At 44.5% G+C, this 69,618-nt stretch overlaps 24 non-coding genes and 2 pseudogenes across 24 annotated transcripts; 2 read left to right on the forward strand and 24 right to left on the reverse strand.

The window, feature by feature from the left end:
• Positions 1–18,463: 18,463 nt before the first annotated feature.
• On the reverse strand, positions 18,464–18,642 carry LOC134987332 (U1 spliceosomal RNA; annotated as a pseudogene).
• A 3,497-nt stretch (positions 18,643–22,139) lies between these two features.
• LOC134987360 (U1 spliceosomal RNA) lies at positions 22,140–22,303 on the forward strand. Its single transcript, XR_010193023.1, has one exon. It is a non-coding gene; the product is annotated as a U1 spliceosomal RNA (small nuclear RNA).
• Positions 22,304–22,455: 152 nt separating this feature from the next.
• Positions 22,456–22,618, forward strand: LOC134987368 (U1 spliceosomal RNA). Its single transcript, XR_010193030.1, has one exon. It is a non-coding gene; the product is annotated as a U1 spliceosomal RNA (small nuclear RNA).
• An 824-nt stretch (positions 22,619–23,442) lies between these two features.
• On the reverse strand, positions 23,443–23,605 carry LOC134987381 (U1 spliceosomal RNA). Its single transcript, XR_010193043.1, has one exon. It is a non-coding gene; the product is annotated as a U1 spliceosomal RNA (small nuclear RNA).
• A 152-nt stretch (positions 23,606–23,757) lies between these two features.
• On the reverse strand, positions 23,758–23,921 carry LOC134987358 (U1 spliceosomal RNA). Its single transcript, XR_010193022.1, has one exon. It is a non-coding gene; the product is annotated as a U1 spliceosomal RNA (small nuclear RNA).
• Positions 23,922–24,595: 674 nt separating this feature from the next.
• Positions 24,596–24,756, reverse strand: LOC134987394 (U1 spliceosomal RNA). Its single transcript, XR_010193055.1, has one exon. It is a non-coding gene; the product is annotated as a U1 spliceosomal RNA (small nuclear RNA).
• A 152-nt stretch (positions 24,757–24,908) lies between these two features.
• On the reverse strand, positions 24,909–25,072 carry LOC134987344 (U1 spliceosomal RNA). The gene has a single exon (XR_010193008.1). It is a non-coding gene; the product is annotated as a U1 spliceosomal RNA (small nuclear RNA).
• Positions 25,073–25,746: 674 nt separating this feature from the next.
• Positions 25,747–25,909, reverse strand: LOC134987380 (U1 spliceosomal RNA). The gene has a single exon (XR_010193042.1). It is a non-coding gene; the product is annotated as a U1 spliceosomal RNA (small nuclear RNA).
• Positions 25,910–26,061: 152 nt separating this feature from the next.
• On the reverse strand, positions 26,062–26,225 carry LOC134987351 (U1 spliceosomal RNA). Its single transcript, XR_010193014.1, has one exon. It is a non-coding gene; the product is annotated as a U1 spliceosomal RNA (small nuclear RNA).
• Positions 26,226–26,891: 666 nt separating this feature from the next.
• On the reverse strand, positions 26,892–27,054 carry LOC134987378 (U1 spliceosomal RNA). The gene has a single exon (XR_010193040.1). It is a non-coding gene; the product is annotated as a U1 spliceosomal RNA (small nuclear RNA).
• Positions 27,055–27,206: 152 nt separating this feature from the next.
• On the reverse strand, positions 27,207–27,370 carry LOC134987355 (U1 spliceosomal RNA). The gene has a single exon (XR_010193019.1). It is a non-coding gene; the product is annotated as a U1 spliceosomal RNA (small nuclear RNA).
• A 674-nt stretch (positions 27,371–28,044) lies between these two features.
• LOC134987383 (U1 spliceosomal RNA) lies at positions 28,045–28,207 on the reverse strand. Its single transcript, XR_010193044.1, has one exon. It is a non-coding gene; the product is annotated as a U1 spliceosomal RNA (small nuclear RNA).
• Positions 28,208–28,359: 152 nt separating this feature from the next.
• Positions 28,360–28,523, reverse strand: LOC134987356 (U1 spliceosomal RNA). Its single transcript, XR_010193020.1, has one exon. It is a non-coding gene; the product is annotated as a U1 spliceosomal RNA (small nuclear RNA).
• A 674-nt stretch (positions 28,524–29,197) lies between these two features.
• On the reverse strand, positions 29,198–29,360 carry LOC134987369 (U1 spliceosomal RNA). The gene has a single exon (XR_010193031.1). It is a non-coding gene; the product is annotated as a U1 spliceosomal RNA (small nuclear RNA).
• A 152-nt stretch (positions 29,361–29,512) lies between these two features.
• On the reverse strand, positions 29,513–29,676 carry LOC134987352 (U1 spliceosomal RNA). The gene has a single exon (XR_010193015.1). It is a non-coding gene; the product is annotated as a U1 spliceosomal RNA (small nuclear RNA).
• A 674-nt stretch (positions 29,677–30,350) lies between these two features.
• Positions 30,351–30,513, reverse strand: LOC134987387 (U1 spliceosomal RNA). The gene has a single exon (XR_010193049.1). It is a non-coding gene; the product is annotated as a U1 spliceosomal RNA (small nuclear RNA).
• Positions 30,514–30,665: 152 nt separating this feature from the next.
• On the reverse strand, positions 30,666–30,830 carry LOC134987375 (U1 spliceosomal RNA). Its single transcript, XR_010193036.1, has one exon. It is a non-coding gene; the product is annotated as a U1 spliceosomal RNA (small nuclear RNA).
• A 671-nt stretch (positions 30,831–31,501) lies between these two features.
• LOC134987384 (U1 spliceosomal RNA) lies at positions 31,502–31,664 on the reverse strand. Its single transcript, XR_010193045.1, has one exon. It is a non-coding gene; the product is annotated as a U1 spliceosomal RNA (small nuclear RNA).
• Positions 31,665–31,816: 152 nt separating this feature from the next.
• Positions 31,817–31,980, reverse strand: LOC134987336 (U1 spliceosomal RNA). Its single transcript, XR_010193000.1, has one exon. It is a non-coding gene; the product is annotated as a U1 spliceosomal RNA (small nuclear RNA).
• Positions 31,981–32,651: 671 nt separating this feature from the next.
• LOC134987370 (U1 spliceosomal RNA) lies at positions 32,652–32,814 on the reverse strand. Its single transcript, XR_010193032.1, has one exon. It is a non-coding gene; the product is annotated as a U1 spliceosomal RNA (small nuclear RNA).
• A 152-nt stretch (positions 32,815–32,966) lies between these two features.
• Positions 32,967–33,132, reverse strand: LOC134987367 (U1 spliceosomal RNA). Its single transcript, XR_010193029.1, has one exon. It is a non-coding gene; the product is annotated as a U1 spliceosomal RNA (small nuclear RNA).
• A 972-nt stretch (positions 33,133–34,104) lies between these two features.
• On the reverse strand, positions 34,105–34,268 carry LOC134987342 (U1 spliceosomal RNA). The gene has a single exon (XR_010193006.1). It is a non-coding gene; the product is annotated as a U1 spliceosomal RNA (small nuclear RNA).
• Positions 34,269–34,942: 674 nt separating this feature from the next.
• LOC134987395 (U1 spliceosomal RNA) lies at positions 34,943–35,105 on the reverse strand. The gene has a single exon (XR_010193056.1). It is a non-coding gene; the product is annotated as a U1 spliceosomal RNA (small nuclear RNA).
• A 152-nt stretch (positions 35,106–35,257) lies between these two features.
• LOC134987346 (U1 spliceosomal RNA) lies at positions 35,258–35,421 on the reverse strand. Its single transcript, XR_010193010.1, has one exon. It is a non-coding gene; the product is annotated as a U1 spliceosomal RNA (small nuclear RNA).
• A 692-nt stretch (positions 35,422–36,113) lies between these two features.
• On the reverse strand, positions 36,114–36,255 carry LOC134987366 (U1 spliceosomal RNA; annotated as a pseudogene).
• Positions 36,256–36,407: 152 nt separating this feature from the next.
• On the reverse strand, positions 36,408–36,571 carry LOC134987364 (U1 spliceosomal RNA). Its single transcript, XR_010193028.1, has one exon. It is a non-coding gene; the product is annotated as a U1 spliceosomal RNA (small nuclear RNA).
• Between the last annotated feature and the right edge of the window lie 33,047 nt (positions 36,572–69,618).

A 69,618-nucleotide genomic window follows, 5' to 3' on the forward strand; every position in this document is an offset into this window, starting at 1 on the left:
GCATTTTTCTCCCAAACGAAAGACACTAGAATGAAAATTTTAAAGCCTCCTGTTAGTGCTTCGTCTACACGTTATAGCCCTGAATTTTCCAATGCCTATCTCTTTGCAAAAGAGAGATATCGGCAAGGAAAAGCTGTATTGTACCTTTGCATTTTTCTCCCAAACGAAGGACACTAGAATGAAAATTTTAAAGCCTCCTATTAGTGCTTCATCTACACGTTATAGCCCTGAATTTTCCAATGCCTATCTCTTTGCAAAAGAGAGATATCGGCAAGGAAAAGCTGTATTGTACCTTTGCATTTTTCTCCCAAACGAAAGACACTAGAATGAAAATTTTAAAGCCTCCTGTTAGTGCTTCATCTACACGTTATAGCGCTGCATTTTCCAATGCCTATCTCTTTGCAAAAGAGAGATATCGGCAAGGAAAAGCTGCATTGTACTTTTGCATTTTTCTCCCAAACGAAAGACACTAGAATGAAAAATTTAAAGCCTCCTGTTAGTGCTTCATCTACACGTAATAGCCCTGAATTTTCCAATGCCTATCTCTTTGCAAAAGAGAGATATCGGCAAGGAAATGCTGTATTGTACCTTTGCATTTTTCTCCCAAACGAAAGACACTAGAATGAAAATTTTAAAGCCTCCTGTTAGTGCTTCATCTACACGTTATAGCCCTGCATTTTCCAATGCCTATCTCTTTGCAAAAGAGAGATATCGGCAAGGAAAAGCTGCATTGTACTTTTGCATTTTTCTCCCAAACGAAAGACACTAGAATGAAAATTTTAAAGCCTCCTGTTAGTGCTTCATCTACACGTTATAGCCCTGAATTTTCCAATTCCTATCTCTTTGCAAAAGAGAGATATCGGCAAGGAAAAGCTGTATTGTACCTTTGCATTTTTCTCCCAAACGAAGGACACTAGAATGAAAATTTTAAAGCCTCCTATTAGTGCTTCATCTACACGTTATAGCCCTGAATTTTCCAATGCCTATCTCTTTGCAAAAGAGAGATATCGGCAAGGAAAAGCTGTATTGTACCTTTGCATTTTTCTCCCAAACGAAGGACACTAGAATGAAAATTTTAAAGCCTCCTATTAGTGCTTCATCTACACGTTATAGCCCTGAATTTTCCAATGCCTATCTCTTTGCAAAAGAGAGATATCGGCAAGGAAAAGCTGTATTGCACCTTTGCATTTTTCTCCCAAACGAAGGACACTAGAATGAAAATTTTAAAGCCTCCTGTTAGTGCTTAATCTACACGTTATAGCCCTGAATTTTCCAATGCCTATCTCTTTGCAAAAGAGAGATATCGGCAAGGAAATGCTGTATTGTACCTTTGCATTTTTCTCCCAAACGAAAGACACTAGAATGAAAATTTTAAAGCCTCCTGTTAGTGCTTCATCTACACGTTATAGCCCTGCATTTTCCAATGCCTATCTCTTTGCAAAAGAGAGATATCGGCAAGGAAAAGCTGCATTGTACTTTTGCATTTTTCTCCCAAACGAAAGACACTAGAATGAAAATTTTAAAGCCTCCTGTTAGTGCTTCATCTACACGTAATAGCCCTGAATTTTCCAATGCCTATCTCTTTGCAAAAGAGAGATATCGGCAAGGAAATGCTGTATTGTACCTTTGCATTTTTCTCCCAAACGAAAGACACTAGAATGAAAATTTTAAAGCCTCCTGTTAGTGCTTCATCTACACGTTATAGCCCTGCATTTTCCAATGCCTATCTCTTTGCAAAAGAGAGATATCGGCAAGGAAAAGCTGCATTGTACTTTTGCATTTTTCTCCCAAACGAAAGACACTAGAATGAAAATTTTAAAGCCTCCTGTTAGTGCTTCATCTACACGTTATAGCCCTGAATTTTCCAATGCCTATCTCTTTGCAAAAGAGAGATATCGGCAAGGAAAAGCTGTATTGTACCTTTGCATTTTTCTCCCAAACGAAGGACACTAGAATAAAAATTTTAAAGCCTCCTGTTAGTGCTTCATCTACACGTTATAGCCCTGAATTTTCCAATGCCTATCTCTTTGCAAAAGAGAGATATCGGCAAGGAAAAGCTGTATTGTACCTTTGCATTTTTCTCCCAAACGAAGGACACTAGAATGAAAATTTTAAAGCCTCCTGTTAATGCTTCATCTACACGTTATAGCCCTGAATTTTCCAATGCCTATCTCTTTGCAAAAGAGAGATATCGGCAAGGAAAAGCTGTATTGTACCTTTGCATTTTTCTCCCAAACGAAAGACACTAGAATGAAAATTTTAAAGCCTCCTGTTAGTGCTTCATCTACTTGTTATAGCCCTGAATTTTCCAATGCCTATCTCTTTGTTATCATGCTGTTAACTGGGTTCAGATCACAAGTTGTACGGTGTGATTGGTGTGGCTGGTATGAGTCTTACCCGGGATTCAAAATCCTTCCTTATTGTGTACGCTCGTCCGGGCACAGTATCCTAACTGAGGCTTGGAGGAGGGTCATAGGGGGAGGAGCCAGTGCACACCAGCTAGTCCTAAAGCTTTTACTTTGTGCCCAGTCTCCTGCGGAGCCGCTATTCCCCATGGTCCTTTCGGAGTCCCCAGCATCCACTACGGACTATGAGAAATAGAATTATCGGTAAGTAAATTCTTATTTTCTGGACTGTGTCCAGGATCATCCTTAGGAATAGAAGACGTGTCGTCGGGATCAGCTGCGATTTTGGAATATTAAGAATCCAACCGTGCTGCCGCAACACTACCTGAGATAGTGCTACCCCGACTACCAACTGTTCCCTGGATCTTGCCCTTATCCGGAGATCGTCCAAGTAAGGGATAATTAAAACTCCCTTCCTTCGAAGGAGTATCATCATTTCGGCCATTACTTTGGTAAAGACCCGGGGTGCCGTGGACAAACCAAACGGCAGCGTCTGAAACTGATAGTGACAGTTCTGTACCACAAACCTGAGGTACCCTTGGTGAGAAGGGTAATTTGGGACATGGAGATAAGCATCCTTGATGTCCAGAGACACCATATAATCCCCTTCTTCCCGGTTTGCCATCACCGCTCTGAGTGACTCCATCTTGAATTTGAACCTTTGTATGTAAGTGTTCAAGGATTTCAGATTTAAATTAGGTCTCACCGAGCCGTCCGGCTTCGGTACCACAAACAGCGTGGAATAATACCCCTTTCCCTGTTGTAGGAGGGGTACCTTGATTATCACCTGCTGGGAATACAGCTTGTGAATGGCTTCCCATACCGCCTCCCTGTCGGAGGGAGACGTCGGTAAAGCAGACTTTAGGAAAACGGCGAAGGGGAGACGTCTCGAATTCCAATTTGTACCCCTGAGATACCACCTGAAGGATCCAGGGGTCCACCTGTGAGTGAGCCCACTGCACGCTGAAATTTATGAGACGGGCCCACACCGTTTCTGTTCCTGGGAACTGGCTGTTTGCTGCAGCCTTTTTCCTCTCCCTCTGCCACGGGGCAGAAATGAGGAGCCTTTTGCCCGCTTGCCCTTATGGGGCCCAAAGGACTGCGCCTGATAATACGGCGTCTTCTTATGTTGAGAGGCTACCTGGGGTAAAAATGTGGATTTCCCAGCCGTTGCCGTGGCCACCAGGTCTGTTAGACCTACCCCAAATAACTCCTCCCTTTTATAAGGCGATACTTCCATATGCCTTTTGGAATCAGCATCACCTGACCACTGTCTTGTCCATAACCCTCTTCTGGCAGAAATGGACAGCGCACTTACTCTTGATGCCAGTCGGCAAATATCCCTCTGTGCATCACGCATATATAGAAAGCATATTTTAAATGCTCTATAGTCAGTAATATACTGTCCCTATCTAGGGTATCAATATTGTCAGTCAGGGAATCCGACCAAGCCACCCCAGCACTGCACATCCAGGCTGAGGCGATTGCTGGTCGCAGTATCACACCCGTGTGAGTGTATATACATTTTAGGATATTTTACTGCTTTCTGTCAGCAGGTTCCTTAAGGGCGGCCGTATCCGGGGACGGTAGTGCCACCTGTTTAGACAAGCGTGTGAGCGCTTTATTCACCCTAGGGGGTGTTTCCCAATGTGCCCTATCCTCTGGCGGGAAGGGGTATGATGCTAATAACTTTTTAGGAATTAACAGTTTTTATCGGGGGAAACCCACGCATCATCACACACTTCATTTAATTCCTCAGATGCAGGAAAAACTACAGGCAGTTTTTTCTCACCCAACATAATACCCTTTTTAGTGGTACTGGTATTATCAGAAATGTGTAAAAACATTTTCCATAGCCTCAATCATGTAACGTGTGGCCCTACTGGAAGTCACATTCGTCTCTTAATCGTCGACACTGGAATCAGTATCCGTGTCGGCGTCTGTATCTGCCATCTGCGGTAACGGGCGTTTTAGAGCCCCTGATGGCTTTTGAGACACCTGGACAGGCACAGGCTGAGTAGCCGGCTGTCTCATGTCATCAATCTTTTGTAAAGAGCTGACACTGTCACGTAATTCCTTCCATAAGCTCAGCCACTCAGGTGTTGACTCCCTAGGGGGTGACAACTCCATTACAGGCAATTGCTCCGCCTCCACACCATTTTCCTCCTCATACATGTCGACACAATCGTACCGACACACAGCACACACACAGGGAATGCTCTGATAGAGGACAGGACCCCACTAGCCCTTTGGGGAGACAGAGGGAGAGTATGCCAGCACACACCAGAGCGCTAATAATATATATACAGGGATAACCTTATATAAGTGTTTTTCCCCTTATAGCTGCTGTATTGTTATACTACGCCTAATTAGTGCCCCCCTCTCTTTTTTAACCCCTTTCTGTAGTGTAGTAACTGCAGGGGAGAGCCAGGGAGCTTCCCTCCAACGGAGCTGTGAGAGAAAATGGCGCCAGTGTGCTGAGGAGATAGGCTCCGCCCCCTTCTCGGCGGCCTTTTCTCCCGTTTTTCTGTGGAATCTGGCAGGGGTTAAAATTCATCCATATAGCCCTGGGGGCTATATGTGATGTATTTTCGCCAGCCAAGGTGTTTCTATTGCTGCTCAGGGCGCCCCCCCCTAGCGCCCTGCACCCTCAGTGACCGAAGTGTGAAGTGTGCTGAGGAGCAATGGCGCACAGCTGCAGTGCTGTGCGCTACCTTGGTGAAGACAGGATGTCTTCAGCCGCCGATTTTCCGGACCTCTTCTTGCTTCTGGCTCTGTAAGGGGGCCGGCGGCGCGGCTCTGGGACCGAGCTCCGAGGCTGGGCCTGTGTTCGGTCCCTCTGGAGCTAATGGTGTCCAGTAGCCTAAGAAGCCCAATCCACTCTGCACGCAGGTGAGTTCGCTTCTTCTCCCCTTAGTCCCTCGATGCAGTGAGCCTGTTGCCAGCAGGTCTCACTGAAAATAAAAAACCTAAAACTAAACTTTCACTAAGAAGCTCAGGAGAGCCCCTAGTGTGCACCCTTCTCGGCCGGGCACAAAAATCTAACTGAGGCTTGGAGGATTGTCATAGGGGGAGGAGCCAGTGCACACCAGGTAGTCCTAAAGCTTTACTTTTGTGCCCAGTCTCCAGCGGAGCCGCTAATCCCCATGGTCCTTATGGAGTTCCCAGCATCCACTAGGACGTCAGAGAAACACTGATAGAGTACATTATATTTATGAATTAATTGCTTCCAGATTCTGCAGCAGCATCATCAGCACCACCAGTGTTACTCACAGTCACTTCACACTGACTGCTGCACAACACATCACTTAATTTCCGGGCCGCCCGCCACCTGGTGAAGAGACATGGGAGATGAAGGACCAGCAGTGCCACGTTGAGCGGAAGTATTGTGAATTAGTTACCCACACACTCCTTGTGACACCTGCTCCCCGTCTGCCCTCCCACCCGCCGCCTGCCGTCCGGAACCCGCACTGACAAGTAAGTCTCAGCAGAATGTGTCTGCCAGCAGCTCCCAGTCCCTCCTAGAGGAACACTGCCAGTGGTGTGGCGGCCGCGGCACACTAGGACTGAGAGACCGCAGCAGGAGGAAAGCACAGGTGGGCGGGAGGAGAGCATGGGCGGACATCACCATGTCACATTGCAAGGTGACGCCAGTCCCCCCAGTGAGGCCGCCGACGAATGCACTCAGCATAGTATTAGCAGCAGGCAGAGGGGGGTCGGGTGCAGCGGTGGTGGGAGGTACGGAAATGAGCTGCAGGCTAGGCTCCACCGATCACACACTCAGCGATCACTGTGCTACAGCAAGCGTGGCGTGCAGCGGTGCTGGACATTAGGGAGTGCCTGTGCGCACCAGGCACCCCCTGTACGCACGCCTATGCGCTACCACCACCCATATGCCACACTACATCACTATGCTACAGCCCTCCCATATGCTGCACTTCATAATTACACTATACCCCCCATACAACATACTACATCACCACACTACACTACTCACAATAAAATTAAAACATCCCAGTTCCTCATTCTTAATGAGCTCACGTGAGTTCTCTCCCCAACGGAGCTCCAGACCAAGTAACAATGAAGACACCAGCAGCGTGTAGGGGGCAGGCCTGGTCCACTTGTCAGGAGAGAGCAGTCACAGGAGGGTAAGAAGGGGGCGGGGCCTAGTCCTACAGACGGGAGAGAGCACAGACAGGAGAGAGCAAGGTACAGGGGTAGAAGGGGACGGAGCCTATTCTTACACGCTTTCAAAATTCGACTTTAAAATTCGACATTTGACAAATTCGACTTTTCTGCAATGGTACAAATGCGGCAATTCGACAAAAGTATATTCAATTGAAGTTTGTAAATTCGACAACAGTGCTTTTAAACAGTAAATTCGTCATTTTCAATCCGCCACACTTTGCTGGCGGAATCTAATAAAAAAAAATTAAAAACATGTTTTTTTTTTTGCAGTTTTTTTTTTTTGGTAATAGCATATCTATTTATATTAGAAGGGATTAGGTACTTGGTTTGTCTTTTTTGGAGGCACAAGTATTATTTATATATTTTTTAAAATATTATTTATTTTTTAAATGGAATGTGAAAAACCCGAAAAAAAATTGCGTGGGTCCCCCCTCCAAAGCATAACCAGCCTCGGGCTCTTCGAGCCGGTCCTGGTTCTAAAAATCTGGGGGAAAAACGGACAGGGGATCCCCCGTATTTTTAAAACCAGCACCGGGCTCTGCGCCTGGTGCTGGTGCAAAAAATACGGGGAACAAAAAGAGTAGGGGTCCCCCGTATTTTTTACACCAGCATCGGGCTCCACTAGCTGGACAGATAATGCCACAGCCGGGGGTCACTTTTATACAGTGCCCTGCGGCCGTGGCATTAAATATCCAACTAGTCACCCCTGGCCGGGGTACCCTTGGGGAGTGGGGACCCCTTCAATCAAGGGGTCCCCCCCAGCCACCCAAGGGCCAGGGGTGAAGCCCGAGGCTGTCCCCCCCATCCAAGGGCTGCGGATGGGAGGCTGATAGCCTTGAGAAAATTTAAATAATATTGTTTTTTCTAGTAGTACTACAAGTCCCAGCAAGCCTCCCCCGCAAGCTGGTACTTGGAGAACCACAAGTACCAGCATGCAGGAGAAAAACGGGCCCGCTGGTACCTGTAGTTCTACTGGGGAAAAAATACCCAAATAAAAACAGGACACAGACACCGTAAAAATTTAACTTTATTTCCCACCTGCCGACACACCCATACTTACCTATGTTGACATGAAGCAGTCGGTCCTCTTCTCCAAGTAGAATCCACGGGTACCTGAAAATAAAAGATAATTATACTCACCTGATCCAGGTTCCAGATTAAATCCACGTACTTGGCAAAACAACAAACCGAACACCCGGACCAGACGGACTGAAAGGGGTCCCATGTTTACACATGGGATCCCTTTCCACGAATGCAGACATCCGAATCTCGCGAGAATCCGACAGCGGGATGATGACGTTCGTGCGCGCTCGGGCTAGCCGAGCAAGGCGGGAAGGTTCGAACCTGCCTCGGACCCGTGTAAAATGGGTGAAGTTCGGGGGGTTCGGATTCCGACGAACCGAACCCACTCATCACTAGTATGTACGTGAGTGTCAGGTGCCGTGCGCGTACATACGTGTCAGTGCCGTGCGTGTACGTACGTGTGTGTCAAGTGTCGTGCGTGTACGTGTGTGTGTGTGTGTCAGGTGGCGCGTACCTACATGTGTGTATGTCAGGTGCTGTGCATGTGTGTACGTACAGGCGTGTGTCAGGTGCCGCGCGTGTACGTACGTGTGTGTGTGTGCCAGGAGCCGCGCGTGTACATGCGTGTGGGTGTCAGGAGCCGTGCGTATACGTACATACGTGTAGGTGTCAGGTGCCGTGCGTATACGTATATACGTGTGTGTGTCAGGAGCCGCGCGTGTTCGTACATCTGTGTGTGTGTCAGGAGCCACGCGTGTGTGTGTGTGTGTCAGGAGCCGCGCGTGTTCGTACATGTGTGTCAGGTGCCGCACGTGTATGTGTGTGTGTGTGTTAAATTCCGCGTGTGTACGTACGTATGTGTGTGCCTGGAGCCGCGCGTGTACATACATGTGTGTGTGTGTCAGGTGCTGTACGTGTGTATCTCAGGTGCTGCATTTGTATGCGTCAGCTGCCACGTGGGTGTCAGGTGTTGAGCGTGTATGTGTTTGTGTCGCATCTGTATGTGTGTGACTGTCAGGTGCTGCACGTGTATGTGTGTGTCAGGTGCTGCATGTATATATGTGTGTGTTAGGTGCTGTTCATGTATGTGGGAGTGGCAGGTGCTACATGTGTATATATGTGTGAGTGGCAGGTGCTGCGTGTGTATACGAGTGTGTGTGAGGTGCTGCGAGTGTATGTGTGTGTTAGGTGCTCTGAGTGTATATGATTGTGTGTCAGGTGCTGTGCGTGTGTGCGTTAAATGCCACATGTATGTATGTATGTGTGTCAGGTGCTGCGTGTGTGTGTGGGTGTGTCAGGTGCTGCATGTCTGTGTGTGTGGGTGTGTCAGGTGCTGCATGTGTGTGTGTGTGTGTGTCTGTCAGGTGCTGCATGTGTGTGTCAGGTGCTGCATGTCTGCGTGTGTGTCAGGCGCTGCATGTCTGTGTCAGGTGCTGCGTGTGTGTGTGTGTGTGTGTCAGGTGCAGTGTGTGTGTGTGTGTGTGTGTGTGTCAGGTGCTGCGTGTCTGCGTGTGTGTGTCAGGTGCTGCGTGTCTGCGTGTGTGTGTCAGGTGCTGCGTGTGTGTGTGTGTGTGTGTGTGTGTGTGTCAGGTGCTGCGTGTCTGCGTGTGTGTGTCAGGTGCTGCATGTCTGCGTGTGTGTGTGTCAGGCGCTGCATGTCTGTGTGTCAGGTGCTGCGTGTGTGTGTGTCAGGTGCTGTGTGTGTGTGTCAGGTGCTGCGTGCCGTGTGCGTGTGTCAGGTGCGTGAGTGTGCGTGTGTCAGGTGCGTGAGTGTGTGTGTGTCAGGTGCGTGAGTGTGTGTGTGTGTGTGTCAGGTGCGTGAGTGTGTGTGTCAGGTGCGTGAGTGTGTGTGTGTCAGGTGCTGCGTGTCTGTGTGTGTCAGGCGCTGCGTGTCTGTGTGTGTAAGGCGCTGCGTGTGAGTGTGTGCGTGTGTGTCAGGTCCGTGTGAGTGTCAGGTGCTGCGTCTGTGTGTGTGTGTCAGGTGCTGCGTGTGTGCGTGTGTGTCAGGCGCTGCGTGTGCGTGTGTCAGGCGCTGCAGGGAGGGCGGGGGGGACGGACAGCAGGGAGGGCGGGGGGGGGACGGACACACAGCAGGGAGGGCGGGGGGAGAACGGACACACAGCAGAGAGGAGGAGGGGGGGTGGCCGGACACAGCGGGAGGAGGGGGGGTGGCCCCGGACACAGCGGGAGGAGGGGGGTGGCCGGACACAGCGGGAGGAGGGGGGGTGGCCGGACACAGCGGGAGGAGAGGGGGTGGCCGGACACAGCGGGAGGGGGGGGTGGCCGGACACAGCGGGAGGGGGTGGTGGCCGGACACAGCGGGAGGGGGGGGTGGACGGACACAGCGGGAGGGGGGGTGGCCGGACACAGCGGGAGGGGGGGGGTGGCCGGACACAGCGGGAGGAGGGGAGGGTGGCCGGACACAGCGGGAGGGGGGGGTGGCCAGACACAGCGGGAGGGGGGGGTGGCCGGACACAGCGGGAGGGGGGGGTGGCCGGACACAGCGGGAGGGGGGGTGGACGGACACAGCGAGAGGGAGGGGTGGCCGGACACAGCGGGAGGGGGGGGTGGCCGGACACAGCGGGAGGAGGGGAGGGTGGCCGGACACAGCGGGAGGAGGGGAGGGTGGCCGGACACACAGCAGGGAGGGCGCGGGGGGGAACACACTGCAGGGAGGAGGGGGGGGACACACAGCAGGGAGGGCAAGGGGGGGGGGCGACGGACACACAGCAGGGGGGGGGGAGGGAGACGGACACACAGCAGGGAGGGCGAGAGGGGGAGGGGGGGGTGACTGGTGACCATAGAGACCTTGATAAATACCGCATACTGCACGGAGGGAGGGCCGGACACAGCGGGAGGAGGAGGAGGGAGGAGTGGCCGGACACAGCTGCCCGAGGCGCCTCCTACTGCCAGCCGCACTACAGACGCGGGGAGGAGACGCAGGCAGCCACCAGGGAAGGTCCGGCGGGCGGCCGGGCACACAGCGGGCGAGCGGGCGGGCGAGCGGGCGGGCGGGCGGGCGGGCGGGAGGGGAGGGTGGCCGGGCGGGCGGGAGGGGAGGGTGGCCGGACACGCGGGGGAGAAGTGGAAGCTGGGTACACAGCGGTGGGCTGCCTGACAGAACTCACCCAGTGCTACGCAGCTCCGGCGATCTCCTCCCGCTTCATGGACCTCAATGAACTCACACGCCGGGAACCGCTGGCTGTCCTCCTGCAGCTCCACGTGACTCCTTCCCGCTCTGTCTCCTCGTGCCCAACTGCCAGAGCTACTCTCTGTACACCCCCTGCTGGCGGTCACTGCGCAGGCGCAACAAATTGAAATGCCCTATCTCTATAATGGGGCATATTTCTCTTAATTAAAAAAACCCTATAACTTTCTGAAAAACCACAACCCCAAAAGGCACTACACTGGGGCATACTCTATCTAGTAAAACAAACCCCAAGTCTTAATTCGTCCTCTATCCTGACTTATGCCTTCCCAAAAAAATCTTCATTCACTCTATGGGAAAACGTTGTCAAAAAGCCACAGAGGGAGTGGCAGAAAAAAACTGACAGTTGGAAATTTAGCTTACTCCCAATTCCTCATTTTTTATTATTTTGCCCTGAAATTTGTCCTGCAGCAGCGGGTGACGATTCTACGCGTCCATACCAAATTTCAGCTCAGTACGTCCAATCAGTTTTGAGGTGTAGCCCCTCAAACACCATGCCCCCATCTCAGAAGTTCCCTATGGGAGAATTCCGTTTGTTCGATTCAGCCTTAATATAAGGGCACGACCGTGCCCTTATAATTGACTGTATTGTTTTCTTTCAAAAATCCACTTAATTTTCTTTACCCGATTATTAAAATGGTAATTGACAAAAACAAACTACATTGTCACCAGAAGAGCAATACAAAATGTACAAGTGATATATTAAAATCATCTTTCCAGCTTGAATTTCAATGATGCATTGGGGCAACGATTTTGTGAGAAACATCTTCACCCTTAAATAAAGATTTTCTTAATTCCTTACCTGTGTGCTAATTAGATATCACCTTGTTTTCACATTAAACAGACTTCCACATGAGAAAACAGCAAAGATGCAGTGGTGTTAATGTTTCCTGGTGTCAACCTGTATTATTTCCGTAGATATTGAAATGAGGATGCATCTTGCTGCCTTTCCAATGAAGCAAGTTTAATTTAGTAATAGGTGAAAAACCATCCCTACAAAGATGTTAATCAGATACTTGGCTTTGTGGACACTTTTCAGAGAACAAATTTGTTATCATAAAAATAAAGCCAGAAAATGAAGAGCTGTTTAATCACTCAATTGGATTTTTCTGCCAGCATTTTTCTTTTTCTCTGCAACCCACTGCTAAATTGTGCTTCCTAGCTGTTTTTTTATAAAATCACTTAATCAAATCTAACTCTGATTACATCAGAGAAGGCCAGGTACCCTACACCATAAGAGGGGGTTTGCAATTTTGACTTGTCTACTTAAATATCACCAAAATCTGATCACAAGGTCAATTACGTCCCTGGGTGGGATTGAACCACCAACCTTTTGATTAATAGCTGAACACACTAACCGATTGCGCCACAGAGACACTTTGCAAAAACTATATACTGACAAAGACTAATAAGCATTCATCTAGAACGTTTCCTAGAAAAACTTTAAAAAGTCAATAATCTGGAGAGTTTTTGTAAGATGTTTCTTCCAGCAACCAATGAAGAAACACATTGGTACTTTCGCATGATGAGTGAGTGCTTCAGGATCTCTTGCACTTACATGTGCAGCAGAGTACTGCAATGGAAGCATGCTGGGCCCATAACCCAGAGGTAGGCAGATTGAAACTATCCTTTGCTATATGCATTTTTTTTTGTTCATTAAAGTAATCCAAAACTGGGATTGATATTTTAGCTTTTATTTTTACTTAAAGTACAATAACTTTTACCATTTTAATTTGTTTTAATAGTATATTGACAGTATTGTTTTCTTTCAAAAATCCACTTAATTTTCTTTACCCTATTATTAAAATGGTAATTGACAAAAACAAACTACATTGTCACCAGAAGAGCAATACAAAATGTACAAGTGATATATTAAAATCATCTTTCCAGCTTGAATTTCAATGATGCATTGGGGCAACGATTTTGTGAGAAACATCTTCACCCTTAAATAAAGATTTTCTTAATTCCTTACCTGTGTGCTAATTAGATATCACCTTGTTTTCACATTAAACAGACTTCCACATGAGAAAGCAGCAAGGATGCAGTGGCGTTAATGTTTCCTGGTGTCAACCTGTATTATTTCAGTAGATATTGAAATGAGGATGCATCTTGCTGCCTTTCCAATGAAGCAAGTTTAATTTAGTAATAGGTGAAAAACCATCCCTACAAATATGTTAATCAGATACTTGGCTTTGTGGACACTTTTCAGAGAACAAATTAGTTAGCATAAAAATAAAGCCAGAAAATGAAGAGCTGTTTAATCACTCAATTGGATTTTTCTGCCAGCATATTTCTTTTTCTCTGCAACCCACTGCTAAATTGTGCTTCCTAGCTGTTTTTATAAAATCACTGAATCAAATCTAACTCTGATTACATCAGAGAAGGCCAGGTACCCTACACCATAACAGGGGGTTTGAAATTTTGACTTGTCTACTTAAAGATCACCAAAATCTGATAACAAGGTCAATTAAGTCCCTGGGTGGAATTGAACCACCAACCTTTTGGTTAATAGCCTTACACACTAACTGATTGCGCCACAGCAACACTTTGCAAAAGTAGATACTGACAAAGGCTAATAAGCATTCATCTAGAACGATTCCTAGAAACATTTTAAAAAGTCAATAATGTGGAGAGTTTTTGTAAGATGTTTCTTCCATCAACCAATGAAGAAACACATTGGTACTTTCCCATGATGAGTGAGTGCTTCAGGATCTCTTGCACTTACATGTGCAGCAGAGTACTGTAATGGAAGCATGCTGGGTCCATAACCCAGAGGTAGGCAGATTGAAACTATCCTCTGCTATATGCATTTTTTTTTGTTAATTAAAGTAATCCAAAACTGGGATTGATATTTTTGCTCTTTTATTTTTACTTAAAGTACAATAACTTTTACCATTTTAATTTGTTTTAATAGTATATTGACAGTATTGTTTTCTTTCAAAAATCCAATTAATTTTCTTTACCCGATTATTAAAATGGTAATTGACAAAAGCAAACTACATTGTCACCAGAAGAGCAATACAAAATGTACAAGTGATATATTAAAATCATCTTTCCAGCTTGAATTTCAATGATGCATTGGGGCAACGATTTTGTGAGAAACATCTTCACCCTTAAATAAAGATTTTCTTAATTCCTTACCTGTGTGCTAATTAGATATCTCCTTGTTTTCACATTAAACAGACTTCCACATGAGAAAGCAGCAAGGATGCAGTGGCGTTGATGTTTCCTGGTGTCAACCTGTATTATTTCAGTAGATATTGAAATGAGGATGCATCTTGCTGCCTTTCCAATGAAGCAAGTTTAATTTAGTAATAGGTGAAAAACCATCCCTACAAAGATGTTAATCAGATACTTGGCTTTGTGGACACTTTTCAGAGAACAAATTTGTTAGCATAAAAATAAAGCCAGAAAATGAAGAGCTGTTTAATCACTCGATTGGATTTTTTTGCCAGCATATTTCTTTTTCTCTGCAACCCACTGCTAAATTGTGCTTCCTAGCTGTTTTTATAAAATCACTGAATCAAATCTAATTCTGATTACATCAGAGAAGGCCAGGTACCCTACACCATAACAGGGGTATTCGAAATTTTGACTTGTCTACTTAAAGATCAACAAAATCTGATAACAAGGTCAATTACGTCCCTGGGTGGGATTGAACCACCAACCTTTTGGTTAATTGCCGTACACACTAACTGATTGCGCCACAGCGATACTTTTCAAAAGTACATACTGACAAAGGCTAATAAGCATTCATCTAGAACGTTTCCTATAAAAACTTTAAATAGTCAATAATCTGGAGAGTTTTTGTAAGATGTTTCTTCCATCAACCAATGAAGAAACACATTGGTACTTTCCCATGATGAGTGAGTGCTTCAGGATCTCTTGCACTTACATGTGCAGCAGAGTACTGTAATGGAAGCATGCTGGGTCCATAACCCAGAGGTAGGCAGATTGAAACTATCCTCTGCTATATGCATTTTTTTTTGTTAATTAAAGTAATCCAAAACTGGGATTGACATTTTTGCTCTTTTATTTTTACTTAAAGTACAATAACTTTTACCATTTTAATTTGTTTTAATAGTATATTGACAGTATTGTTTTCTTTCAAAAATCCAATTAATTTTCTTTACCCGATTATTAAAATGGTAATTGACAAAAACAAACTACATTGTCACCAGAAGAGCAATACAAAATGTACAAGTGATATATTAAAATCATCTTTCCAGCTTGAATTTCAATGATGCATTGGGGCAACGATTTTGTGAGAAACATCTTCACCCTTAAATAAAGATTTTCTTAATTCCTTACCTGTGTGCTAATTAGATATCACCTTGTTTTCACATTAAACAGACTTCCACATGAGAAAACAGCAAAGATGCAGTGGCGTTAATGTTTCCTGGTGTCAACCTGTATTATTTCCGTAGATATTGAAATGAGGATGCATCTTGCTGCCTTTATAATGAAGCATGTTTAATTTAGTAATAGGTGAAAAACCATCCCTACAAAGATGTTAATCAGATACTTGGCTTTGTGGACACTTTTCAGAGAACAAATTTGTTATCATAAAAATAAAGCCAGAAAATGAAGAGCTGTTTAATCACTCAATTGGATTTTTCTGCCAGCATTTTTCTTTTTCTCTGCAACCCACTGCTAAATTGTGCTTCCTAGCTGTTTTTTTATAAAATCACTTAATCAAATCTAACTCTGATTACATCAGAGAAGGCCAGGTACCCTACACCATAAGAGGGGGTTTGCAATTTTGACTTGTCTACTTAAATATCACCAAAATCTGATCACAAGGTCAATTACGTCCCTGGGTGGGATTGAACCACCAACCTTTTGATTAATAGCTGAACACACTAACCGATTGCGCCACAGAGACACTTTGCAAAAAGTACATACTGACAAAGACTAATAAGCATTCATCTAGAACGTTTCCTAGAAAAACTTTAAAAAGTCAATAATCTGGAGAGTTTTTGTAAGATGTTTCTTCCAGCAACCAATGAAGAAACACATTGGTACTTTCGCATGATGAGTGAGTGCTTCAGGATCTCTTGCACTTACATGTGTAGCAGAGTACTGCACTGGAAGCATGCTGGGCCCATAACCCAGAGGTAGGCAGATTGAAACTATCCTTTGCTATATGCATTTTTTTTTGTTCATTAAAGTAATCCAAAACTGGGATTGATATTTTAGCTTTTATTTTTACTTAAAGTACAATAACTTTTACCATTTTAATTTGTTTTAATAGTATATTGACAGTATTGTTTTCTTTCAAAAATCCAATTAATTTTCTTTACCCGATTATTAAAATGGTAATTGACAAAAACAAACTACATTGTCACCAGAAGAGCAATACAAAATGTACAAGTGATATATTAAAATCATCTTTCCAGCTTGAATTTCAATGATGCATTGGGGCAACGATTTTGTGAGAAACATCTTCACCCTTAAATAAAGATTTTCTTAATTCCTTACCTGTGTGCTAATTAGATATCACCTTGTTTTCACATTAAACAGACTTCCATATGAGAAAACAGCAAAGATGCAGTGGCTTGGATTTTTGAAAGAAAACAATACTGTCAATATACTATTAAAACAAATTAAAATGGTAAAAGTTATTGTACTTTAAGTAAAAATAAAAGCTAAAATATCAATCCCAGTTATGAATTACTTTAATGTACAAAAAAATAATGCATATAGCAAAGGATAGTTTCAATCTGCCTACCTCTGGGTTATGGGCCCAGCATGCTTCCATTGCAGTACTCTGCTGCACATGTAAGTGCAAGAGATCCTGAAGCACTCACTCATCATGCGAAAGTACCAATGTGTTTCTTCATTGGTTGCTGGAAGAAACATCTTACAAAAACTCTCCAGATTATTGACTTTTTAAAGTTTTTCTAGGAAACGTTCTAGATGAATGCTTATTAGTCTTTGTCAGTATGTATTTTCTGCAAAGTGTCTCTGTGGCGCAATCGGTTAGTGTGTTCAGCTATTTATCAAAAGGTTGGTGGTTCAATCCCACCCAGGGACGTAATTGACCTTGTCATCAGATTTTGGTGATATTTAAGTAGACAAGTCAAAATTGCAAACCCCCTCTTATGGTGTAGGGTACCTGGCCTTCTCTGATGTAATCAGAGTTAGATTTGATTAAGTGATTTTATAAAAAAAACAGCTAGGAAGCACAATTTAGCAGTGGGTTGCAGAGAAAAAGAAAAATGCTGGCAGAAAAATCCAATTGAGTGATTAAACAGCTCTTCATTTTCTGGCTTTATTTTTATGATAACAAATTTGTTCTCAGAAAAGTGTCCACAAAGCCAAGTATCTGATTAACATCTTTGTAGGGATGGTTTTTCACCTATTACTAAATTAAACTTGCTTCATTGGAAAGGCAGCAAGATGCATCCTCATTTCAATATCTACGGAAATAATACAGGTTGACACCAGGAAACATTAACGCCACTGCATCTTTGCTGTTTTCTCATGTGGAAGTCTGTTTAATATGAAAACAAGGTGATATCTAATTAGCACACAGGTAAGGAATTAAGAAAATCTTTATTTAAGGGTGAAGATGTTTCTCACAAAATCGTTGCCCCAATGCATCATTGAAATTCAAGCTGGAAAGATGATTTTAATATATCACTTGTACATTTTGTATTGCTCTTCTGGTGACAATGTAGTTTGTTTTTGTCAATTACCATTTTAATAATCGGGTAAAGAAAATTAATTGGATTTTTGAAAGAAAACAATACTGTCAATATACTATTAAAACAAATTAAAATTGTAAAAGTTATTGTACTTTAAGTAAAAATAAAAGAGCAAAAATATCAATCCCAGTTTTGGATTACTTTAATTAACAAAAAAAAATGCATATAGCAGAGGATAGTTTCAATCTGCCTACCTCTGGGTTATGGACCCAGCACTTCCATTACAGTACTCTGCTGCACATGTAAGTGCAAAAGATCCTGAAGCACTCACTCATCATGGGAAAGTACCAATGTGTTTCTTCATTGGTTGATGGAAGAAACATCTTACAAAAACTCTCCACATTATTGACTTTTTAAAATGTTTCTAGGAATCGTTCTAGATGAATGCATATTAGCCTTTGTCAGTATGGACTTTTGCAAAGTGTTGCTGTGGCGCAATCAGTTAGTGTGTAAGGCTATTAACCAAAAGGTTGGTGGTTCAATCCCACCCAGAGACTTAATTGACCTTGTTATCAGATTTTGGTGATCTTTAAGTAGACAAGTCAAAATTTCAAACCCCCTGTTATGGTGTAGGGTACCTGGCCTTCTCTGATGTAATCAGAGTTAGATTTGATTCAGTGATTTTATAAAAACAGCTAGGAAGCACAATTTAGCAGTGGGTTGCAGAGAAAAAGAAATATGCTGGCAGAAAAATCCAATTGAGTGATTAAACAGCTCTTCATTTTCTGGCTTTATTTTATGCTAACAAATTTGTGCTCTGAAAAGTGTCCACAAAGCCAAGTATCTGATTAACACCTTTGTAGGGATGGTTTTTCACCTATTATTAAATTAAACTTGCTTCATTGGTAAGGCAGCAAGTGATGTCATCCAAGCAGTGGGTCAAAGTTGGCTTCAAACCTCGTCTGCTTATGAAAAGAGAAAAGGGGTATGCAGGGCATGGCGGCCTTTTGCGGTGCTTGGATGACCCCTAGTTCGCATTAAATAATGCAGTCGAGTTTCCCACATTTGGGGAAATCACAGGGGTCAGCATACCCAGAATGCAATGAATGAACCGCTCCCTGGGAGAACAGTCTTCATGACCATGGTATCTCCTATGCAAAATAAGTATGATTTGGGATAGGGCTGGGGAGGGCCGCTGCTCAGGCACATCTCTGTCAAGTAAAGGAGATTCAACTGAGGCAGCACAAGGGAACTCTCATCTGGGGACAACAACTGCAGGGAGAACACATATTTTCAGATGAACATGGGAGGGCAGAAGGCTGCCTAATACTGAAGCACCCCCAAACAACAAACCAAATGCAACAACTAGTGCAAGCATTCCTGGGGGAAGGCCTGCAGCAGATGGATTTGCATATGGCGATGTCATCCAAGCAGTGGGTCAAAGTTGGCTTCAACCCTCGTCTGCATATGAAAAGAGAAAAGGGGCGTGCAGGGCATGGCAGCCTTTTGCGGCACTTGGATGACCCCTAGTTCACATTTCTTGCAGCAGCTGGGCACTGTAACAGCTCCAGAGCTGCTCTGTAAGGCAAGTAAAAGGGTGTGGGCCCTGCAGCACTACCTGTAGTTCGCATTGTGCGAGACCCCTAGTTCGCATTAAACACCCCCACCCTCCTTCGGTGTGGGGCTCATGTTGGCCATGCCCCAGCCCCTGAAGCATTCACGCTGATTTCTTGCAGCAGCTGGGCACTGTAACAGCTCAAGAGCTGCTCTGTAAGGCAAGTAAAAGGGTGTGGGCCCTGCAGCACTACCTGTAGTTTGCATTGTGCTTTGGAAGGCACAAAGTAAGCAGACGGGAAGAGAAGTCAGGATAGTGCACAAGGGTATAGACGGGAGGGGCTCAAGAAAAAAGAAGTGGAAACAGACAGCAAACTAGGCTTCCAATGCACAATGCAAACTACAGGTAGTGCTGCAGGGCCCACACCCTTTTACTTGCCTTACAGAGCAGCTCTGGAGCTGTTTAATCACTCAATTGGATTTTTCTGCCAGCATAATTTTTCTCTTACGTCCTAGAGGATGCTGGGGACTCCGTAAGGACCATGGGGGATAGACGGGCTCCGCAGGAGACATGGGCACTTTAAGAAAGACTTTAGATCTGGGTGTGCACTGGCTCCTCCCTCTATGCCCCTCCTCCAGACCTCAGTTTACTACTGTGCCCAGAGGAGACTGGGTGCTTTTCAGGGAGCTCTCCTGAGTTTCCTGACAGAAAGTATATTTGTTAGATTTTTTTATTTTCAGGGAGCCTGCTGGCAACAGACTCCCTGCATCGAGGGGCGGAGGGAAGAGATGCACACCTACTTCTGTGAGTTGATAGGCTCTGCTTCTTAGGCTACTGTACAGCATTAGCTCCAGAGGGATCGGTACGCAGGTCTCACCCTCGCCGTCCGTCCCAGCGCCGCGCCGCCGTCCCCCTCGCAGAGCCGGAAGATAGAAGCCGGGTGAGTATGAGAAGAAAAGAAGACTTCAGAGGCGGCGGAAGACTTCATGATCTTCACTGAGGTAACGCACAGCAGTAAAGCTGTGCTCCATTGCTCCCATACACCTCTCACACGGCAGTCAGTGTAAGGGTGAAGGGCGCAGGGGGGATGCCCTGGGCAGCAATATAGACCTCTCTTTGGCAAAATAAATATATATGCAGCTAGGCACTGTATATATATATAAGAGCCCCCGCCTTTTTTTTACTATATTTGAGCGGGACAGAAGCCCGTCGCTGAGGGGGTGGGGCTTCTCCCTCTGCACTCACCAGCGCCATTTTCTCCACAGCACCGCTGAGGGGAAGCTCCACGGACTCTCCCCTGCTTATACCACGGTAGAAAGAGGGTCTTAAAGAAGAGGGGGGCACATAATTAGGCGCATATATATATGGAAATACAGCGCTACTGGGTAAACATAAAATTATTGTGTTTTTTTCCTGGGTCATATAGCGCTGGGGTGTGTGCTGGCATACTCTCTCTCTCTGTCTCTCCAAAGGGCCTTGTTGGGGAACTGTCCTCAGATAAGAGGATTCCCTGAGTGTATGGTGTGTCGGTACACGTGTGTCGACATGTCTGAGGTAGAAGGCTCTCCTAGAGAGGAGCAGGAGCAAATTAATGTGGTGTCTCCATCGACAACGCCGACACCTGACTGGATGGATATGTGGAATGTTTTAAGTGCTAATGTAAACTTATTACACAAGAGATTAGACAAAGCTGAAGCTAGGGAACAGTCAGGGAGTCAACCCATGCCTGTCCCTATGTCGCAAGGACCTTCGGGGTCTCAAAAGCGCCCACTATCCCAAATAGTTGACACAGATACCGACACGGATTCTGACTCCAGTGTCGACTACGATGATGCAAAGTTACAGCCAAAATTGGCTAAATGTATTCGATATATGATTATTGCACTAAAAGATGTTTTGCACATCACAGAGTCCCCTGTCCCTGACACGAGGGTACACATGTATAAGGGAAAGAAACCTGAGATAACCTTTCCCCCCTCACATGAGTTGAACGAATTATGTGAAAAAGCTTGGGAATCTCCAGACAAAAAGCTGCAGATTCCCAAAAGGATTCTTATGGCGTATCCTTTCCCGCCAATGGACAGGATACGGTGGGAATCCTCCGCTAGGGTGGATAAAGCATTGACACGCTTATCCAAAAAGGTAGCGCTGCCATCCCAGGATACGGCTACCATCAGGGACCCTGCTGACCGCAAGCAGGAGGTTACCCTAAAGTCCATTTACACACATTCTGGTACCTTACTCAGACCGGCAATTGCGTCGGCCGGGGTTGTAGCGCGGTGGCAGCGGAATTGCAGACCCGTCCTCAATTCCTGCTAAAAGTGGAATCATCCTTTCATATGAACCAACCTATTGTGATGCCTGTGGCTACGCGTGACTTGGAGGATTCCGAGTCCCTTGATGTGGTCAGGGCTTTGAAAATTTACGTGGCCAGAACGGCTAGAGTCAGAAAAACAGAAGCACTGTTTGTCCTGTATGCAGCCAACAAGATTGGCACCCCTGCTTCAAAGCAGACTATTGCTCTCTGGATCTGTAACACGATTCAGCAGGCGCATTCTATGGCGGCAAATCCATCTGCGAACTACAGGTAGTGCTGCAGGGCCCACACCCTTTTACTTGCCTTACAGAGCAGCTCTGGAGCTGTTACAGTGCCCAGCTGCTGCAAGAATTCAGCTTGAATGCTTCAGGGGCTGGGGCATAGCCAACATGAGCCCCACACCAAAGGAGGGTGGAGGTGTTTAATGCAAACTAGGGGTCAGCCAAGCGCCGCAAAAGGCCACCATGCCCTGCACGCCCCTTTTCTCTTTTCATATGCAGACGAGGGTTGAAGCCAACTTTGACCAACTGCTTGGATGACATCACCATATGCAAATCCATCTGCGGCAGGCCTTCCCCCAGGAATGCTTGCACTAGTTGTTGCATTTGGTTTGTTGTTTGGGGGTGCTTCAGTATTAGGCAGCCTTCTGCCCTCCCATGTTCATCTGAAAATATATGTTCTCCCTGCAGTTGTTGTCCCAAGATGAGAGTTCCCTTGTGCTGCCTCAGTTGAATCTCCTTTACTTGACAGAGATGTGCATGAGCAGCGGCCCTCCCCAGCCCTATTCCAAATCATACTTATTTTGCATAGGAGATACCATGGTCATGAAGATTTTTCTCCCAGGGTGAGGTTCATTCATTGCATTTTGGGTATGCTGACCCCTGTGATTTCCCCAAATGTGGGAAACTCGACTGCATTATTTGTGGTAGTGGGAGGCTGTGTTTGTGATTTCTTCTGGTCAGCTCTGGTAAAAGTCAGATTTCTTTGTTTCAGATTTTCCTTTAGCCTTGTTCTTCTTTCGAGAGTTCCCTTGTGCTGCCTCAGTTGGATCTCCTTCACTTAACAGGGGGGTGCCCGAGCAGCGACCCTCCCCAGCTCTAGCCCAACTCCTACTTACCTGCCAGGTGAGATACTATGATCATGAAGGTGCTTCTCCCAGGGCAAGGCTCACCCATTGCACTCTGGGTGTGCTGCCCCTGCGATTTCCCCAAATGTGGGAAACTTGACTGCATAATTTGTGTTTCCCCTGGTCGGCTCTCGTATAATTCAGATCTCTTTGTCTCAGATCTCTCTCCAGCCTAGTTTGCTGTCTGTTTCCACTTCTCTTTTCTTCAGCCGCTCCCTTCTATACCCTTGTGCACTATCCTGACTTCTCCTCCCGTCTGCTTACTTTGTGCCTTCCAATGCACAATGCAAACTACAGGTAGTGCTGCAGGGCCCACACCCTTTTACTTGCCTTACAGAGCGTCTCTGGAGCTGTTACAGTGCCCAGCTGCTGCAAGAAATCTGCTTGAATGCTTCAGGGGATGGGACATGGCCAACATGAGCCCCACACCAAAGGAGGGTGGAGCAGAAGGCTGCCTAATACTGAAGCACCCCCAAACAACAAACCAAATGCAACAACTAGTGCAAGCATTCCTGGGGGAAGGCCTGCCGCAGATGGATTTGTGGTGATGTCATCCAAGCAGTTGGTCAAAGGTGGCTTCAACCCTCGTCTGCATATGAAAACAGAAAAGGGGCGTGCAGGGCATGGTGGCCTTTTGCGGCGCTTGACTGACCCCTAGTTTGCATTAAACACCTCCACCCTCCTTCGGTGTGGGGCTCATGTTGGCTATGCCCCAGCCCCTGAAGCATTCAAGCTGATTTCTTGCAGCAGCTGGCCACTGTAACAGCTCCAGAGCTGCTCTGTAAGGCAAGTAAAAGGGTGTGGGCCCTGCAGCACTACCTGTAGTTTGCATTGTGCATTGGAAGGCACAAAGTAAGCAGACGGGAGGAGAAGTCAGGATAGTGCACAAGGGTATAGAAGGGAGCGGCTGAAGAAAAGAGAAGTGGAAACAGACAGCAAACTAGGCTGGAGAGAGACCTGAGACAAAGAGATCTGAATTATACGAGAGCCGACCAGGGGAAACACAAATTATGCAGTCAAGTTTCCCACATTTGGGGAAATCGCAGGAGCAGCACACCCAGAGTACAATGGGTGAGCCTTGCCCTGGGAGAAGCACCTTCATGATCATAGTATCTCACCTGGCAGGTAAGTAGGAGTTGGGCTAGAGCTGGGGAGGGTCGCTGCTCGGGTACCCCCCTGTAAAGTGAAGGAGATCCAATTGAGGCAGCACAAGGGAACTCTCGAAAGAAGAACAAGGCTAAAGGAAAATCTGAGACAAAGAAATCTGACTTTTACCAGAGCTGACCAGAAGAAATCACAAACACAGCCTCCCACTACCACAAATAATGCAGTCAAGTTTCCCACATTTGGGGAAATCACAGGGGTCAGCATACCCAAAATGCAATGAATAAACCTCACCCTGGGAGAAAAATCTTCATGACCATGGTATCTCCTATGCAAAATAAGTATGATTTGGAATAGGGCTGGGGAGGGCCGCTGCTCATGCACATCTCTGTCAAGTAAAGGAGATTTAACTGAGGCAACACAAGGGAACTCTCATCTGGGGACAACAACTGCAGGGAGAACATATATTTTCAGATGAACATGGGAGGGCAGAAGGCTGCCTAATACTGAAGCACCCCCAAACAACAAACCAAATGCAACAACTAGTGCAAGCATTCCTGGGGGAAGGCCTGCCGCAGATGGATTTGCATATGGTGATGTCATCCAAGCAGTGGGTCAAAGTTGGCTTCAACCCTCGTCTGCATATGAAAAGAGAAAAGGGGCGTGCAGGGCATGGTGGCCTTTTGCGGCGCTTGGCTGACCCCTAGTTTGCATTAAACACCTCCACCCTCCTTTGGTGTGGGGCTCATGTTGGCTATGCCCCAGCCCCTGAAGCATTCAAGCTGATTTCTTGCAGCAGCTGGGCACTGTAACAGCTCCAGAGCTGCTCTGTAAGGCAAGTAAAAGGGTGTGGGCCCTGCAGCACTACCTGTAGTTCGCATTGTGCGTTGGAAGGCACAAAGTAAGCAGACAGGAGGAGAAGTCAGGATAGTGCGCAAGGGCATAGAAGGGAGCGGCTCAAGAAAAGAGAAGTGGAAACAGACAGCAAACTAGGCTGGAGAGAGACCTGAGACAAAGAGATCTGAATTATACGAGAGCCGACCAGGGGAAACACAAATTATGCAGTCAAGTTTCCCACATTTGGGGAAATCGCAGGAGCAGCACACCCAGAGCAATGGGTGAGCCTTGCCCTGGGAGAAGCACCTTCATGATCATAGTATCTCACCTGGCAGGTAAGTAGGAGTTGGGCTAGAGCTGGGGAGGGTCGCTGCTCGGGTACCCCCCTGTAAAGTGAAGGAGATCCAACTGAGGCAGCACAAGGGAACTCTCGAAAGAAGAACAAGGCTAGAGGAAAATCTGAGACAAAGAAATCTGACTTTTACCAGAGCTGACCAGAGGAAAGCACAAACACAGTCCCCCACTACCACAAATAATGCAGTCAAGTTTCCCACATTTGGGGAAATCACAGGGGTCAGCATACCCAAAATGCAATGAATGAACCTCACCCTGGGAGAACAATCTTCATGACCATGGTATCTCCTATGCAAAATAAGTATGATTTGGAATAGGGCTGGGGAGGGCCGCTGCTCATGCACATCTCTGTCAAGTAAAGGAGATTCAACTGAGGCAGCACAAGGGAACTCTCATCTGGGGACAACAACTGCAGGGAGAACACATATTTTCAGATGAACATGGGAGGGCAGAAGGCTGCCTAATACTGAAGCACCCCCAAACAGCAAACCAAATGCAACAACTAGTGCAAGCATTCCTGGGGGAAGTTCTGCAGAAGACGGATTTGCATACGGTGATGTCATCCAAGCAGTGGGTCAAAGTTGGCTTCAACCCTCATCTGCATATGAAAAGAGAAAAGGGGCGTGCAGGGCATGGCGGCCTTTTGCGGTGCTTGGATGACCCCTAGGTCGCATTAAACACCTCCACCCTCCTTTGGTGTGGGGCTCATGTTGGCCATGCCCCATCCCCTGAAGCATTCAAGCAGATTTCTTGCAGCAGCTGGGCACTGTAACAGCTCCAGAGCTGCTCTGTAAGGCAAGTAAAAGGGTGTGGGCCCTGCAGCACTACCTGTAGTTTGCATTGTGCATTGGAAGGCACAAAGTAAGCAGACGGGAGGAGAAGTCAGGATAGTGCACAAGGGTATAGAAGGGAGCGGCTGAAGAAAAGAGAAGTGGAAACAGACAGCAAACTAGGCTGGAGAGAGACCTGAGACAAAGAGATCTGAATTATACGAGAGCCGACCAGGGGAAACACAAATTATGCAGTCAAGTTTCCCACATTTGGGGAAATCGCAGGGGCAGCACACCCAGAGTGCAATGGGTGAGCCTTGCCCTGGGAGAAGCACCATCATGATCATAGTATCTCACCTGGCAGGTAAGTAGGAGTTGGGCTAGAGCTGGGGAGGGTCGCTGCTCGGGTACCCCCCTGTAAAGTGAAGGAGATCCAACTGAGGCAGCACAAGGGAACTCTCGAAAGAAGAACAAGGCTAAAGGAAAATCTGAGACAAAGAAATCTGACTTTTACCAGAGCTGACCAGAGGAAAGCACAAACACAGTCTCCCACTACCACAAATAATGCAGTCAAGTTTCCCACATTTGGGGAAATCACAGGGGTCAGCATACCCAAAATGCAATGAATGAACCTCACCCTGGGAGAACAATCTTCATGACCATGGTATCTCCTATGCAAAATAAGTATGATTTGGAATAGGGCTGGGGAGGGCCGCTGCTCATGCACATCTCTGTCAAGTAAAGGAGATTCAACTGAGGCAGCAAAAGGGAACTCTCATCTTGGGACAACAACTGCAGGGAGAACACATATTTTCAGATGAACATGGGAGGGCAGAAGGCTGCCTAATACTGAAGCACCCCCAAACAACAAACCAAATGCAACAACTAGTGCAAGCATTCCTGGGGGAAGGCCTGCCGCAGATGGATTTGCATATGGTGATGTCATCCAAGCAGTGGGTCAAAGTTGGCTTCAACCCTCGTCTGCATATGAAAACAGAAAAGGGGCGTGCAGGGCATGGTGGCCTTTTGCGGCGCTTGTCTGACCCCTAGTTTGCATTAAACACCTCCACCCTCCTTCGGTGTGGGGCTCATGTTGGCTATGCCCCAGCCCCTGAAGCATTCAAGCTGATTTCTTGCAGCAGCTGGGCACTGTAACAGCTGCTCTGTAAGGCAAGTAAAAGGGTGTGGGCCCTGCAGCACTACCTGTAGTTTGCATTGTGCATTGGAAGGCACAAAGTAAGCAGACGGGAGGAGAAGTCAGGATAGTGCACAAGGGTATAGAAGGGAGCGGCTGAAGAAAAGAGAAGTGGAAACAGACAGCAAACTAGGCTGGAGAGAGACCTGAGACAAAGAGATCTGAATTATACGAGAGCCGACCAGGGGAAACACAAATTATGCAGTCAAGTTTCCCACATTTGGGGAAATTGCAGGAGCAGCACACCCAGAGTACAATGGGTGAGCCTTGCCCTGGGAGAAGCACCTTCATGATCATAGTATCTCACCTGGCAGGTAAGTAGGAGTTGGGCTAGAGCTGGGGAGGGTCGCTGCTCGGGTACCCCCCTGTAAAGTGAAGGAGATCCAACTGAGGCAGCACAAGGGAACTCTCGAAAGAAGAACAAGGCTAAAGGAAAATCTGAGACAAAGAAATCTGACTTTTACCAGAGCTGACCAGAGGAAAGCACAAACACAGTCTCCCACTACCACAAATAATGCAGTCAAGTTTCCCACATTTGGGGAAATCACAGGGGTCAGCATACCCAAAATGCAATGAATGAACCTCACCCTGGGAGAAAAATCTTCATGACCATGGTATCTCCTATGCAAAATAAGTATGATTTGGAATAGGGCTGGGGAGGGCCGCTGCTCATGCACATCTCTGTCAAGTAAAGGAGATTCAACTGAGGCAGCACAAGGGAACTCTCATCTTGGGACAACAACTGCAGGGAGAACACATATTTTCAGATGAACATGGGAGGGCAGAAGGCTGCCTAATACTGAAGCACCCCCAAACAACAAACCAAATGCAACAACTAGTGCAAGCATTCCTGGGGGAAGTTCTGCAGAAGACGGATTTGCATACGGTGATGTCATCCAAGCAGTGGGTCAAAGTTGGCTTCAACCCTCATCTGCATATGAAAAGAGAAAAGGGGCGTGCAGGGCATGGCGGCCTTTTGCGGTGCTTGGATGACCCCTAGTTCGCATTAAACACCTCCACCCTCCTTTGGTGTGGGGCTCATGTTGGCCATGCCCCATCCCCTGAAGCATTCAAGCTGATTTCTTGCAGCAGCTGGGCACTGTAACAGCTCCAGAGCTGCTCTGTAAGGCAAGTAAAAGGGTGTGGGCCCTGCAGCACTACCTGTAGTTTGCATTGTGCATTGGAAGGCACAAAGTAAGCAGACGGGAGGAGAAGTCAGGATAGTGCACAAGGGTATAGAAGGGAGCGGCTGAAGAAAAGAGAAGTGGAAATAGACAGCAAACTAGGCTGGAGAGAGACCTGTGACAAAGAGATCTGAATTATACGAGAGCCGACCAGGGGAAACACAAATTATGCAGTCAAGTTTCCCACATTTGGGGAAATCGCAGGAGCAGCACACCCAGAGTACAATGGGTGAGCCTTGCCCTGGGAGAAGCACCTTCATGATCATAGTATCTCACCTGGCAGGTAAGTAGGAGTTGGGCTAGAGCTGGGGAGGGTCGCTGCTCGGGTACCCCCCTGTAAAGTGAAGGAGATCCAACTGAGGCAGCACAAGGGAACTCTCGAAAGAAGAACAAGGCTAAAGGAAAATCTGAGACAAAGAAATCTGACTTTTACCAGAGCTGACCAGAGGAAAGCACAAACACAGTCTCCCACTACCACAAATAATGCAGTCAAGTTTCCCACATTTGGGGAAATCACAGGGGTCAGCATACCCAAAATGCAATGAATGAACCTCACCCTGGGAGAAAAATCTTCATGACCATGGTATCTCCTATGCAAAATAAGTATGATTTGGAATAGGGCTGGGGAGGGCCGCTGCTCATGCACATCTCTGTCAAGTAAAGGAGATTCAACTGAGGCAGCACAAGGGAACTTTCATCTGGGGACAACAACTGCAGGGAGAACACATATTTTCAGATGAACATGGGAGGGCAGAAGGCTGCCTAATACTGAAGCACCCCCAAACAACAAACCAAATGCAACAACTAGTCCAAGCATTCCTGGGGGAAGTTCTGCAGAAGACGGATTTGCATACGGTGATGTCATACAAGCAGTGGGTCAAAGTTGGCTTCAACCCTCATCTGCATATGAAAAGAGAAAAGGGGCGTGCAGGGCATGGCGGCCTTTTGCGGTGCTTGGATGACCCCTAGTTCGCATTAAACACCTCCACCCTCCTTTGGTGTGGGGCTCATGTTGGCCATGCCCCATCCCCTGAAGCATTCAAGCTGATTTCTTGCAGCAGCTGGGCACTGTAACAGCTCCAGAGCTGCTCTGTAAGGCAAGTAAAAGGGTGTGGGCCCTGCAGCACTACCTGTAGTTTGCATTGTGCATTGGAAGGCACAAAGTAAGCAGATGGGAGGAGAAGTCAGGATAGTGCACAAGGGTATAGAAGGGAGCGGCTGAAGAAAAGAGAAGTGGAAACAGACAGCAAACTAGGCTGGAGAGAGACCTGAGACAAAGAGATCTGAATTATACGAGAGCCGACCAGGGGAAACACAAATTATGCAGTCAAGTTTCCCACATTTGGGGAAATCGCAGGGGCAGCACACCCAGAGTGCAATGGGTGAGCCTTGCCCTGGGAGAAGCACCTTCATGATCATAGTATCTCACCTGGCAGGTAAGTAGGAGTTGGGCTAGAGCTGGGGAAAGTCGCTGTTCGGGCACCCCCCTGTCAAGTGAAAGAGATCCAACTGAGGCAGCACAAGGGAACTCTCGAAAGAAGAACAAGGCTAGAGGAAGATCTGAGACAAAGAAATCTGACTTTTTCCAGAGCTGACCAGAGGAAAGCACAAACACAGTCCCCCACTACCACAAATAATGCAGTCGAGTTTCCCACATTTGGGGAAATCACAGGGGTCAGCATACCCAAAATGCAATGAATGAACCTCACCCTGGGAGAACAATCTTCATGACCATGGTATCTCCTATGCAAAATAAGTATGATTTGGGATAGGGCTGGGGAGGGCCGCTGCTCATGCACATCTCTGTCAAGTAAAGGAGATTCAACTGAGGCAGCACAAGGAAACTCTCATCTGGCGACAACAACTGCAGGGAGAACACATATTTTCAGATGAACATGGGAGGGCAGAAGGCTGCCTAATACTGAAGCACCCCCAAACAACAAACCAAATGCAACAACTAGTACAAGCATTCCTGGGGGAAGTTCTGCAGAAGACGGAATTGCATACGGTGATGTCATCCAAGCAGTGGGCCAAAGTTGGCTGGAACCCTCATCTGCATATGAAAAGAGAAAAGGGGTATGCAGGGCATGGCGGCCTTTTGCGGCGCTTGGATGACCCTTAGTTCGCATTAAACACCCCCACCCTCCTTCGGTGTGGGGCTCATGTTGGCCATGCCCCATCCCCTGAAGCATTCAAGCTGATTTCTTGCAGCAGCTTGGCACTGTAACAGCTCCAGAGCTGTTCTGTTAGGCAAGTAAAAGGGTGTGGGCCCTGCAGCACTACCTGTAGTTTGCATTGCGCATTGGAAGGCACAAAGTAAGCAGACAGGAGGAGAAGTCAGGATAGTGCACAAGGGTATAAAAGGGAGCGGCTCAAGAAAAGAGAAGTTGAAACAGACAGCAAACTAGGCTGGAGAGAGACCTGAGACAAAGAGATCTGAATTATACGAGACCTGACCAGGGGAAACACAAATTATGCAGTCAAGTTTCCAACATTTGGGGAAATCGCAGGGGCAGCACACCCAGAGTGCAATGGGTGAGCCTTGCCCTGGGAGAAGCACCTTCATGATCATAGTATCTCACCTGGCAGGTAAGTAGGAGTTGGGCTAGAGCTGGGGAGGGTCGCTGCTCGGGCACCCCCCTGTCAAGTGAAGGAGATCCAACTGAGGCAGCACAAGGAAACTCTCGAAAGAAGAACAAGGCTAGAGGAAGATCTGAGACAAAGAAATTTGACTTTTACCAGAGCTGACCAGAGGAAAACACAAACACAGTCCCCCACTACCAACAAATAAAGCAGTCGCGTTTCCCACATTTGGGGAAATCACAGGGGTCAGCATACCCAGAATGCAATGAATGAACCTCACCCTGGGAGAGTAATCTTCATGACCATGGTATCTCCTATGCAAAATAAGTATGATTTGGGATAGGGCTGGGGAGGGCCGCTGCTCATGCACATCTCTGTCAAGTAAAGGAGATTCAACTGAGGCAGCACAAGGGAACTCTCATCTGGGGACAACAACTGCAGGGAGAACACATATTTTCAGATGAACATGGGAGGGCAGAAGGCTGCCTAATACTGAAGCACCCCCAAACAACAAACCAAATGCAACAACTAGTGCAAGCATTCCTGGGGTAAGTTCTGCAGAAGACGGATTTGCATACGGTGATGTCATCCAAGCAGTGGGTCAAAGTTGGCTTCAACCCTCATCTGCATATGAAAAGAGAAAAGGGGCGTGCAGGGCATGGCGGCCTTTTGCGGTGCTTGGATGACCCCTAGTTCGCATTAAACACCCCCACCCTCCTTTGGTGTGGGGCTCATGTTGGCCATGCCCCATCCCCTGAAGCATTCAAGCTGATTTATTGCAGCAGCTGGGCACTGTAACAGCTCCAGAGCTGCTCTGAACGGCAAGTAAAAGGGTGTGGGCCCTGCAGCACTACCTGTAGTTTACATTGTGCATTGGAAGGCACAAAGTAAGCAGACGGGAGAAGTCAGGATAGTGCGCAAGGGCATAGAAGGGAGCGGCTCAAGAAAAGAGAAGTTGAAACAGACAGCAAACTAGGCTGGAGAGAGACCTGAGACAAAGAGATCTGAATTATACGAGAGCCGACCAGGGGAAACACAAATTATGCAGTCAAGTTTCCCACATTTGGGGAAATCGCAGGAGCAGCACACCCAGAGTGCAATGGGTGAGCCTTGCCCTGGGAGAAGCACCTTCCTGATTATAGTATCTCACCTGGCAGGTAAGTAGGAGTTGGGCTAGAGCTTGGGAGGGTCGCTGCTCGGGCACCCCCCTGTCAAGTGAAGGAGATCCAACTGAGGCAGCACAAGGAAACTCTCGAAAGAAGAACAAGGCTAGAGGAAGATCTGAGACAAAGAAATCTGACTTTTACCAGAGCTGACCAGAGGAAAGCACAAACACAGTCCCCCACTACCACAAATAATGCAGTCGAGTTTCCCAAATTTGGGGAAATCACAGGGGTCAGCATACCCAGAATGCAATGAATGAACCTCACCCTGGGAGAACAATCTTCATGACCATGGTATCTCCTATGCAAAATAAGTATGATTTGGGATAGGGCTGGGGAGGGCCGCTGCTCAGGCACATCTCTGTCAAGTAAAGGAGATTCAACTGAGGCAGCACAAGGGAACTCTCATCTGGGGACAACAACTGCAGGGAGAACACATATTTTCAGATGAACATGGGAGGACAGAAGGCTGCCTAATACTGAAGCACCCCCAAACAACAAACCAAATGCAACAACTAGTAAAAGCATTCCTGGGTGAAGGTCTGCAGAAGACGGATTTGCATACGGTGATGTCATCCAAGCAGTGGGCCAAAGTTGGCTGGAACCCTCATCTGCATATGAAAAGAGAAAAGGGTTATGCAGGGCATGGCGGCCTTTTGCGGCGCTTGGATGACCCCTAGTTCGCATTAAACACCTCCACCCTCCTTCGGTGTGGGGCTCATGTTGGCTATGCCCCAGCCCCTGAAGCATTCAAGCTGATTTCTTGCAGCAGCTGGGCACTGTAACAGCTCCAGAGCTGCTCTGTAAGGCAACTAAAAGGGTGTGGGCCCTGCAGCACTACCTGTAGTTCGCATTGTGCGTAGGAAGGCACAAAGTAAGCAGACGGGAGAAGTCAGGATAGTGCGCAAGGGCATAGAAGGGAGCGGCTCAAGAAAAGAGAAGTGGAAACAGACAGCAAACTAGGCTGGAGAGAGACCTGAGACAAAGAGATCTGAATTATACGAGAGCCGACCAGGGGAAACACAAATTATGCAGTCAAGTTTCCCACATTTGGGGAAATCGCAGGGGCAGCACACCCAGAGTGCAATGGGTGAGCCTTGCCCTGGGAGAAGCACCTTCATGATCATAGTATCTCACCTGGCAGGTAAGTAGGAGTTGGGCAAGAGCTGGGGAGGGTCGCTGCTCGGGCACCCCCCTGTCAAGTGAAGGAGATCCAACTGAGGCAGCACAAAGGAACTCTCGAAAGAAGAACAAGGCTAGAGGAAGATCTGAGACAAAGAAATCTGACTTTTACCAGAGCTGACCAGAAGAAAGCACAAACACAGTCCCCCCACTACCAACAAATAAAGCAGTCGCGTTTCCCACATTTGGGGAAATCACAGGGGTCAGCATACCCAGAATGCAATGAATGAACCTCACCCTGGGAGAGTAATCTTCATGACCATGGTATCTCCTATGCAAAATAAGTATGATTTGGGATAGGGCTGGGGAGGGCCGCTGCTCATGCACATCTCTGTCAAGTAAAGGAGATTCAACTGAGGCAGCACAAGGGAACTCTCATCTTGGGACAACAACTGCAGGGAGAACATATATTTTCAGATGAACATGGGAGGGCAGAAGGCTGCCTAATACTGAAGCACCCCCAAACAACAAACCAAATGCAACAACTAGTGCAAGCATTCCTGGGGGAAGGCCTGCAGCAGATGGATTTGCATACGGTGATGTCATCCAAGCAGTGGGTCAAAGTTGGCTTCAACCCTCGTCTGCATATGAAAAGAGAAAAGGGGCGTGCAGGGCATGGCGGCCTTTTGCGACGCTTGGATGACCCCTAGTTCGCATTAAACACCTCCACCCTCCTTCGGTGTGGGGCTCATGTTGGCTATGCCCCAGCCCCTGAAGCATTCAAGCTGATTTCTTGCAGCAGCTGGGCACTGTAACAGCTCCAGAGCTGCTCTGTACGGCAAGTAAAAGGGTGTGGGCCCTGCAGCACTACCTGTAGTTTGCATTGTGCATTGGAAGGCACAAAGAAAGCAGACAGGAGGAGAAGTCAGGATAGTGCACAAGGGTATAAAAGGGAGGGGGTCATGAAAAAAGAAGTGGAAACAGACAGCAAATTAGGCTGGAGAGAGACCTGAGACAAAGAGATCTGAATTATACGAGAGCCGACCAGGGGAAACACAAATTATGCAGTCAAGCTTCCCACATTTGGGGAAATCAGAGTGCAATGGGTGAGCCTTGCCCTGGGAGAAGCACCTTCATGATCATAGTATCTCACCTGGCAGGTAAGTAGGAGTTGGGCTAGAGCTGGGGAGGGTCGCTGCTCGGGCACCCCCCTGTCAAGTGAAAGAGATCCAACTGAGGCAGCACAAGGGAACTCTCGAAAGAAGAACAAGGCTAGAGGAAGATCTGAGACAAATAAATCTGACTTTTACCAGAGCTGACCAGAGGAAAGCACAAACACAGTCCCCCACTACCACAAATAATGCAGTCGAGTTTCCCACATTTGGGGAAATCACAGGGGTCAGCATACCCAGAATACAATGAATGAACCTCACCCTGGGAGAACAATCTTCATGACCATGGTATCTCCTATGCAAAATAAGTATGATTTGGGATAGGGCTGGGGAGGGCCGCTGCTCAGGCACATCTCTGTCAAGTAAAGGAGATTCAACTGAGGCAGCACAAGGGAACTCTCATCTGGGGACAACAACTGCAGGGAGAACACATATTTTCAGATGAACATGGGAGGGCAGAAGGCTGCTTAATACTGAAGCACCCCCAAACAACAAACCAAATGCAACAACTAGTGCAAGCATTCCTGGGGGAAGGCCTGCAGCAGATGGATTTGCATACGGTGATGTCATCCAAGCAGTGGGTCAAAGTTGGCTTCAACCCTCGTCTGCATATGAAAAGAGAAAAGGGGCGTGCAGGGCATGGCGGCCTTTTGCGGCGCTTGGATGACCCCTAGTTCACATTAAACACCTCCACCCTCCTTCGGTGTGGGGCTCATGTTGGCTATGCCCCAGCCCCTGAAGCATTCAAGCTGATTTCTTGCAGCAGCTGGGCACTGTAACAGCTCCAGAGCTGCTCTGTACGGCAAGTAAAAGGGTGTGGGCCCTGCAGCACTACCTGTAGTTTGCATTGTGCATTGGAAGGCACAAAGTAAGCAGACAGGAGGAGAAGTCAGGATAGTGCACAAGGGTATAAAAGGGAGGGGCTCATGAAAAAAGAAGTGGAAACAGACAGCAAACTAGGCTGGAGAGAGACCTGAGACAAAGAGATCTGAATTATACGAGAGCTGACCAGGGGAAACACAAATTATGCAGTCAAGCTTCCCACATTTGGGGAAATCGCAGGGGCACCACACCCAGAGTGCAATGGGTGAGCCTTGCCCTGGGAGAAGCACCTTCATGATCAAAGTATCTCACCTGGCAGGTAAGTAGGAGTTGGGCTAGAGCTGAGGAGGGTCGCTGCTCTGGCACCCCCCTGTCAAGTGAAAGAGATCCAACTGAGGCAGCACAAGGGAACTCTCGAAAGAAGAACAAGGCTAGAGGAAGATCTGAGACAAATAAATCTGACTTTTACCAGAGCTGTCCAGAGGAAAGCACAAACACAGTCCCCCACTACCACAAATAATGCAGTCGAGTTTCCCACATTTGGGGAAATCACAGGGGTCAGCATACCCAGAATGCAATGAATGAACCTCACCCTGGGAGAACAATCTTCATGACCATGGTATCGCCTATGCAAAATAAGTATGATTTTGGATAGGGCTGGGGAGGGCCGCTGCTCAGGCACATCTCTGTCAAGTAAAGGAGATTCAACTGAGGCAGCACAAGGGAACTCTCATCTGGGGACAACAACTGCAGGGAGAACACATATTTCCAGATAAACATGGGAGGGCAGAAGGCTGCCTAATACTGAAGCACCCCCAAACAACAAACCAAATGCAACAACTAGTACAAGCATTCCTGGGGGAAGGCCTGCAGCAGATGGATTTGCATATGGTGATGTCATCCAAGCAGTGGGTCAAAGTTGGCTTCAACCCTCGTCTGCATATGAAAAGAGAAAAGGGGCGTGCAGGGCATGGCGGCCTTTTGCGGCGCTTGGATGACCCCTAGTTCGCATTAAACACCTCCACCCTCCTTCGGTGTGGGGCTCATGTTGGCTATGCCCCAGCCCCTGAAGCATTCAAGCTGATTTCTTGCAGCAGCTGGGCACTGTAACAGCTCCAGAGCTGCTCTGAACGGCAAGTAAAAGGGTGTGGGCCCTGCAGCACTACCTGTAGTTTGCATTGTGCATTGGAAGGCACAAAGTAAGCAGACGGGAGAAGTCAGGATAGTGCGCAAGGGCATAGAAGGGAGCGGCTCAAGAAAAGAGAAGTTGAAACAGACAGCAAACTAGGCTGGAGAGAGACCTGAGACAAAGAGATCTGAATTATATGAGAGCCGACCAGGGGAAACACAAATTATGCAGTCAAGTTTCCCACATTTGGGGAAATCGCAGGAGCAGCACACCCAGAGTGCAATGGGTGAGCCTTGCCCTGGGAGAAGCACCTACATGATCATAGTATCTCACCTGCCAGGTAAGTAGAAGTTGGGCTAGAGCTGGGGAGGGTCGCTGCTCGGGTACCCCCCTGTCAAGTGAAGGAGATCCAACTGAGGCAGCACAAGGGAACTCTCGAAAGAAGAACAAGGCTAGAGGAAGATCTGAGACAAATAAATCTGACTTTTACCAGAGCTGACCAGAGGAAAGCACAAACACAGTCCCCCACTACCACAAATAATGCAGTCGAGTTTCCCACATTTGGGGAAATCACAGGGGTCAGCATACCCAGAATGCAATGAATGAACCTCACCCTGGGAGAACAATCTTCATGACCATGGTATCTCCTATGCAAAATAAGTATGATTTGGGATAGGGCTGGGGAGGGCCGCTGCTCAGGCACATCTCTGTCAAGTAAAGGAGATTCAACTGAGGCAGCACAAGGGAACTCTCATCTGGGGACAACAACTGCAGGGAGAACACAAATTTTCAGATGAACATGGGAGGGCAGAAGGCTGCCTAATAATGAAGCACCCCCAAACAACAAACCAAATGCAACAACTAGTGCAAGCATTCCTGGGGGAAGGCCTGCAGCAGATGGATTTGCATACGGTGATGTCATCCAAGCAGTGGGTCAAACAACAAACCAAATGCAACAACTAGTGCAAGCATTCCTGGGGGAAGGCCTGCAGCAGATGGATTTGCATACGGTGATGTCATCCAAGCAGTGGGTCAAAGTTGGCTTCAACCCTCGTCTGCATATGAAAAGAGAAAAGGGGCGTGCAGGGCATGGCGGCCTTTTGCGGCGCTTGGATGACCCCTAGTTCGCATTAAACACCTCCACCCTCCTTCGGTGTGGGGCTCATGTTGGCTATGCCCCAGCCCCTGAAGCATTCAAGCTGATTTCTTGCAGCAGCTGGGCACTGTAACAGCTCCAGAGCTGCTCTGTACGGCAAGTAAAAGGGTGTGGGCCCTGCAGCACTACCTGTAGTTTGCATTGTGCATTGGAAGGCACAAAGTAAGCAGGCAAGGTCCAGAGAACAGTTAGAGGTCGGAGTAGCACTATCTCAAGTAGTACTACGACAGCACGGATGGATTCTAAATATTCCAAAATCGCAGCTGATTCCGACGACACGTCTGCTGTTCCTAGGGATGATTCTGGACACAGTACAGAAAAAGGTGTTTCTCCCGGAGGAGAAAGCCAAGGAGTTATCCGACATAGTCAGGAACCTCCTAAGACCAGGCCAAGTGTCAGTACAATGCACAATGGTCCTGGGAAAGATGGTGGCTTCTTACGAAGCGATTCCATTCGGCAGATTCCATGCAAGAACTTTTCAGTGGGATCTGCTGGACAAATGGTCCGGATCGCATCTTCAAATGCATCAGCGGATAACCCTGTCTCCAAGGACAAGGATGTCTCTCCTGTGGTGGTTACAGAGTGCTCATCTCCTAGAGGGCCGCAGATTCGGCATTCAGGATTGGGTCCTGGTGACCACGGATGCCAGCCTGAGAGGCTGGGGAGCAGTCACACAGGGAAGAAATTTCCTGGGCTTGTGGTCAAGCATGGAAACGTCACTTCACATAAATATCCTGGAACTAAGGGCCATTTACAATGCCCTAAGTCAGGCAAGACCTCTGCTTCAGGGTCAGCCGGTGTTGATCCAGTCGGACAACATCACGGCAGTCGCCCACGTAAACAGACAGGGCGGCACAAGAAGCAGGAGGGCAATGATGGAAGTGGCAAGGATTCTTCGCTGGGCGGAGAATCATGTGATAGCACTGTCAGCAGTGTTCATTCCGGGAGTGGACAACTGGGAAGCAGACTTCCTCAGCAGACACGATCTTCACCCGGGGGAGTGGGGACTTCACCCAGAAGTCTTCCACATGATTGTGAACCGTTGGGAAAAACCAAAGGGTGGACATGATGGCGTCCCGCCTCAACAAAAAGCTGGATAGATATTGCGCCAGGTCAAGGGACCCTCAGGCAATAGCTGTGGACTCTCTGGTAACACCGTGGGTGTACCAGTCAGTGTATGTGTTCCCTCCTCTTCCTCTCATACCAAAAGTACTGAGAATCATAAGAAGGAGAGGAGTAAAGACTATACTCGTGGCTCCGGATTGGCCAAGAAGGACTTGGTACCCGGAAATTCAAGAGATGCTCACGGAAGACCCGTGGCCTCTACCTCTAAGAAAGGACCTGCTCCAGCAGGGACCATGTCTGTTCCAAGACTTACCGCGGCTGCGTTTGACGGCATGGCGGTTGAACGCCGGATCCTGAAGGAAAAAGGCATTCCGGATGAAGTCATCCCTACCCTGATCAAAGCCAGGAAGGATGTAACCATACAACATTATCACCGTATTTGGCGTAAATATGTTGCGTGGTGCGAGGCCAGGAAGGCCCCTACAGAGGAATTTCAACTGGGTCGTTTCCTGCATTTCCTGCAAACAGGACTGTCTATGGGCCTCAAATTAGGGTCCATTAAGGTTCAAATTTCGGCCCTGTCAATATTCTTCCAAAAAGAACTGGCTTCTGTTCCTGAAGTTCAGACGTTTGTCAAGGGAGTACTGCATATACAGCCTCCTTTTGTGCCTCCAGTGGCACCTTGGGATCTCAATGTAGTTTTGGGATTCCTAAAATCACATTGGTTTGAACCACTCACCACTGTGGACTTAAAATATCTCACATGGAAAGTGGTAATGCTGTTAGCCCTGGCTTCAGCCAGGCGTGTCTCAGAATTGACCAAAACAAAAAACTGCAACAAACGAGCGCCTAATCATCAAAATAAAAAGTGAAAACCAATACGTGTTTCATAGAATTAAATAATCACAATTTTATGTTCCTGATAGTCTGCGCTTGCCGGAATACTATGTGTAGTATTGTGGTGATAGCATAGAAAAAGAACAAACGGCTGCGCTGAATATCAGGAACGAAACATGATGTACAGAGAGCCAACGTAAAAAATAACAATGTTTATTAATAAAACATATAAAAAGATTAATTGTCAAATAACCGGTGAAAAATATATACAAATATATATAAGAACAGTCACTAGACGTGAACTAGTGGTATATTGTAATGACTCAGCTTATTGGGGTGAAAAGTTCAGTGATTCACTTGTTAGATAGTTGATAAATACCAGGTGTGTTGGTAGGATCCTAATGAATAAAAAAGTCCCTCAGTTGAAATTGATATTCAATACCTTTCCAAAATGGGCTGGTAAGAGCCGAGCGTCCTCGGCTTCAATGTCCTGCAATGCCCATATACGCTGTGCAGCGGAAAGGAATGGACCGTCTCTCTCACAACCCGGTCGTGGCGGCGTGTGCGCTGAAGCCGCTGATGTCGGATGCTGTAGAAGGAGGGTGCAGCGGGGACCAAGGAACACCTGGAAGATTTCACCTGAGCTGAGTGTGGATAGGGGCGGGTCCTGACGCGTTTCGTCACGTTCACGTGACTTTCTCAAAGGTAGAATGTTCTTATATATATTTATATATATTTTTCACCGGTTATTTGACAATTAATCTTTTTATATGTTTTATTAATAAACATTGTTATTTTTTACGTTGGCTCTCTGTACATCGTGTCTCAGAATTGGCGGCTTTATCCTATAAAAGCCCTTACCTAATTTTTCATATGTGGTGCCTGCGGCTACTAGGGACTTGGAGGATTCCAAGTTGCTGGACGTAGTCAGGGCCCTGAAAATATATGTTTCCAGGACGGCTGGAGTCAGAAAATCTGATTCGCTGTTTATCCTGTATGCACCCAGCAAGCTGGGTGCTCCTGCTTCTAAGCAGACGATTGCTCGTTGGATTTGTAGTACAATTCAGCTTGCACATTCTGTGGCAGGCCTGCCACAGCCAAAATCTGTAAAAGCCCATTCCACACGGAAAGTGGGCTCATCTTGGGCGGCTGCCCGAGGGGTCTCGGCTTTACAACTTTGCCGAGCAGCTACTTGGTCAGGGGAAAACATGTTTGCTAAATTCTACAAATTTGATACCCTGGCTGAGGAGGACCTGGAGTTCTCTCATTCGGTGCTGCAGAGTCATCCGCACTCTCCCACCCGGTTGGGAGCTTTGGTATAATCCCCATGGTCCTTTCGGAGTCCCCAGCATCCACTAGGACGTTAGAGAAAATAAGAATTTACTTACCGATAATTCTATTTCTCATAGTCCATAGTGGATGCTGGGCGCCCATCCCAAGTGCGGATTGTCTGCATTACTTGTACATAGTTATTGTTACAAAAATCGGGTTATTGTTGTTGTGAGCCATCTTTTCAGAGGCTCCTTCTGTTATCATGCTGTTAACTGGGTTCAGATCACAAGTTGTACGGTGTGATTGGTGTGGCTGGTATGAGTCTTACCCGGGATTCAAAATCCTTCCTTATTGTGTACGCTCGTCCGGGCACAGTATCCTAACTGAGGCTTGGAGGAGGGTCATAGGGGGAGGAGCCAGTGCACACCAGCTAGTCCTAAAGCTTTTACTTTGTGCCCAGTCTCCTGCGGAGCCGCTATTCCCCATGGTCCTTTCGGAGTCCCCAGCATCCACTACGGACTATGAGAAATAGAATTATCGGTAAGTAAATTCTTATTTTCTGGACTGTGTCCAGGATCATCCTTAGGAATAGAAGACGTGTCGTCGGAATCAGCTGCGATTTTGGAATATTAAGAATCCAACCGTGCTGCCGCAACACTACTTGAGATAGTGCTACCCCGACTACCAACTGTTCCCTGGATCTTGCCCTTATCCGGAGATCGTCCAAGTAAGGGATAATTAAAACTCCCTTCCTTCGAAGGAGTATCATCATTTCGGCCATTACTTTGGTAAAGACCCGGGGTGCCGTGGACAAACCAAACGGCAGCGTCTGAAACTGATAGTGACAGTTCTGTACCACAAACCTGAGGTACCCTTGGTGAGAAGGGTAATTTGGGACATGGAGATAAGCATCCTTGATGTCCAGAGACACCATATAATCCCCTTCTTCCCGGTTTGCCATCACCGCTCTGAGTGACTCCATCTTGAATTTGAACCTTTGTATGTAAGTGTTCAAGGATTTCAGATTTAAATTAGGTCTCACCGAGCCGTCCGGCTTCGGTACCACAAACAGCGTGGAATAATACCCCTTTCCCTGTTGTAGGAGGGGTACCTTGATTATCACCTGCTGGGAATACAGCTTGTGAATGGCTTCCCATACCGCCTCCCTGTCGGAGGGAGACGTCGGTAAAGCAGACTTTAGGAAAACGGCGAAGGGGAGACGTCTCGAATTCCAATTTGTACCCCTGAGATACCACCTGAAGGATCCAGGGGTCCACCTGTGAGTGAGCCCACTGCACGCTGAAATTTATGAGACGGGCCCCCACCGTTTCTGTTCCTGGGAACTGGCTGTTTGCTGCAGCCTTTTTCCTCTCCCTCTGCCACGGGGCAGAAATGAGGAGCCTTTTGCCCGCTTGCCCTTATGGGGCCCAAAGGACTGCGCCTGATAATACGGCGTCTTCTTATGTTGAGAGGCTACCTGGGGTAAAAATGTGGATTTCCCAGCCGTTGCCGTGGCCACCAGGTCTGTTAGACCTACCCCAAATAACTCCTCCCTTTTATAAGGCGATACTTCCATATGCCTTTTGGAATCAGCATCACCTGACCACTGTCTTGTCCATAACCCTCTTCTGGCAGAAATGGACAGCGCACTTACTCTTGATGCCAGTCGGCAAATATCCCTCTGTGCATCACGCATATATAGAAAGCATCTTTTAAATGCTCTATAGTCAGTAATATACTGTCCCTATCTAGGGTATCAATATTGTCAGTCAGGGAATCCGACCAAGCCACCCCAGCACTGCACATCCAGGCTGAGGCGATTGCTGGTCGCAGTATCACACCCGTGTGAGTGTATATACATTTTAGGATATTTTACTGCTTTCTGTCAGCAGGTTCCTTAAGGGCGGCCGTATCCGGGGACGGTAGTGCCACCTGTTTAGACAAGCGTGTGAGCGCTTTATTCACCCTAGGGGGTGTTTCCCAATGTGCCCTATCCTCTGGCGGGAAGGGGTATGATGCTAATAACTTTTTAGGAATTAACAGTTTTTATCGGGGGAAACCCACGCATCATCACACACTTCATTTAATTCCTCAGATGCAGGAAAAACTACAGGCAGTTTTTTCTCACCCAACATAATACCCTTTTTAGTGGTACTGGTATTATCAGAAATGTGTAAAAACATTTTCCATAGCCTCAATCATGTAACGTGTGGCCCTACTGGAAGTCACATTCGTCTCTTAATCGTCGACACTGGAATCAGTATCCGTGTCGGCGTCTGTATCTGCCATCTGTGGTAACGGGCGTTTTAGAGCCCCTGATGGCTTTTGAGACACCTGGACAGGCACAGGCTGAGTAGCCGGCTGTCTCATGTCATCAATCTTTTGTAAAGAGCTGACACTGTCACGTAATTCCTTCCATAAGCTCAGCCACTCAGGTGTCGACTCCCTAGGGGGTGACAACTCCATTACAGGCAATTGCTCCGCCTCCACACCATTTTCCTCCTCATACATGTCGACACAATCGTACCGACACACACACACACAGGGAATGCTCTGATAGAGGACAGGACCCCACTAGCCCTTTGGGGAGACAGAGGGAGAGTATGCCAGCACACACCAGAGCGCTATATATATATATATATATATATACAGGGATAACCTTATATAAGTGTTTTTCCCCTTATAGCTGCTGTATTGTTATACTACGCCTAATTAGTGCCCCCCTCTCTTTTTTAACCCCTTTCTGTAGTGTAGTAACTGCAGGGGAGAGCCAGGGAGTTTCCCTCCAACGGAGCTGTGAGAGAAAATGGCGCCAGTGTGCTGAGGAGATAGGCTCCGCCCCCTTCTCGGCGGCCTTTTCTCCCGTTTTTCTGTGGAATCTGCCAGGGGTTAAAATTCATCCATATAGCCCTGGGGGCTATATGTGATGTATTTTCGCCAGCCAAGGTGTTTCTATTGCTGCTCAGGGTGCCCCCCCTAGCGCCCTGCACCCTCAGTGACCGAAGTGTGAAGTGTGCTGAGGAGCAATGGCGCACAGCTGCAGTGCTGTGCGCTACCTTGGTGAAGACAGGATGTCTTCTGCCGCCGATTTTCCGGACCTCTTCTTGCTTCTGGCTCTGTAAGGGGGCCGGCGGCGCGGCTCTGGGACCGAGCTCCGAGGCTGGGCCTGTGTTCGGTCCTTCTGGAGCTAATGGTGTCCAGTAGCCTAAGAAGCCCAATCCACTCTGCACGCAGGTGAGTTCGCTTCTTCTCCCCTTAGTCCCTCGATGCAGTGAGCCTGTTGCCAGCAGGTCTCACTAAAAATAAAAAACCTAAAACTAAACTTTCACTAAGAAGCTCAGGAGAGCCCCTAGTGTGCACCCTTCTCGGCCGGGCACAAAAATCTAACTGAGGCTTGGAGGATTGTCATAGGGGGAGGAGCCAGTGCACACCAGGTAGTCCTAAAGCTTTACTTTTGTGCCCAGTATCCTGCGGAGCCGCTAATCCCCATGGTCCTTACGGAGTTCCCAGCATCCACTAGGACGTCAGAGAAACACTGATAGAGTACATTATATTTATGAATTAATTGCTTCCAGATTCTGCAGCAGCATCATCAGCACCACCAGTGTTACTCACAGTCACTTCACACTGACTGCTGCACAACACATCACTTAATTTCCGGGCCGCCCGCCACCTGGTGAAGAGACATGGGAGATGAAGGACCAGCAGTGCCACGTTGAGCGGAAGTATTGTGAATTAGTTACCCACACACTCCTTGTGACACCTGCTCCCCGTCTGCCCTCCCACCCGCCGCCTGCCGTCCGGAACCCGCACTGACAAGTAAGTCTCAGCAGAATGTGTCTGCCAGCAGCTCCCAGTCCCTCCTAGAGGAACACTGCCAGTGGTGTGGCGGCCGCGGCACACTAGGACTGAGAGACCGCAGCAGGAGGAAAGCACAGGTGGGCGGGAGGAGAGCATGGGCGGACATCACCACGTCACATTGCAAGGTGACGCCAGTCCCCCCAGTGAGGCCGCCGACGAATGCACTCAGCATAGTATTAGCAGCAGGCAGAGGGGGGTCGGGTGCAGCGGTGGTGGGAGGTACGGAAATGAGCTGCAGGCTAGGCTCCACCGATCACACAGTCAGCGATCACTGTGCTACAGCAAGTGTGGCGTGCAGCGGTGCTGGACATTAGGGAGTGCCTGTGCGCACCAGGCACCCCCTGTACGCACGCCTATGCGCTACCACCCCCCATATGCCACACTACATCACTATGCTACAGCCCTCCCATATGCTGCACTTCATAATTACACTATACCCCCCATACAACATACTACATCACCACACTACACTACTCACAATAAAATTAAAACATCCCAGTTCCTCATTCTTAATGAGCTCACGTGAGTTCTCTCCCCAACGGAGCTCCAGACCAAGTAACAATGAAGACACCAGCAGCGTGTAGGGGGCAGGCCTGGTCCGCTTGTCAGGAGAGAGCAGTCACAGGAGGGTAAGAAGGGGGCGGGGCCTAGTCCTACAGACGGGAGAGAGCACAGACAGGAGAGAGCAAGGTACAGGGGTAGAAGGGGACGGAGCCTATTCTTACAGGCTTTCAAAATTCGACTTTAAAATTCGACATTTGACAAATTCGACTTTTCTGCAATGGTACAAATGCGGCAATTCGACAAAAGTATATTCAATTGAAGTTTGTAAATTCGACAACAGTGCTTTTAAACAGTAAATTCGTCATTTTCAATCCGCCACACTTTGCTGGCGGAATCTAATAAAAAAAATTTAAAAACATGTTTTTTTTTTGCAGTTTTTTTTTTTTGGTAATAGCATATCTATTTATATTAGAAGGGATTAGGTACTTGGTTTGTCTTTTTTGGAGGCACAAGTATTATTTATATATTTTTTTAAATATTATTTATTTTTTAAATGGAATGTGAAAAACCCGAAAAAAAAATTGCGTGGGTCCCCCCTTCAAAGCATAACCAGCCTCGGGCTCTTCGAGCCGGTCCTGGTTCTAAAAATCCGGGGGAAAAATGGACAGGGGATCCCCCGTATTTTTAAAACCAGCACCGGGCTCTGCGCCTGGTGCTGGTGCAAAAAATACAGGGGACAAAAAGAGTAGGGGTCCCCCGTATTTTTTACACCAGCATCGGGCTCCACTAGCTGGACAGATAATGCCACAGCCGGGGGTCACTTTTATACAGTGCCCTGCGGCCGTGGCATTAAATATCCAACTAGTCACCCCTGGCCGGGGTACCCTGGGGGAGTGGTGACCCCTTCAATCAAGGGGTCCCCCCCCCAGCCACCTAAGGGCCAGGGGTGAAGCCCGAGGCTGTCCCCCCCATCCAAGGGCTGCGGATGGGAGGCTGATAGCCTTGAGAAAATTTAAAGAATATTGTTTTTTCTAGTAGTACTACAAGTCCCAGCAAGCCTCCCCCGCAAGCTGGTACTTGGAGAACCACAAGTACCAGCATGCAGGAGAAAAACGGGCCCGCTGGTACCTGTAGTTCTACTGGGGAAAAAATACCCAAATAAAAACAGGACACAGACACCGTGAAAGTATAACTTTATTTCCCACCTGCCGACACACACATACTTACCTATGTTGACATGAAGCAGTCGGTCCTCTTCTCCAAGTAGAATCCACGGGTACCTGAAAATAAAAGATAATTATACTCACCTGATCCAGGTTCCAGATTAAATCCACGTACTTGGCAAAACAACAAACCGAACACCCGGACCAGACGGACTGAAAGGGGTCCCATGTTTACACATGGGATCCCTTTCCACGAATGCAGACATCCGAATCTCGCGAGAATCCGACAGCGGGATGATGACGTTCGTGCGCGCTCAGGCTAGCCGAGCAAGGCGGGAAGGTTCGAACCTGCCTCGGACCCGTGTAAAATGGGTGAAGTTCGGGGGGTTCGGATTCCGACGAACCGAACCCACTCATCACTAGTATGTACGTGAGTGTCAGGTGCCGTGCGCGTACATACGTGTCAGTGCCGTGCGTGTACGTACGTGTGTGTCAAGTGTCGTACGTGTACGTGTGTGTGTGTGTGTGTGTCAGGTGGCGCGTACCTACATGTGTGTATGTCAGGTGCTGTGCATGTGTGTACGTACAGGCGTGTGTCAGGTGCCGCGCGTGTACGTACGTGTGTGTGTGTGTGTGTGCCAGGAGCCGCGCGTGTACATGCGTGTGGGTGTCAGGAGCCGTGCGTATACGTACATACGTGTAGGTGTCAGGTGCCGTGCGTATACGTATATACGTGTGTGTGTCAGGAGCCGCGCGTGTTCGTACATGTGTGTGTGTGTGTGTGTGTCAGGAGCCACGCGTGTGTGTGTGTCAGGAGCCACGCGTGTTCGTACATGTGTGTCAGGTGCCGCACGTGTATGTGTGTGTGTGTGTGTTAAATTCCGCGTGTGTACGTACGTATGTGTGTGCCTGGAGCCGCACGTGTACATACATGTGTGTGTGTGTCAGGTGCTGTACGTGTATGTGTGTGTCTCAGGTGCTGCACGTGTATATGTGTGTATCTCAGGTGCTGCATTTGTATGCGTCAGCTGCCACGTGGGTGTCAGGTGTTGAGCGTGTATGTGTTTGTGTCGCATCTGTATGTGTGTGACTGTCAGGTGCTGCACGTGTATGTGTGTGTCAGGTGCTGCATGTATATATGTGTGTGTTAGGTGCTGTTCATGTATGTGGGAGTGGCAGGTGCTACATGTGTATATATGTGTGAGTGGCAGGTGCTGCGTGTGTATACGAGTGTGTGTGAGGTGCTGCGAGTGTATGTGTGTGTTAGGTGCTCTGAGTGTATATGATTGTGTGTCAGGTGCTGTGCGTGTGTGCGTTAAATGCCACATGTATGTATGTGTGTCAGGTGCTGCGTGTGTGTGTGGGTGTGTCAGGTGCTGCATGTCTGTGTGTGTGGGTGTGTCAGGTGCTGCATGTGTGTGTGTGTGTGTGTGTCTGTCAGGTGCTGCATGTGTGTGTCAGGTGCTGCATGTCTGCGTGTGTGTGTCAGGCGCTGCATGTCTGTGTCAGGTGCTGCGTGTGTGTGTGTCAGGTGCTGTGTGTGTGTGTGTGTGTCAGGTGCTGCGTATGTGTGTGTGTCAGGTGCTGCGTGTCTGTGTCAGGTGCTGCGTGTCTGCGTGTGTGTGTCAGGTGCTGCGTGTCTGCGTGTGTGTGTCAGGTGCTGCATGTCTGCGTGTGTGTGTCAGGTGCTGCGTGTGTGTGTGTGTGTCAGGTGCTGCGTGTCTGCGTGTGTGTGTCAGGTGCTGCGTGTCTGTGTGTGTGTGTCAGGCGCTGCATGTCTGTGTGTCAGGTGCTGCGTGTGTGTGTGTGTGTGTGTGTCAGGTGCTGTGTGTGTGTGTCAGGTGCTGCGTGCCGTGTGCGTGTGTCAGGTGCGTGAGTGTGCGTGTGTCAGGTGCGTGAGTGTGTGTGTGTCAGGTGCGTGAGTGTGTGTGTGTGTGTCAGGTGCGTGAGTGTGTGTGTCAGGTGCGTGAGTGTGTGTGTGTCAGGCGCTGCGTGTCTGTGTGTGTCAGGCGCTGCGTGTCTGTGTGTGTCAGGCGCTGCGTGTGAGTGTGTGCGTGTGTGTCAGGTCCGTGTGAGTGTCAGGTGCTGCGTCTGTGTGTGTGTGTCAGGTGCTGCGTGTGTGCGTGTGTGTCAGGCGCTGCGTGTGCGTGTGTCAGGCGCTGCAGGGAGGGCGGGGGGGGACGGACACACAGCAGGGAGGGCGGGGGGAGAACGGACACACAGCAGAGAGGAGGAGGGGGGGTGGACAGACACAGCGGGAGGAGGGGGGGTGGCCTGACACAGCGGGAGGAGGGGGGGTGGCCGGACACAGCGGGATGAGGGGGGGGTGGCCGGACACAGCGGGAGGGGGAGGGTGGCCGGACACAGCGGGAGGGGGGGGTGGACGGACACAGCGGGAGGGGGGGTGGCCGGACACAGCGGGAGGGGGGGGTGGCCGGACACAGCGGGAGGAGGGGAGGGTGGCCGGACACAGCGGGAGGAGGGGAGGGTGGCCGGACACAGCGGGAGGGGGGGGTGGCCAGACACAGCGGGAGTGGGGGGGGGTGGCCGGTCACAGCGGGAGGGGGGGGTGGCCGGACACAGCGGGAGGGGGGGGGTGGACGGACACAGCGAGAGGGGGGGGGTGGCCGGACACAGCGGGAGGGGGGGGTGGCCGGACACAGCGGGAGGAGGGGAGGGTGGCCGGACACACAGCAGGGAGGGCACGGGGGGGAACACACTGCAGGGAGGAGGGGGGGACACACAGCAGGGAGGGCAAGGGGGGGGGCGACGGACACACAGCAGGGGGGGGGAGACGGACACACAGCAGGGAGGGCGAGAGGGGGAAGGGGGGGTGACTGGTGACCATAGAGACCTTGATAAATACCGCATACTGCAGGTAGGGAGGGCCGGACACAGCGGGAGGAGGAGGAGGGAGGAGTGGCCGGACACAGCTGCCCGAGACGCCTCCTACTGCCAGCCGCACCACAGACGCGGGGAGGAGACGCAGGCAGCCACCAGGGAAGGTCCGGCGGGCGGCCGGGCACACAGCGGGCAAGCGGGCGGGCGAGCGGGCGGGCGGGCGGGCGGGAGGGGAGGGTGGCCGGGCGGGCGGGAAGGGAGGGTGGCCGGACACGCGGGGGAGAAGTGGAAGCTGGGTACACAGCGGTGGGCTGCCTGACAGAACTCACCCAGTGCTACGCAGCTCCGGCGATCTCCTCCCGCTTCATGGACCTCAATGAACTCACACGCCGGGAACCGCTGGCTGTCCTCCTGCAGCTCCACGTGACTCCTTCCCGCTCTGTCTCCTCGTGCCCAACTGCCAGAGCTACTCTCTGTACACCCCCTGCTGGCGGTCACTGCGCAGGCGCAACAAATTGAAATGCCCTATCTCTATAATGGGGCATATTTCTCTTAATTAAAAAAACCCTATAACTTTCTGAAAAACCACAACCCCAAAAGGCACTACACTGGGGCATACTCTATCTAGTAAAACAAACCCCAAGTCTTAATTCGTCCTCTATCCTGAGTTATGCCTTCCCAAAAAAATCTTCATTCACTCTATAGGAAAACGTTGTCAAAAAGCCACAGAGGGAGTGGCAGAAAAAAACTGACAGTTGGAACTTTAGCTTACTCCCAATTCCTCATTTTTTATTATTTTGCCCTGAAATTTGGCCTGCAGCAGCGGGTGACGATTCTACGCGTCCATGCCAAATTTCAGCTCAGTACGTCCTATCAGTTTTGAGGTGTAGCCCCTCAAACACCATGCCCCCATCTCAGAAGTTCCCTATGGGAGAATTCCGTTTGTTCGATTCAGCCTTAATATAAGGGCACGACCGTGCCCTTATAATTGACAGTATTGTTTTCTTTCAAAAATCCACTTAATTTTCTTTACCCGATTATTAAAATGGTAATTGACAAAAACAAACTACATTGTCACCAGAAGAGCAATACAAAATGTACTAGTGATATATTAAAATCATCTTTCCAGCTTGAATTTCAATGATGCATTGGCGCAACGATTTTGTGAGAAACATCTTCACCCTTAAATAAAGATTTTCTTAATTCCTTACCTGTGTGCTAATTAGATATCACCTTGTTTTCACATTAAACAGACTTCCACATGAGAAAACAGCAAAGATGCAGTGGCGTTAATGTTTCCTGGTGTCAACCTGTATTATTTCCGTAGACATTGAAATGAGGATGCATCTTGCTGCCTTTCCAATGAAGCAAGTTTAATTTAGTAATAGGTGAAAAACCATCCCTACAAAGATGTTAATCAGATACTTGGCTTTGTGGACACTTTTCAGAGAACAAATTAGTTAGCATAAAAATAAAGCCAGAAAATGAAGAGCTGTTTAATCACTCAATTGGATTTTTCTGCCAGCATTTTTCTTTTTCTCTGCAACCCACTGCTAAATTGTGCTTCCTAGCTGTTTTTTTATAAAATCACTGAATCAAATCTAACTCTGATTACATCAGAGAAGGCCAGGTACCCTACACCATAAGAGGGGGTTTGCAATTTTGACTTGTCTACTTAAATATCACCAAAATCTGATCACAAGGTCAATTACGTCCCTGGGTGGGATTGAACCACCAACCTTTTGATTAATAGCTGAACACACTAACCGATTGCGCCACAGAGACACTTTGCAAAAAGTATATACTGACAAAGACTAATAAGCATTCATCTAGAACGTTTCCTAGAAAAACTTTAAAAAGTCAATAATCTGGAGAGTGTTTGTAAGATGTTTCTTCCAGCAACCAATGAAGAAACACATTGGTACTTTCGCATGATGAGTGAGTGCTTCAGGATCGCTTGCACTTACATGTGCAGCAGAGTACTGCAATGGAAGCATGCTGGGTCCATAACCCAGAGGTAGGCAGATTGAAACTATCCTTTGCTATATGCATTTTTTTGTTGTTCATTAAAGTAATCCAAAACTGGGATTGATATTTTAGCTTTTATTTTTACTTAAAGTACAATAACTTTTACCATTTTAATTTGTTTTAATAGTATATTGACAGTATTGTTTTCTTTCAAAAATCCACTTAATTTTCTTTACCCTATTATTAAAATGGTAATTGACAAAAACAAACTACATTGTCACCAGAAGGGCAATACAAAATGTACAAGTGATATATTAAAATCATCTTTCCAGCTTGAATTTCAATGATGCATTGGGGCAACGATTTTGTGAGAAACATCTTCACCCTTAAATAAAGATTTTCTTAATTCCTTACCTGTGTGCTAATTAGATATCACCTTGTTTTCACATTAAACAGACTTCCACATGAGAAAGCAGCAAGGATGCAGTGGCGTTAATGTTTCCTGGTGTCAACCTGTATTATTTCAGTAGATATTGAAATGAGGATGCATCTTGCTGCCTTTCCAATGAAGCAAGTTTAATTTAGTAATAGGTGAAAAACCATCCCTACAAATATGTTAATCAGATACTTGGCTTTGTGGACACTTTTCAGAGAACAAATTAGTTAGCATAAAAATAAAGCCAGAAAATGAAGAGCTGTTTAATCACTCAATTGGATTTTTCTGCCAGCATTTTTCTTTTTCTCTGCAACCCACTGCTAAATTGTGCTTCCTAGCTGTTTTTATAAAATCACTGAATCAAATCTAACTCTGATTACATCAGAGAAGGCCAGGTACCCTACACCATAACAGGGGGTTTGAAATTTTGACTTGTCTACTTAAAGATCACCAAAATCTGATAACAAGGTCAATTAAGTCCCTGGGTGGGATTGAACCACCAACCTTTTGGTTAATAGCCTTACACACTAACTGATTGCGCCACCGCGACACTTTGCAAAAGTACATACTGACAAAGGCTAATAAGCATTCATCTAGAACGATTCCTAGAAACATTTTAAAAAGTCAATAATGTGGAGAGTTTTTGTATGATGTTTCTTCCATCAACCAATGAAGAAACACATTGGTACTTTCCCATGATGAGTGAGTGCTTCAGGATCTCTTGCACTTACATGTGCAGCAGAGTACTGTAATGGAAGCATGCTGGGTCCATAACCCAGAGGTAGGCAGATTGAAACTATCCTCTGCTATATGCATTTTTTTTTTGTTAATTAAAGTAATCCAAAACTGGGATTGATATTTTTGCTCTTTTATTTTTACTTAAAGTACAATAACTTTTACCATTTTAATTTGTTTTAATAGTATATTGACAGTATTGTTTTCTTTCAAAAATCCAATTAATTTTCTTTACCCGATTATTAAAATGGTAATTGACAAAAGCAAACTACATTGTCACCAGAAGAGCAATACAAAATGTACAAGTGATATATTAAAATCATCTTTCCAGCTTGAATTTCAATGATGCATTGGGGCAACGATTTTGTGAGAAACATCTTCACCCTTAAATAAAGATTTTCTTAATTCCTTACCTGTGTGCTAATTAGATATCACCTTGTTTTCACATTAAACAGACTTCCACATGAGAAAGCAGCAAGGATGCAGTGGCGTTAATGTTTCCTGGTGTCAACCTGTATTATTTCAGTAGATATTGAAATGAGGATGCATCTTGCTGCCTTTCCAATGAAGCAAGTTTAATTTAGTAATAGGTGAAAAACCATCCCTACAAAGATGTTAATCAGATACTTGGCTTTGTGGACACTTTTCAGAGAACAAATTTGTTAGCATAAAAATAAAGCCAGAAAATGAAGAGCTGTTTAATCAGTCAATTGGATTTTTTTGCCAGCATATTTCTTTTTCTCTGCAACCCACTGCTAAATTGTGCTTCCTAGCTGTTTTTATAAAATCACTGAATCAAATCTAACTCTGATTACATCAGAGAAGGCCAGGTACCCTACACCATAACAGGGGTTTTCGAAATTTTGACTTGTCTACTTAAAGATCACCAAAATCTGATAACAAGGTAAATTAAGTCCCTGGGTGGGATTGAACCACCAACCTTTTGGTTAATAGCCTTACACACTAACTGATTGCGCCACCGCGACACTTTGCAAAAGTACATACTGACAAAGGCTAATAAGCATTCATCTAGAACGATTCCTAGAAACATTTTAAAAAGTCAATAATGTGGAGAGTTTTTGTATGATGTTTCTTCCATCAACCAATGAAGAAACACATTGGTACTTTCCCATGATAAGTGAGTGCTTCAGGATCTCTTGCACTTACATGTGCAGCAGAGTACTGTAATGGAAGCATGCTGGGTCCATAACCCAGAGGTAGGCAGATTGAAACTATCCTCTGCTATATGCATTTTTTTTTTGTTAATTAAAGTAATCCAAAACTGGGATTGATATTTTTGCTCTTTTATTTTTACTTAAAGTACAATAACTTTTACCATTTTAATTTGTTTTAATAGTATATTGACAGTATTGTTTTCTTTCAAAAATCCAATTAATTTTCTTTACCCGATTATTAAAATGGTAATTGACAAAAGCAAACTACATTGTCACCAGAAGAGCAATACAAAATGTACAAGTGATATATTAAAATCATCTTTCCAGCTTGAATTTCAATGATGCATTGGGGCAACGATTTTGTGAGAAACATCTTCACCCTTAAATAAAGATTTTCTTAATTCCTTACCTGTGTGCTAATTAGATATCACCTTGTTTTCACATTAAACAGACTTCCACATGAGAAAGCAGCAAGGATGCAGTGGCGTTAATGTTTCCTGGTGTCAACCTGTATTATTTCAGTAGATATTGAAATGAGGATGCATCTTGCTGCCTTTCCAATGAAGCAAGTTTAATTTAGTAATAGGTGAAAAACCATCCCTACAAAGATGTTAATCAGATACTTGGCTTTGTGGACACTTTTCAGAGAACAAATTTGTTAGCATAAAAATAAAGCCAGAAAATGAAGAGCTGTTTAATCAGTCAATTGGATTTTTTTGCCAGCATATTTCTTTTTCTCTGCAACCCACTGCTAAATTGTGCTTCCTAGCTGTTTTTATAAAATCACTGAATCAAATCTAACTCTGATTACATCAGAGAAGGCCAGGTACCCTACACCATAACAGGGGTTTTCGAAATTTTGACTTGTCTACTTAAATATCACCAAAATCTGATCACAAGGTCAATTACATCCCTGGGTGGGATTGAACCACCAACCTTTTGATTAATAGCTGAACACACTAACCGATTGCGCCACAGAGACACTTTGCAAAAAGTACATACTGACAAAGACTAATAAGCATTCATCTAGAACGTTTCCTAGAAAAACTTTAAAAAGTCAATAATCTGGAGAGTTTTTGTAAGATGTTTCTTCCAGCAACCAATGAAGAAACACATTGGTACTTTCGCATGATGAGTGAGTGCTTCAGGATCTCTTGCACTTACATGTGCAGCAGAGTACTGCACTGGAAGCATGCTGGGCCCATAACCCAGAGGTAGGCAGATTGAAACTATCCTTTGCTATATGCATTTTTTTTTTGTTCATTAAAGTAATCCAAAACTGGGATTGATATTTTAGCTTTTATTTTTACTTAAAGTACAATAACTTTTACCATTTTAATTTTTTTTAATAGTATATTGACAGTATTGTTTTCTTTCAAAAATCCAATTAATTTTCTTTACCCGATTATTAAAATGGTAATTGACAAAAACAAACTACATTGTCACCAGAAGAGCAATACAAAATGTACAAGTGATATATTAAAATCATCTTTCCAGCTTGAATTTCAATGATGCATTGGGGCAACGATTTTGTGAGAAACATCTTCACCCTTAAATAAAGATTTTCTTAATTCCTTACCTGTGTGCTAATTAGATATCACCTTGTTTTCACATTAAACAGACTTCCACATGAGAAAGCAGCAAGGATGCAGTGGCGTTAATGTTTCCTGGTGTCAACCTGTATTATTTCAGTAGATATTGAAATGAGGATGCATCTTGCTGCCTTTCCAATGAAGCAAGTTTAATTTAGTAATAGGTGAAAAACCATCCCTACAAATATGTTAATCAGATACTTGGCTTTGTGGACACTTTTCAGAGAACAAATTAGTTAGCATAAAAATAAAGCCAGAAAATGAAGAGCTGTTTAATCACTCAATTGGATTTTTCTGCCAGCATTTTTCTTTTTCTCTGCAACCCACTGCTAAATTGTGCTTCCTAGCTGTTTTTATAAAATCACTGAATCAAATCTAACTCTGATTACATCAGAGAAGGCCAGGTACCCTACACCATAACAGGGGGTTTGAAATTTTGACTTGTCTACTTAAAGATCACCAAAATCTGATAACAAGGTCAATTAAGTCCCTGGGTGGGATTGAACCACCAACCTTTTGGTTAATAGCCTTACACACTAACTGATTGCGCCACCGCGACACTTTGCAAAAGTAAATACTGACAAAGGCTAATAAGCATTCATCTAGAACGATTCCTAGAAACATTTTAAAAAGTCAATAATGTGGAGAGTTTTTGTATGATGTTTCTTCCATCAACCAATGAAGAAACACATTGGTACTTTCCCATGATGAGTGAGTGCTTCAGGATCTCTTGCACTTACATGTGCAGCAGAGTACTGTAATGGAAGCATGCTGGGTCCATAACCCAGAGGTAGGCAGATTGAAACTATCCTCTGCTATATGCATTTTTTTTTTGTTAATTAAAGTAATCCAAAACTGGGATTGATATTTTTGCTCTTTTATTTTTACTTAAAGTACAATAACTTTTACCATTTTAATTTGTTTTAATAGTATATTGACAGTATTGTTTTCTTTCAAAAATCCAATTAATTTTCTTTACCCGATTATTAAAATGGTAATTGACAAAAGCAAACTACATTGTCACCAGAAGAGCAATACAAAATGTACAAGTGATATATTAAAATCATCTTTCCAGCTTGAATTTCAATGATGCATTGGGGCAACGATTTTGTGAGAAACATCTTCACCCTTAAATAAAGATTTTCTTAATTCCTTACCTGTGTGCTAATTAGATATCACCTTGTTTTCACATTAAACAGACTTCCACATGAGAAAGCAGCAAGGATGCAGTGGCGTTAATGTTTCCTGGTGTCAACCTGTATTATTTCAGTAGATATTGAAATGAGGATGCATCTTGCTGCCTTTCCAATGAAGCAAGTTTAATTTAGTAATAGGTGAAAAACCATCCCTACAAAGATGTTAATCAGATACTTGGCTTTGTGGACACTTTTCAGAGAACAAATTTGTTAGCATAAAAATAAAGCCAGAAAATGAAGAGCTGTTTAATCAGTCAATTGGATTTTTTTGCCAGCATATTTCTTTTTCTCTGCAACCCACTGCTAAATTGTGCTTCCTAGCTGTTTTTATAAAATCACTGAATCAAATCTAACTCTGATTACATCAGAGAAGGCCAGGTACCCTACACCATAACAGGGGTTTTCGAAATTTTGACTTGTCTACTTAAATATCACCAAAATCTGATCACAAGGTCAATTACATCCCTGGGTGGGATTGAACCACCAACCTTTTGATTAATAGCTGAACACACTAACCGATTGCGCCACAGAGACACTTTGCAAAAAGTACATACTGACAAAGACTAATAAGCATTCATCTAGAACGTTTCCTAGAAAAACTTTAAAAAGTCAATAATCTGGAGAGTTTTTGTAAGATGTTTCTTCCAGCAACCAATGAAGAAACACATTGGTACTTTCGCATGATGAGTGAGTGCTTCAGGATCTCTTGCACTTACATGTGCAGCAGAGTACTGCACTGGAAGCATGCTGGGCCCATAACCCAGAGGTAGGCAGATTGAAACTATCCTTTGCTATATGCATTTTTTTTTTGTTCATTAAAGTAATCCAAAACTGGGATTGATATTTTAGCTTTTATTTTTACTTAAAGTACAATAACTTTTACCATTTTAATTTTTTTTAATAGTATATTGACAGTATTGTTTTCTTTCAAAAATCCAATTAATTTTCTTTACCCGATTATTAAAATGGTAATTGACAAAAACAAACTACATTGTCACCAGAAGAGCAATACAAAATGTACAAGTGATATATTAAAATCATCTTTCCAGCTTGAATTTCAATGATGCATTGGGGCAACGATTTTGTGAGAAACATCTTCACCCTTAAATAAAGATTTTCTTAATTCCTTACCTGTGTGCTAATTAGATATCACCTTGTTTTCACATTAAACAGACTTCCACATGAGAAAGCAGCAAGGATGCAGTGGCGTTAATGTTTCCTGGTGTCAACCTGTATTATTTCAGTAGATATTGAAATGAGGATGCATCTTGCTGCCTTTCCAATGAAGCAAGTTTAATTTAGTAATAGGTGAAAAACCATCCCTACAAAGATGTTAATCAGATACTTGGCTTTGTGGACACTTTTCAGAGAACAAATTTGTTAGCATAAAAATAAAGCCAGAAAATGAAGAGCTGTTTAATCACTCAATTGGATTTTTCTGCCAGCATTTTTCTTTTTCTCTGCAACCCACTGCTAAATTGTGCTTCCTAGCTGTTTTTATAAAATCACTGAATCAAATCTAACTCTGATTACATCAGAGAAGGCCAGGTACCCTACACCATAACAGGGGGTTTGAAATTTTGACTTGTCTACTTAAAGATCACCAAAATCTGATAACAAGGTCAATTAAGTCCCTGGGTGGGATTGAACCACCAACCTTTTGGTTAATAGCCTTACACACTAACTGATTGCGCCACCGCGACACTTTGCAAAAGTACATACTGACAAAGGCTAATAAGCATTCATCTAGAACGATTCCTAGAAACATTTTAAAAAGTCAATAATGTGGAGAGTTTTTGTATGATGTTTCTTCCATCAACCAATGAAGAAACACATTGGTACTTTCCCATGATGAGTGAGTGCTTCAGGATCTCTTGCACTTACATGTGCAGCAGAGTACTGTAATGGAAGCATGCTGGGTCCATAACCCAGAGGTAGGCAGATTGAAACTATCCTCTGCTATATGCATTTTTTTTTTGTTAATTAAAGTAATCCAAAACTGGGATTGATATTTTTGCTCTTTTATTTTTACTTAAAGTACAATAACTTTTACCATTTTAATTTGTTTTAATAGTATATTGACAGTATTGTTTTCTTTCAAAAATCCAATTAATTTTCTTTACCCGATTATTAAAATGGTAATTGACAAAAGCAAACTACATTGTCACCAGAAGAGCAATACAAAATGTACAAGTGATATATTAAAATCATCTTTCCAGCTTGAATTTCAATGATGCATTGGGGCAACGATTTTGTGAGAAACATCTTCACCCTTAAATAAAGATTTTCTTAATTCCTTACCTGTGTGCTAATTAGATATCACCTTGTTTTCACATTAAACAGACTTCCACATGAGAAAGCAGCAAGGATGCAGTGGCGTTAATGTTTCCTGGTGTCAACCTGTATTATTTCAGTAGATATTGAAATGAGGATGCATCTTGCTGCCTTTCCAATGAAGCAAGTTTAATTTAGTAATAGGTGAAAAACCATCCCTACAAAGATGTTAATCAGATACTTGGCTTTGTGGACACTTTTCAGAGAACAAATTTGTTAGCATAAAAATAAAGCCAGAAAATGAAGAGCTGTTTAATCAGTCAATTGGATTTTTTTGCCAGCATATTTCTTTTTCTCTGCAACCCACTGCTAAATTGTGCTTCCTAGCTGTTTTTATAAAATCACTGAATCAAATCTAACTCTGATTACATCAGAGAAGGCCAGGTACCCTACACCATAACAGGGGTTTTCGAAATTTTTACTTGTCTACTTAAATATCACCAAAATCTGATCACAAGGTCAATTACATCCCTGGGTGGGATTGAACCACCAACCTTTTGATTAATAGCTGAACACACTAACCGATTGCGCCACAGAGACACTTTGCAAAAAGTACATACTGACAAAGACTAATAAGCATTCATCTAGAACGTTTCCTAGAAAAACTTTAAAAAGTCAATAATCTGGAGAGTTTTTGTAAGATGTTTCTTCCAGCAACCAATGAAGAAACACATTGGTACTTTCGCATGATGAGTGAGTGCTTCAGGATCTCTTGCACTTACATGTGCAGCAGAGTACTGCACTGGAAGCATGCTGGGCCCATAACCCAGAGGTAGGCAGATTGAAACTATCCTTTGCTATATGCATTTTTTTTTTGTTCATTAAAGTAATCCAAAACTGGGATTGATATTTTAGCTTTTATTTTTACTTAAAGTACAATAACTTTTACCATTTTAATTTTTTTTAATAGTATATTGACAGTATTGTTTTCTTTCAAAAATCCAATTAATTTTCTTTACCCGATTATTAAAATGGTAATTGACAAAAACAAACTACATTGTCACCAGAAGAGCAATACAAAATGTACAAGTGATATATTAAAATCATCTTTCCAGCTTGAATTTCAATGATGCATTGGGGCAACGATTTTGTGAGAAACATCTTCACCCTTAAATAAAGATTTTCTTAATTCCTTACCTGTGTGCTAATTAGATATCACCTTGTTTTCACATTAAACAGACTTCCACATGAGAAAGCAGCAAGGATGCAGTGGCGTTAATGTTTCCTGGTGTCAACCTGTATTATTTCAGTAGATATTGAAATGAGGATGCATCTTGCTGCCTTTCCAATGAAGCAAGTTTAATTTAGTAATAGGTGAAAAACCATCCCTACAAATATGTTAATCAGATACTTGGCTTTGTGGACACTTTTCAGAGAACAAATTAGTTAGCATAAAAATAAAGCCAGAAAATGAAGAGCTGTTTAATCACTCAATTGGATTTTTCTGCCAGCATTTTTCTTTTTCTCTGCAACCCACTGCTAAATTGTGCTTCCTAGCTGTTTTTATAAAATCACTGAATCAAATCTAACTCTGATTACATCAGAGAAGGCCAGGTACCCTACACCATAACAGGGGGTTTGAAATTTTGACTTGTCTACTTAAAGATCACCAAAATCTGATAACAAGGTCAATTAAGTCCCTGGGTGGGATTGAACCACCAACCTTTTGGTTAATAGCCTTACACACTAACTGATTGCGCCACCGCGACACTTTGCAAAAGTAAATACTGACAAAGGCTAATAAGCATTCATCTAGAACGATTCCTAGAAACATTTTAAAAAGTCAATAATGTGGAGAGTTTTTGTATGATGTTTCTTCCATCAACCAATGAAGAAACACATTGGTACTTTCCCATGATGAGTGAGTGCTTCAGGATCTCTTGCACTTACATGTGCAGCAGAGTACTGTAATGGAAGCATGCTGGGTCCATAACCCAGAGGTAGGCAGATTGAAACTATCCTCTGCTATATGCATTTTTTTTTTGTTAATTAAAGTAATCCAAAACTGGGATTGATATTTTTGCTCTTTTATTTTTACTTAAAGTACAATAACTTTTACCATTTTAATTTGTTTTAATAGTATATTGACAGTATTGTTTTCTTTCAAAAATCCAATTAATTTTCTTTACCCGATTATTAAAATGGTAATTGACAAAAGCAAACTACATTGTCACCAGAAGAGCAATACAAAATGTACAAGTGATATATTAAAATCATCTTTCCAGCTTGAATTTCAATGATGCATTGGGGCAACGATTTTGTGAGAAACATCTTCACCCTTAAATAAAGATTTTCTTAATTCCTTACCTGTGTGCTAATTAGATATCACCTTGTTTTCACATTAAACAGACTTCCACATGAGAAAGCAGCAAGGATGCAGTGGCGTTAATGTTTCCTGGTGTCAACCTGTATTATTTCAGTAGATATTGAAATGAGGATGCATCTTGCTGCCTTTCCAATGAAGCAAGTTTAATTTAGTAATAGGTGAAAAACCATCCCTACAAAGATGTTAATCAGATACTTGGCTTTGTGGACACTTTTCAGAGAACAAATTTGTTAGCATAAAAATAAAGCCAGAAAATGAAGAGCTGTTTAATCAGTCAATTGGATTTTTTTGCCAGCATATTTCTTTTTCTCTGCAACCCACTGCTAAATTGTGCTTCCTAGCTGTTTTTATAAAATCACTGAATCAAATCTAACTCTGATTACATCAGAGAAGGCCAGGTACCCTACACCATAACAGGGGTTTTCGAAATTTTGACTTGTCTACTTAAATATCACCAAAATCTGATCACAAGGTCAATTACATCCCTGGGTGGGATTGAACCACCAACCTTTTGATTAATAGCTGAACACACTAACCGATTGCGCCACAGAGACACTTTGCAAAAAGTACATACTGACAAAGACTAATAAGCATTCATCTAGAACGTTTCCTAGAAAAACTTTAAAAAGTCAATAATCTGGAGAGTTTTTGTAAGATGTTTCTTCCAGCAACCAATGAAGAAACACATTGGTACTTTCGCATGATGAGTGAGTGCTTCAGGATCTCTTGCACTTACATGTGCAGCAGAGTACTGCACTGGAAGCATGCTGGGCCCATAACCCAGAGGTAGGCAGATTGAAACTATCCTTTGCTATATGCATTTTTTTTTTGTTCATTAAAGTAATCCAAAACTGGGATTGATATTTTAGCTTTTATTTTTACTTAAAGTACAATAACTTTTACCATTTTAATTTTTTTTAATAGTATATTGACAGTATTGTTTTCTTTCAAAAATCCAATTAATTTTCTTTACCCGATTATTAAAATGGTAATTGACAAAAACAAACTACATTGTCACCAGAAGAGCAATACAAAATGTACAAGTGATATATTAAAATCATCTTTCCAGCTTGAATTTCAATGATGCATTGGGGCAACGATTTTGTGAGAAACATCTTCACCCTTAAATAAAGATTTTCTTAATTCCTTACCTGTGTGCTAATTAGATATCACCTTGTTTTCACATTAAACAGACTTCCACATGAGAAAGCAGCAAGGATGCAGTGGCGTTAATGTTTCCTGGTGTCAACCTGTATTATTTCAGTAGATATTGAAATGAGGATGCATCTTGCTGCCTTTCCAATGAAGCAAGTTTAATTTAGTAATAGGTGAAAAACCATCCCTACAAAGATGTTAATCAGATACTTGGCTTTGTGGACACTTTTCAGAGAACAAATTTGTTAGCATAAAAATAAAGCCAGAAAATGAAGAGCTGTTTAATCACTCAATTGGATTTTTCTGCCAGCATTTTTCTTTTTCTCTGCAACCCACTGCTAAATTGTGCTTCCTAGCTGTTTTTATAAAATCACTGAATCAAATCTAACTCTGATTACATCAGAGAAGGCCAGGTACCCTACACCATAACAGGGGGTTTGAAATTTTGACTTGTCTACTTAAAGATCACCAAAATCTGATAACAAGGTCAATTAAGTCCCTGGGTGGGATTGAACCACCAACCTTTTGGTTAATAGCCTTACACACTAACTGATTGCGCCACCGCGACACTTTGCAAAAGTACATACTGACAAAGGCTAATAAGCATTCATCTAGAACGATTCCTAGAAACATTTTAAAAAGTCAATAATGTGGAGAGTTTTTGTATGATGTTTCTTCCATCAACCAATGAAGAAACACATTGGTACTTTCCCATGATGAGTGAGTGCTTCAGGATCTCTTGCACTTACATGTGCAGCAGAGTACTGTAATGGAAGCATGCTGGGTCCATAACCCAGAGGTAGGCAGATTGAAACTATCCTCTGCTATATGCATTTTTTTTTTGTTAATTAAAGTAATCCAAAACTGGGATTGATATTTTTGCTCTTTTATTTTTACTTAAAGTACAATAACTTTTACCATTTTAATTTGTTTTAATAGTATATTGACAGTATTGTTTTCTTTCAAAAATCCAATTAATTTTCTTTACCCGATTATTAAAATGGTAATTGACAAAAGCAAACTACATTGTCACCAGAAGAGCAATACAAAATGTACAAGTGATATATTAAAATCATCTTTCCAGCTTGAATTTCAATGATGCATTGGGGCAACGATTTTGTGAGAAACATCTTCACCCTTAAATAAAGATTTTCTTAATTCCTTACCTGTGTGCTAATTAGATATCACCTTGTTTTCACATTAAACAGACTTCCACATGAGAAAGCAGCAAGGATGCAGTGGCGTTAATGTTTCCTGGTGTCAACCTGTATTATTTCAGTAGATATTGAAATGAGGATGCATCTTGCTGCCTTTCCAATGAAGCAAGTTTAATTTAGTAATAGGTGAAAAACCATCCCTACAAAGATGTTAATCAGATACTTGGCTTTGTGGACACTTTTCAGAGAACAAATTTGTTAGCATAAAAATAAAGCCAGAAAATGAAGAGCTGTTTAATCAGTCAATTGGATTTTTTTGCCAGCATATTTCTTTTTCTCTGCAACCCACTGCTAAATTGTGCTTCCTAGCTGTTTTTATAAAATCACTGAATCAAATCTAACTCTGATTACATCAGAGAAGGCCAGGTACCCTACACCATAACAGGGGTTTTCGAAATTTTTACTTGTCTACTTAAATATCACCAAAATCTGATCACAAGGTCAATTACATCCCTGGGTGGGATTGAACCACCAACCTTTTGATTAATAGCTGAACACACTAACCGATTGCGCCACAGAGACACTTTGCAAAAAGTACATACTGACAAAGACTAATAAGCATTCATCTAGAACGTTTCCTAGAAAAACTTTAAAAAGTCAATAATCTGGAGAGTTTTTGTAAGATGTTTCTTCCAGCAACCAATGAAGAAACACATTGGTACTTTCGCATGATGAGTGAGTGCTTCAGGATCTCTTGCACTTACATGTGCAGCAGAGTACTGCACTGGAAGCATGCTGGGCCCATAACCCAGAGGTAGGCAGATTGAAACTATCCTTTGCTATATGCATTTTTTTTTTGTTCATTAAAGTAATCCAAAACTGGGATTGATATTTTAGCTTTTATTTTTACTTAAAGTACAATAACTTTTACCATTTTAATTTTTTTTAATAGTATATTGACAGTATTGTTTTCTTTCAAAAATCCAATTAATTTTCTTTACCCGATTATTAAAATGGTAATTGACAAAAACAAACTACATTGTCACCAGAAGAGCAATACAAAATGTACAAGTGATATATTAAAATCATCTTTCCAGCTTGAATTTCAATGATGCATTGGGGCAACGATTTTGTGAGAAACATCTTCACCCTTAAATAAAGATTTTCTTAATTCCTTACCTGTGTGCTAATTAGATATCACCTTGTTTTCACATTAAACAGACTTCCACATGAGAAAGCAGCAAGGATGCAGTGGCGTTAATGTTTCCTGGTGTTAACCTGTATTATTTCAGTAGATATTGAAATGAGGATGCATCTTGCTGCCTTTCCAATGAAGCAAGTTTAATTTAGTAATAGGTGAAAAACCATCCCTACAAATATGTTAATCAGATACTTGGCTTTGTGGACACTTTTCAGAGAACAAATTAGTTAGCATAAAAATAAAGCCAGAAAATGAAGAGCTGTTTAATCACTCAATTGGATTTTTCTGCCAGCATTTTTCTTTTTCTCTGCAACCCACTGCTAAATTGTGCTTCCTAGCTGTTTTTATAAAATCACTGAATCAAATCTAACTCTGATTACATCAGAGAAGGCCAGGTACCCTACACCATAACAGGGGGTTTGAAATTTTGACTTGTCTACTTAAAGATCACCAAAATCTGATAACAAGGTCAATTAAGTCCCTGGGTGGGATTGAACCACCAACCTTTTGGTTAATAGCCTTACACACTAACTGATTGCGCCACCGCGACACTTTGCAAAAGTACATACTGACAAAGGCTAATAAGCATTCATCTAGAACGATTCCTAGAAACATTTTAAAAAGTCAATAATGTGGAGAGTTTTTGTATGATGTTTCTTCCATCAACCAATGAAGAAACACATTGGTACTTTCCCATGATGAGTGAGTGCTTCAGGATCTCTTGCACTTACATGTGCAGCAGAGTACTGTAATGGAAGCATGCTGGGTCCATAACCCAGAGGTAGGCAGATTGAAACTATCCTCTGCTATATGCATTTTTTTTTTGTTAATTAAAGTAATCCAAAACTGGGATTGATATTTTTGCTCTTTTATTTTTACTTAAAGTACAATAACTTTTACCATTTTAATTTGTTTTAATAGTATATTGACAGTATTGTTTTCTTTCAAAAATCCAATTAATTTTCTTTACCCGATTATTAAAATGGTAATTGACAAAAGCAAACTACATTGTCACCAGAAGAGCAATACAAAATGTACAAGTGATATATTAAAATCATCTTTCCAGCTTGAATTTCAATGATGCATTGGGGCAACGATTTTGTGAGAAACATCTTCACCCTTAAATAAAGATTTTCTTAATTCCTTACCTGTGTGCTAATTAGATATCACCTTGTTTTCACATTAAACAGACTTCCACATGAGAAAGCAGCAAGGATGCAGTGGCGTTAATGTTTCCTGGTGTCAACCTGTATTATTTCAGTAGATATTGAAATGAGGATGCATCTTGCTGCCTTTCCAATGAAGCAAGTTTAATTTAGTAATAGGTGAAAAACCATCCCTACAAAGATGTTAATCAGATACTTGGCTTTGTGGACACTTTTCAGAGAACAAATTTGTTAGCATAAAAATAAAGCCAGAAAATGAAGAGCTGTTTAATCAGTCAATTTGATTTTTTTGCCAGCATATTTCTTTTTCTCTGCAACCCACTGCTAAATTGTGCTTCCTAGCTGTTTTTATAAAATCACTGAATCAAATCTAACTCTGATTACATCAGAGAAGGCCAGGTACCCTACACCATAACAGGGGTTTTCGAAATTTTGACTTGTCTACTTAAATATCACCAAAATCTGATCACAAGGTCAATTACGTCCCTGGGTGGGATTGAACCACCAACCTTTTGATTAATAGCTGAACACACTAACCGATTGCGCCACAGAGACACTTTGCAAAAAGTACATACTGACAAAGACTAATAAGCATTCATCTAGAACGTTTCCTAGAAAAACTTTAAAAAGTCAATAATCTGGAGAGTTTTTGTAAGATGTTTCTTCCAGCAACCAATGAAGAAACACATTGGTACTTTCGCATGATGAGTGAGTGCTTCAGGATCTCTTGCACTTACATGTGCAGCAGAGTACTGCACTGGAAGCATGCTGGGCCCATAACCCAGAGGTAGGCAGATTGAAACTATCCTTTGCTATATGCATTTTTTTTTTGTTCATTAAAGTAATCCAAAACTGGGATTGATATTTTAGCTTTTATTTTTACTTAAAGTACAATAACTTTTACCATTTTAATTTTTTCTAATAGTATATTGACAGTATTGTTTTCTTTCAAAAATCCAATTAATTTTCTTTACCCGATTATTAAAATGGTAATTGACAAAAACAAACTACATTGTCACCAGAAGAGCAATACAAAATGTACAAGTGATATATTAAAATCATCTTTCCAGCTTGAATTTCAATGATGCATTGGGGCAACGATTTTGTGAGAAACATCTTCACCCTTAAATAAAGATTTTCTTAATTCCTTACCTGTGTGCTAATTAGATATCACCTTGTTTTCACATTAAACAGACTTCCACATGAGAAAGCAGCAAGGATGCAGTGGCGTTAATGTTTCCTGGTGTCAACCTGTATTATTTCAGTAGATATTGAAATGAGGATGCATCTTGCTGCCTTTCCAATGAAGCAAGTTTAATTTAGTAATAGGTGAAAAACCATCACTACAAATATGTTAATCAGATACTTGGCTTTGTGGACACTTTTCAGAGAACAAATTAGTTAGCATAAAAATAAAGCCAGAAAATGAAGAGCTGTTTAATCATTCAATTGGATTTTTCTGCCAGCATATTTCTTTTTCTCTGCAACCCACTGCTAAATTGTGCTTCCTAGCTGTTTTTATAAAATCACTGAATCAAATCTAACTCTGATTACATCAGAGAAGGCCAGGTACCCTACACCATAAGAGGGGGTTTGCAATTTTGACTTGTCTACTTAAATATCACCAAAATCTGATCACAAGGTCAATTACGTCCCTGGGTGGGATTGAACCACCAACCTTTTGATTAATAGCTGAACACACTAACCGATTGCGCCACGGAGACACTTTGCAAAAAGTATATACTGACAAAGACTAATAAGCATTCATCTAGAACGTTTCCTAGAAAAACTTTAAAAAGTCAATAATCTGGAGAGTGTTTGTAAGATGTTTCTTCCAGCAACCAATGAAGAAACACATTGGTACTTTCGCATGATGAGTGAGTGCTTCAGGATCTCTTGCACTTACATGTGCAGCAGAGTACTGCAATGGAAGCATGCTGGGTCCACAACCCAGAGGTAGGCAGATTGAAACTATCCTTTGCTATATGCATTTTTTTTTGTTCATTAAAGTAATCCAAAACTGGGATTGATATTTTAGCTTTTATTTTTACTTAAAGTACAATAACTTTTACCATTTTAATTTGTTTTAATAGTATATTGACAGTATTGTTTTCTTTCAAAAATCCACTTAATTTTCGTTACCCTATTATTAAAATGGTAATTGACAAAAACAAACTACATTGTCACCAGAAGAGCAATACAAAATGTACAAGTGATATATTAAAATCATCTTTCCAGCTTGAATTTCAATGATGCATTGGGGCAACGATTTTGTGAGAAACATCTTCACCCTTAAATAAAGATTTTCTTAATTCCTTACCTGTGTGCTAATTAGATATCACCTTGTTTTCACATTAAACAGACTTCCACATGAGAAAGCAGCAAGGATGCAGTGGCGTTAATGTTTCCTGGTGTCAACCTGTATTATTTCAGTAGATATTGAAATGAGGATGCATCTTGCTGCCTTTCCAATGAAGCAAGTTTAATTTAGTAATAGGTGAAAAACCATCCCTACAAATATGTTAATCAGATACTTGGCTTTGTGGACACTTTTCAGAGAACAAATTAGTTAGCATAAAAATAAAGCCAGAAAATGAAGAGCTGTTTAATCACTCAATTGGATTTTTCTGCCAGCATTTTTCTTTTTCTCTGCAACCCACTGCTAAATTGTGCTTCCTAGCTGTTTTTATAAAATCACTGAATCAAATCTAACTCTGATTACATCAGAGAAGGCCAGGTACCCTACACCATAACAGGGGGTTTGAAATTTTGACTTGTCTACTTAAAGATCACCAAAATCTGATAACAAGGTCAATTAAGTCCCTGGGTGGGATTGAACCACCAACCTTTTGGTTAATAGCCTTACACACTAACTGATTGCGCCACCGCGACACTTTGCAAAAGTACATACTGACAAAGGCTAATAAGCATTCATCTAGAACGATTCCTAGAAACATTTTAAAAAGTCAATAATGTGGAGAGTTTTTGTATGATGTTTCTTCCATCAACCAATGAAGAAACACATTGGTACTTTCCCATGATGAGTGAGTGCTTCAGGATCTCTTGCACTTACATGTGCAGCAGAGTACTGTAATGGAAGCATGCTGGGTCCATAACCCAGAGGTAGGCAGATTGAAACTATCCTCTGCTATATGCATTTTTTTTTTGTTAATTAAAGTAATCCAAAACTGGGATTGATATTTTTGCTCTTTTATTTTTACTTAAAGTACAATAACTTTTACCATTTTAATTTGTTTTAATAGTATATTGACAGTATTGTTTTCTTTCAAAAATCCAATTAATTTTCTTTACCCGATTATTAAAATGGTAATTGACAAAAGCAAACTACATTGTCACCAGAAGAGCAATACAAAATGTACAAGTGATATATTAAAATCATCTTTCCAGCTTGAATTTCAATGATGCATTGGGGCAACGATTTTGTGAGAAACATCTTCACCCTTAAATAAAGATTTTCTTAATTCCTTACCTGTGTGCTAATTAGATATCACCTTGTTTTCACATTAAACAGACTTCCACATGAGAAAGCAGCAAGGATGCAGTGGCGTTAATGTTTCCTGGTGTCAACCTGTATTATTTCAGTAGATATTGAAATGAGGATGCATCTTGCTGCCTTTCCAATGAAGCAAGTTTAATTTAGTAATAGGTGAAAAACCATCCCTACAAAGATGTTAATCAGATACTTGGCTTTGTGGACACTTTTCAGAGAACAAATTTGTTAGCATAAAAATAAAGCCAGAAAATGAAGAGCTGTTTAATCAGTCAATTGGATTTTTTTGCCAGCATATTTCTTTTTCTCTGCAACCCACTGCTAAATTGTGCTTCCTAGCTGTTTTTATAAAATCACTGAATCAAATCTAACTCTGATTACATCAGAGAAGGCCAGGTACCCTACACCATAACAGGGGTTTTCGAAATTTTGACTTGTCTACTTAAATATCACCAAAATCTGATCACAAGGTCAATTACGTCCCTGGGTGGGATTGAACCACCAACCTTTTGATTAATAGCTGAACACACTAACCGATTGCGCCACAGAGACACTTTGCAAAAAGTACATACTGACAAAGACTAATAAGCATTCATCTAGAACGTTTCCTAGAAAAACTTTAAAAAGTCAATAATCTGGAGAGTTTTTGTAAGATGTTTCTTCCAGCAACCAATGAAGAAACACATTGGTACTTTCGCATGATGAGTGAGTGCTTCAGGATCTCTTGCACTTACATGTGCAGCAGAGTACTGCACTGGAAGCATGCTGGGCCCATAACCCAGAGGTAGGCAGATTGAAACTATCCTTTGCTATATGCATTTTTTTTTTGTTCATTAAAGTAATCCAAAACTGGGATTGATATTTTAGCTTTTATTTTTACTTAAAGTACAATAACTTTTACCATTTTAATTTGTTTTAATAGTATATTGACAGTATTGTTTTCTTTCAAAAATCCAATTAATTTTCTTTACCCGAGTATTAAAATGGTAATTGACAAAAACAAACTACATTGTCACCAGAAGAGCAATACAAAATGTACAAGTGATATATTAAAATCATC

The sequence above is a fragment of the Pseudophryne corroboree genome, unplaced genomic scaffold, assembly GCF_028390025.1.
Source record: "Pseudophryne corroboree isolate aPseCor3 unplaced genomic scaffold, aPseCor3.hap2 scaffold_1001, whole genome shotgun sequence".
Classification (NCBI taxonomy): domain Eukaryota; kingdom Metazoa; phylum Chordata; class Amphibia; order Anura; family Myobatrachidae; genus Pseudophryne; species Pseudophryne corroboree.